Raw genomic sequence first — 58,517 nt, 5'->3', positions numbered from 1 at the left:
GTGCACAGCTAATATTAAATAATTACATACAAATAAAATACAAACAATTACAAAGTCCATAGAATATCGCAACTTACAATTATATATGTATTAATTGTATATGTACGTTATAAACAAGACAATATTATTATAGAGGTTTTTGCCGAAGCCAAGTCTTGAGTCAAGTTTTGAGTCAAGAACCTTAGCCCCTAGGTGCGATCAGACTAGCGTATCTTTCAGCCGCTCCATAAGTCCTTCCTTTTGTTTGGAGTGCCATCTGCACTCGCCCCCTATCGTCCGGTGAAGCTGTAAAGGCCAGCTGCAGCCAACATTAGAATAGCTCGAATTAACTTAAGGGTTTTGTAATTCTGAAATTTAATACTAGATGGCGTTAAAAACGTAAAACTGCGGTTTCATTTCGGCCCATATATAATATCGTCATAATATACTAGTAATTACATATACATATACACGAATAGTCATTTGCTCTCTGTAATCTACCAAAGACAAATAATATTTTACTCTTTCCCATGCAGGTAGTGTAAATCGTGGCATTTATAATTTTAAATCACTAAAACAAACTCAGAATTTGTATAAAAAATATATTTTAAATAAACATTCAAAACCTTCTTACAAACACATGCCTTGATTCCGCAATTTAAAATAAATAATTCTATGAATATTATAATTCCAAATTCCTTTTCAAAATGAAATTTTAATTTTAAATTTAGAACAGAATAAAATAAATAAAGACATAAAATTATGATTTACAATATAATTGAAATCATACTTTTATGGTAAAGAATTATTATACAAATTAAAATTTAAATTCTATAATTCCATAATCAGAATGAATAATAAACAAAATTTTGGAACCGATTCAAATTTGAATGTATATTTCAAATTAAAATTTTGAAACGTTGCATTCCATATTTAGGAATCATAATTTAAATGAATGTTTCATGTAATTAAATTTTAAATTTTAAATCCTATAATTTCACGTTCAGAATGCATAATTTAAATGAAAATTTGGAATTTATAATTTAAAATAGTAACACTATTGACTACTGTTGACTCTGTTGTTAGTTGACTACTCGTACTGCTTCTTTATCTTCCTCTTGATACTGCGGCTCGTTCTCGATTTCTTCGTCTTCGTTGAAATCAACATCGTCATCGACATCCGCTTCCTAATAAAAATAGTAATAAATTATTAATTTTATTCTTTATTAGGGGCCGTTCAAGTACTACGTAAGCACTATTTCTTTGCTTTATTTATTTTGAATGACATGAGCCATGTCATCCAAAATAAAGTCTAGATGATGATTACGTCATTGGTATGTATTTACTTTTTTACACGAATGGCAACCCTCATATTGTCTTTGCTAAAAAAACAATACATTAATTGAAAAATGTCTACGTAATCATGGGGAGGGGGTTAGAGCTTTGCTTACTTTTGCTGACAAGGGGGATGGGGGTAAATAATTGTAATAAATTTGCTTACGTAATACTTGAACGGCCCCTTATACTTATAAACAAATTTTTGTAATTTAATTATGGCCAACAAACAATAATAATAATAATAATAGTATATAATAAATAAACCTGGACAGTTCATACAACATCGTCTAATCCCAAGCTCTGCTTTGATTGTGTTATAGGTACTAGACAATTGATATAAATATTTAAATGTTTTTTTTGTAAATACATACAAATATATGTATATATATATGTATATAGTGTTTTTGTGGTTATTACGTATTTACAATAAGAAAACAAAGGATATACTGGAATTACCCTTAAATAAGTTCACAACATCTGTTAAATCATATTTATTGAGCGAAGCCTATTACTCATTAAACGATTACTTGAATGACGAGCGTGCATGGCAATAGTTGTTCATTCACGGGATTTTCATTTAATGTTAGACATAGACACCTATATAAATATACATTGTAAATAAACTGGCTTTAAAAAAATGTAATTCAATTGAGTTTCTTGCCAGTTCTTCTCAATTGGATCTATATACCAAACTGGACGGTAGGGAAAAAAAATTAAATTATAATGTATAAAAAATTGACGTTTATAAGCGGCTAAAATGTCCTACATGAATAAATATTTTTTTAATTTGAATTTGAATAAATGTGTTTAAGTATTTGTATCCGTTGTCTAGTACCCATAACACAAGCTCTGCTTACCGTGACTAGATGGCGCTGTGTTAATTGTCCAGGGTTATTTATTTATTTATATCAGTTGTCTAGTACCCATAACACAAGCTCTGCTTACCGTGGGTCTAGATGGCGCTGTGTGCTCTATCCAGGGTAATTATTATTATTAATTCCTCTGGTGTTGCTCATTGGCGATGGTAATCACTCACGTGATTTAAAATCAAATCAGCATCAAAAATAATTTATTCATGTTGGACATTTTTGCCGCTTATGAACGTCGAGTTTATTGTAACGTGTATTAATATTTTTATATTTATAACAAAATTAAATAAACATAGACATGCCTGATACTGCTGGTACTCTGATATGAGGTCACTCATGTTGCTGGCAGCTTCAGTGAACTCCATCTCGTCCATACCCTCGCCGGTATACCAGTGCAGGAAAGCCTGGACAAACGAAACATGACTCAATACTCAAGGATATCTGAGGATTTGTATTTATATATATGGACTAGCTTTTGCCCGCGGCATCGCTCGCGTTAATTTATCCCCTTAGGGGTGGAATTTATCAATATGCTTTCTATGGGGAAGCCTACGTCATAGTAGATTTATGCATGCAAAGTCTCATACAAAGTTTAAAATTGACAAAGTTTCATACAAACTTTCATCCCCTATTTATCCCCTTGGGGGTAGAATTATCAAAATCCTTTCTTAGCGGATGCCTACGTCATAACATCTACCTGCATGCCAATTATTTTTTGGATTTTTTTTTATTTTATATTTATTTATTTATTAAAGGAAACCAAGGCTATTTAAGTATATTTTAAATATAAACGTCATATTAAGCCACTGACAGGCTTTCACAAATTACAACAGACTAATTTTAAAAAATTACATCACTACATTTAAAGGCAACAATACATTATAAAGTTAACAGAGAATATGAAATTAATTAACAAGAGTACAGTAACAAATGAATTTATACAAATATATACATATACATAATCTTCAATAATAATTAATTGTTATTTAAAGAAGGGCTCACTTAGTTGGTATCTCGCTGATTTAATATATTAATAAATAAAAATAGATAAATAAATAAAAATAATACATATACATAATCTTCAATAATAATTAATTGTTATTTAAAAAAGGGCTCACTTAATTGGTGTCTCTTCTAAAACGGTAATTTATTATTAGAAAATTACCGTTTTAAATGAAAGACGAAAGTACACGAACGGTAGCGCGGTACAGACAGTGGCGCGGTAAAACTAATAGGAATGTCGATTGACACGTCGTATTTAAAGATATTATGAAATTACAAGAAGAATGTATTAGTAATGTTAGAATAATAAAATAAAGAATAAATAAATAATTACCCGTCGCCTGTACATGGCCGTGAATTGCTCTGATATACGTTTGAATATCTCCTGGATGGCAGTCGTGTTGCCGATAAATGTAGCTGACATCTTCAGCCCTCGAGGTGGTACATCACATACAGACACCTTCAGGTTATTGGGGATCCATTCCACGAAATAACTGTAGATAAAAAAACATAATTATTATATTTGCACCGCCAACATCTATTCTCTGCACCACCTATGGTTGACTGGTAGAAAATGCCGCATGGTGGTAAGACAGCCAAATGCACTTTACTATATTTTGTATATTGTGTGCATTAAAGTTAAATAAATAAATTAATTAGATAGATAGATACATAGATAATTTCTTTATTCAACAATTACATACACATAGCATACATGAGATACATTTTATAAATAGATATAAAGTTTATATATAAATAATACAGAAATATAATGTTACAAAATAAAATAAAAATGGAGGTGGCTTTATGTGTCGCAATGATGAAGAGGCAACCAACTCAGCATGAAGCTACAGATAAGTCTGCAGCGCTGATATTCTGTTGGCTCCTATAATTAAATACATACTTACATACATATATACGTGAATGTTTATATATTACACTTCGAGCTCTTAAAAAATTATACTATTTCAAAACATTATACAATATATAAATAGATTAAAAATGAAGTGGTGTGTTATGTATATATATATTGTTAACCTATAGATACATACTACGTACATAAATAATAGTTGTTGTTAGCATATGATCGCTGGCTAATTATTATTTTTATTTGCGAATTGGATCAAATTTATGCTCAATGGATTTATATTATTTTGTTTAATTCCGCTATCAGTAGCATGTGTGAGTACACGAATTTAGTATTTGACTACCTACTCGTCCAGGCTTCGCTAGGGTTTTATTTTTCAGACTACTCTAATGCTGTTGGCCGCAGCTGGCCTTTACAGCTTCACCGGACGATAGGCGGCGAGTGCAGATGGCACTCCAAACCAAAGGAAGGACTTATGGAGCGGCTGAAGGCCAACTCCCGCCTGACGGATACGTCTTTAGTCTGAAGGCACCGCTAGGGGTTCGAACCTCAGCTTAGGCTGTCGTAATATCGATTCCCGTTTGAATTGGACGGGGGATCGAGGGGGGGGGGGCTTCGCACGGGTGTACATGGTGTACAGGGTGTACATTATATATATAAACCTTCCTCTTAAATCGCTTATAAAACCACTTTAAAATCCGTTGCGTAGTTTTAAAGACTTAAGCATACATAGAGACGGACAGACAACGATTGCGACTTTGTAATGACTTTGTAATGATGATATAACTACCGGTCTAGCGGTTTAGGTCACCGCTTTGCTTTACTTCGCAGGTTCGATTCCTTGCACGATACAAACATTTGTATTAGAAATTGGGCGAAATATAATGATAAATGTCAGGTAAGTGTGATGCAGACAAAGCTGCGCGGATCAGCTAGTAAAGAATAAATATGTAATAATATAAATAATATATAAATTATAATAATAAATAAATTTACATATAAAAAAAAGTATACTTATATAAAATAATATTATTTATATTTGAATATTGTACCTTGAATTCTTGTTTTGTATGGCCAATATTTGCTGGTCCACTTCCCTCATGGACATGTGCCCTCTGAACATTGTGGCGACGGTGAGGTACCGTCCGTGGCGAGGGTCGCACGCCGTCATCATGTTACCAGGGTTGAACATCTGGGAATTGCATTTATACCTTTATATATAGAAATTGCGTGTCACGTTGTTTATCCGCGATGGACTCCTAAACTACTGAACCGACTGAAATTTGATTTGCACATCACATCACATCTAATATTATAATATTAATTCATATTTATGTTCATCTATAAAGTATTTAAAATATGGGCCATGAAATCTCTCTCTCTCTCTCTCTCTCTCTCTCTCTTGCTAGCTATATATCCCACATGGTGGGACCACGTTCATATATCCCAAATGGATTCTTTTTAGTGGTGGGGTCAGCTTTCCTTATTTTTGTCCGCCACTTAATCCGGTCCCGGACGTCCTCCTCAGAGACCTCACACTCCATCATGTCCCTATCAACAACATCTATCCACCCCTTCCTTCCTTGGGCTATGAAATAAATAAATAAAATATATAACAATTCACACAACGCCATCTAGTCCCGTGATACCTCATATGTGATTCCACTGCCGAGGATTGAGAAACGCCTCTTATCCTGTAATTTCACTGTTTAATCTGCACCCTACAATCGAAACATCTTATAAAGCAAGCTGCTTGGCTGAAATAAGCGAGACTGAGGTACATACGCAGACAAGTTTTTTCAATCTACCATACTTACTTGGCTCATCAGTTCTGATACAGTCTGAGGGCGGTAGTTGAACGAATTCCTGGCTGTCAAAGGGGCGAAACCTGGAAATCAGAAATAAAAATATAAACCGCTTTTACCCGCGCAAGAATATTTGTTTTTTTTTAAATAAAAAGTATCCTATGGTCATTCTGATACCTCCAAGAACATGTGTACAAAATTTCATGATGATCGGTTCTGTAGTTTTTGCGTGAAAGCGTAATAAACATCCCTACATTTACATTTATAATATAATAATAATAATGCTCTTAGATTCTGCCCGCATTGTACGCCGGTTTCTCTCCCTGGGGCCCTGAACCCCGGCCGACTGCGCTTCTGCCGGGGGTAAGTTGCCATTTCTTCTCCTTAAGAGGGGAGATGAGAATTTTTCTTAAGTTTAAAAAAAATCTTTATACAATAGTTGCCCATACAATAATGAAATTTAAAAGTAATGAAGGAGACAAAACGGTCTACAACTCAGTGGGGGCAGTGAGTCCAACCTCTCTGCTGTTCTGTTATACTGTCCTTTACCAGTAAATTAATATAGCAATAAGAGAAATTATAACATTATTAAGGATGAAGGATTTTTGTGCGAAACCTGGAATAGAAAATAAATTCTGAAAGGTGCAGTGTGAAATTTTAGTTTTAATATTTCCATTTTGTTTTCCTTATGACTGACAATGGAATAGTGCATCCTCCTGTGTTAACGGTTTACGCTTGCTGGGCACCAGTGGAAGATGATAAGATGAACATGAGGTCAGGTCAGTCAGCCCATCGTGGTAAATTCACCATGAATTTATCACGATGGTTTCCAGGGGGAACCGCGTGGAGATCGACCTGACATAGTAATGTGGTCTTTTTCCATGTTTCGTTGTAATGAATAAACCTTACCTGGCATGAAGAAGTGAAGTCTGGGGAATGGCACCATGTTCACGGCCAGCTTCCGAAGGTCAGCGTTGAGTTGACCAGGGAACCGCAGACAGGTCGTCACACCCGACATTGTTAACTGTAACGTTATACAATACATTGATAGATAAATATATTCAACAATTAGATACATAAATAAATCGCTGATTTGTATTCCCACCCCTTCCTATCTACCCCCTATCTCACACTCCCTCACCTCCACCCCTATCTCCCCCTTGTCATCCACTTTTTTCTCACTATCTCCTTGAATTGTTGAGATAATATAGTTGTACAATGCAAAAAAATATCTTGAGTTCCTGAAGAGAGCACGGGACGCGGCCCCCACCGTGACACCAAGCAGTCACACATCTGAACACACCTCCCAAGCGCCTAAAATTCCCCACACAACGAATCCCTTATCCGGAATACCTCGAAATCCACCACGAAGAGAAGCGAAGAGCACTTTTTATCTTTTCCCTATACCTATTTAGTCTATGATCATCCCGCACTCCCGCCATCTTATTATTTAATCTGTGACAGCTTACTGTCACGCTGACAGTTCATATTTCGTTTATTAACCAATTTAAAAAACTTCTTTACATATATGCAAAGAGTAAAGTTAATGTACCAAACATATATGGCAAGTCATAATATGGTACTCACGGAAATCAAATGATTGAGGTCCCCATAGCTGGGACTGCTTAACCTCAGCGTTCGGAAGCATATATTGTAAAGTGCTTCATTGTCGATACAAAACGTCATATCTGTATTCTCCACCAGCTGATGTACAGAGAGAGTGGCGTTATATGGCTCCAACACTACCTCGCTTACCTGAAATGAAAATAAAAATATTGTAATGGGTACATACAGCCTATGCTGTAAATAATATAAATGACGTAGTGGAGTAACTTGAAACGGTCATGCTCGCTATAAAGTTTAAACTTGTGGCGACGTGGTTATGGATATTTATGGTTATGATTATTTGTTTTTGTCTGCATGTTTTCTATGTATTTACAAAAAAATGTTGAGTTGAACTCCATTCTCCACAATTAGCTTCTCAGTTGGGCCGTTGTGCGTGTAGAGCCAGACTACTAAAGTAGCCAGCCAAGCTTCTCACAAAAGCGCAGAAGTCTCCTGCTGTTTTCACAGGCTTCAAGTTCCTCCCAAAAGCTTCTGCGCTTTTGGGTTTCCTGCTGTCTTCATAGGCTTCACGGAAAGACCTCACCGTTCCGAGGATTTAGAATAGAATAGAATAGAATAGAATAGAATAGAATATAAAATCATTTATTCAAATAAACTTACATTGAAGCACTTTTGACTAGTCATAACATTTTTTTTTTAATCTACCGCTCATTCGGAATGCTGTCTCATCACAAGAAGAACAAGCAAGAAACTTGTGTGTTGCTCTTTTAAATAATTTATTCTTACTTCCAATTTAAGTTTAAGTGTGTGAATACAAACCACCGATTAGCACTAATTCAATGAAATATTTTATTTATTTATTTGTTTTCGTTGTGTGGCCACTGCTGCGCACGCCAGGATTACGTGAGCGGTCGTTTCTTCGGCTTCAAAGCAGCCCCGACAAAGGGAACTGTCTGTAGCACCTATTGTGTACAGATGTTTGTTTAAGGGACAGTGGCCCGTTATTGTCCCTATCATTATTTTGAAGTTATGCCTATCGAGATTCAGTAGGCGTTTTGTCAATCGATGGTTTGTTTTTGGAATTGCCACTTTTACTCGTTTAGTACGTATAACAATAATTCACATTTCAGGACAATTCACACAGCGCCATCTAGTCCCAAGCTATGCACAGCTTGTGTTATGGCTACTAGACAACTGATATAAATACATAGATACATTTTTTTTGTAAATAAACACATATTATACATAGAAATCACGCGACCGATACAAACAATCATACTCATGAATACAAATGTTTGTGCCGCGCGAGGAATCGAACCCACGACCATCGGATAGTAAAGCGGTGTGCTAAACCACTATAAATACTAGTATAACATAAGTACTGCACATAGTATGGGAATAGATGGCGCTGTGTGAATTGTCCAGGGTTGTTTAATTCCCGTCATCATTGAAACTTACCTTAGGCGAGGGTACAACGCTGAAAGTGTTCATGATTCTGTCAGGGTACTCCTCTCTGATCTTGCTGAGGAGCAGAGTACCCATACCAGATCCTGTGCCTCCGCCCAGGGAGTGTGTCATCTGGAACCCTGTGAAATTAAAGTCAATATCATTATATCATACTACATGTGTCCGCGGTTTCACCTGACAGACAGATTTCAGACAGACAGACAAAAATTGTAAAAAATGTTATTTTGGTGTATGTACCGTATTTATATTCAAATGCATGTAGTAAAAAACGGTGATCTCTATATTACAAACAGAGACTCAATGTTAAATTCCACGCGGACGAAGTCGCGGGAACAGCTAGTTCATGAATATTATTATTTTGTTTTTAATGTCAGCGATTTTAAACAAAATAATATTGTTTATGATAATATTATTAACAATCTGGATTATGAAAAAGTTAATTTGGTAAATTAATGTATTTAACTGTTTACCTTGTAAACAGTCACAATCTTCGCTCTCTTTCCTGATGACATCCAGCACAGCATCCACCAGCTCGGCGCCTTCTGTGTAATGACCCTTTGCCCAGTTGTTGCCTGAGAAAATAAATAATTATGTATGGTGTTTATATTATCAACTATTCTTTTTTTATATTATCTGTGCAATCACAGAGCAATAAACACTACGTTTTATAAGAGTTGACAGATTATATCTTTATATATAAAAACTAGCTGTCCCGGCAAACGTTGTTTTGCCATATAAATTAATAACGCTATAAAAAAATAGGGGTTGATGATAGAAGGGTGAAAATTTAGGATTGTATGTATTTTTATATGTTGTATCATAAAAAAATAGGAACTAAACATTTTGTATAAAAAATAAAAAAAAAAATTTGCGGTGGACTACCCCTAACATTTAGGGCGATGAAAAATAGATGTTGGCCGATTCTCAGACCTACTCAATACGCTGACAAAATTTCATGACAATCGATCAAGCCGTTTCGGAGGAGTATGGGAACGAAAATTGTGACACGAGAATTTTATATATAAGATTGCATGTCACGTTGTTTGTCCGCTACGGACTCCTACTGAACCGTTTGCAAATTTGATTTGCATTGCAATTTGATCCAACTTGAAAGATAGGATAGCTTACATCTCAATTTATAGTCGCAATATTATTTTATACAAGAACCTTAGACACAGCAATGGCCGGGTCTGCTAATGTTAAATAAATAATAAAATGATATAATTTATTCATTTGTTTATGTCAACTTTACTCATTCTTTGTACATCATGTCTTAAAGAAAGTGTATAATATGAACGTGGATGGCTGTAAAGGGAGGGGACGCCCTAAAAAAGATGGATGGATTGTGTGAAAGATGATATGAATAAAAGAAAAGTATGTTCAGATATGACGGCCGATAGAGAGCAGTGGAAGAGAATGACATACTGCGACGACCACAAATAATGGGATAAAGGGAAGGCAATGATGATGATTCTGTCAACTTTGATATTTGGCAGTAAAATGTCCTAAAATTGTAATTCTGAACAATATTTATTTAAAAGCAACACACAAGTTTCTTGTTCGTTCTTCCTCTTCTTCAAACTTTTCTATCCTGAGCTAGGTCAGATACCATTTTGCGTTTTTTTTATCACAAGAAGCTTCTTAATTATTTTTAGTGACAAAGAGTAATGTCGAGAATTGAGTATTTTTAATTTTGATGTGGTTTGTACCACAGATAAGATAATATTTGTACTGAATTATTTATGTAAAGTCATTCTTTTTAACGTCCTTTTCATTGGAAAGTTTGTGCTCATAACGAGTTTATAGCGAGTCGGTGACTAGTTTTTGAGAAAATAATGTAAGATACTGAAGGGAATTGTAGGAATTGAAATAATCTTTATTCAAATAAACTCAATACAACCACTTTTGAATAGTTATATTTTTTTATTCTACCACTCATTCGGAACGCAGACTCATCACAAGAAGAACTTGCAAGAAACTTGCGTATTGCTTTTTTGAATTAATGTTATTTTAAATAAATGAATACAAAGTAACATTTTTTTTTATTGAGGGATTACGCTATTGTCAGGTGCTTTGGACCTTACATTGGGACCTTCATAGATCTATTGTGCTCGCCCTAAGACGAGTAAGAGTCATGCGATAATCAACATAGATACCGCTACGATATAATCCAGTTATCGTCACTTCGAGCTATTTTTTTTTATAACACAGGGGACAAATGGGCATGCGGCTCACCTGATGGTAAGTGATTACCGCCGCCCATGAGCACCCGCAACACCAGGGGAATTGCAAGTACGTTGTCGGCCTTTTAAAGAAGGAATAGCTCTTGAAGGTTTCAATATCGTATCGGTTCGGAAATACCATTGCTGGAAGGTGATTCCACAATGTGGTTGTGCGGGGCAAAAAGTTTCTAGAAAGTCGCACTGTGAAGGACCGCCATTCATTCAGATGATCAGGATGGTATTTTAGTTTCTGGCATACCAGCTGACTCACGCAACTTCGTCTGCGTCACACTTACTTGACATTTATCATTACATTACATTTCGCTCAATTTAGATACTATCTTTTTAAATCATAGCCTATGTGTTATTCTGATGTATAAGCTATATTATTGTAAAGTTTCATTAAAATCTGTTCGGTAGTTTTTGCGTGAAAGAGTAACAAACATCCATACTCACAAACTTTTACGTTTATAATATTAGTGAGATATGATCAAATGAAGGCAGGTGGGCCGCTTGATTATCATTTCCAACTAGTTATTTACGAGGAAATCAAAACATTATTATATTTTTAAAACATCATGCACCTTTAAAGTGGAGATAACGAGATACGGTACTGATAATACGAACACGTCGTCGTTTGGTATGATACGAACATTAGTAATTGGGGTGCCAGTACTACATATACCAGAGGTAGAAGTCTTATGGATGATAATGGAATGGTGCACCCGCCTGCGCTAACGGTATACGCTGGCGGGGCACCAGTGGAGGATGATATGATGAGCATGAGGTCAGGTCAGTTAGCACATCGTGACAAATTTACCAGCTATTTATAACGATGGTTTTTAGAGACGACCTCGCTGGTCTAGCGGTCTAGCACACCGCTTTATGTCCGATCGTCGCGGGTTCGATTCCTCGCACGGCACAAACATTTGTACTCATGAGTACGATTGTTTGTATCGGTCTGGATGTTTTCTATGTATAATATGTATGTATTTACAAAAAACAATGTATTTGTAACAGTCATCTAGTACCCATAACACAAGCTTTAGCTATCTTAGCTTGGGTCTAGATGGCGCTGTGTGAATTGTTTATTTAGTTAATAAGTTTAGAGTATTATTATTATTATTATATATATATATATATTATATCTCCCTTTTGACGGGGGTAATATATTCAAACACGCGGGCCTTAGCCAAGCATGGATGAGTTATGTGATGAAGATAGAAATTTTCTTACTATTCGGCATGTGTTTAGTATGACGGCTTTTTGTAGTAGTTCTATTGTAGAGGAGGGGATATACAACGTGATAGGGGGAACCGCGTGGAGGTCAACCGGACATAGTACATTGCTAGCAATGGGGTTATTAGTCCCCATTACTACCAGTCCCCTTCAACCTATGACGTCATGTTAGGGTTCAGGGCTAGGGCTAATAAATTTAAAGTAAGACATTGTACATCATGAGGGGTTGGAAATTCATCCAAAGTTCGTATAAAAATCATGAAATCTTGGAATTTTATCTAGTCTTAGATCGGGTCTTAGATTATGTGAAGTTTTATAAATTAAAATTTGACCTTCCGAGATGCGTCATTTCGGAGGGAAGAAAGGCGGGTGGTGAATTATGGGTCTTACGAAGCCAAATGTTTGTTAATTTGTATGTTGGCAACCCTGATTAGCAATTACCACCCGCGCTACATTCAGATTGATTATATTTAATTAGTGTGTATTGTTATTTTTCCTTATTCAAAACATCCGAAAAATTTGTTATTCGTCATATATTTCTTTCTAACTAGATAGATTTTGCAATACAGTATAAATTACAGAAAAGGAAGAGTATATAAAAGATAAGAAGCGTCTTGATAGTAATGTGAACTAATAACCCCATTGTTAACAAAGTACCATGTCAGGTTCCCCTGGAAACCCTCGGGATAAATTCCTGATTAATTTATGAGGTTGGCCTAACTGAGCTGACCTCATGTACAGCTTATCATCCTCTACTAGTGCCCCGTTAGTTTTAACCGATAAACCATTCCACAATCATCCATAAAAAATGTCTAAAAATAGATAGATTGCCCGTAGCCCTGCGCAAAGCACAGAGTAAGTCTGTTTTCAAACGGAAAATTTTTGATTATTTCTTGATTGAACAAAACGGTTGATAATTATTTATTGTTGTCATAATATATATGTAAATTTCTCTTTTATTTAATTTTATTGGTGTATCATTATTATGTGTTATAGTAGGTATATATTTATATTTATGTATGTATAATTGTAATTATTTTTAAGAAAACCTATTTACCTATGTTAGGTAAAATTATAGGTTAGTCCTTTCCCACCGCTGCCCATCAACCGCTTTCTGTTCTTACCTAATGGTTAGCTGGTAGAGAATGCCATATGGCATTAAGCTCGCCAAATTGTACAATTTTTAAAAGTGCAATAAAGAATAAATAAATAAATAAATAAAAATCAATGAAAATAGTGAATAATAAAATTTCAAACATTTCTAAATCCACCGCGGTAGAAGAATCCAGTTTAGAGGCAGGAGCATACCCAACTCTGCCCCCCTTCTATCCCCCAATGGGCTGGCGTGCACACGTATCCACAATTAAGTAGGGCAACATAGGTGGCCCTAGCAACGAGATAGGGTAGGAAGATCTCATGAAGATTTTTCCACACAAAAAAAGTTTAGTAAATCTGACGTAAGCACTTCACAATTTCGTAATGAGTAAAAGAAAGAAAATCTCAAAAGACAAGTTTTAGATACCTGCACCACTCTGACCGAAGACAAAGTTGTCAGGTCTGAAGAGTTGTCCGTAGGGGCTGGCCCTCACTGCGTCCATTGTTCCAGGTTCGAGGTCCACCAAAACTGCGCGGGGTACATATTTACCTGAGGAAAGAAATTACAAAACTTTGAATGTACACCGTATCAAAATGGTTAACGACTATTTCCCACGACGATACAGTGGTGATTCTAAATAATTGTAGTTATACAAATTCAAAAATTATTTATTAAACAAAAACTTAAGAAATTTCTATTAGAAAATCAAATTTCCACTGTATAACTGTCCGTACTGTATTGTTTTATATATGTATTTTCATTTCCATTTCATTTCCATACATTATCATAGCATAGATTTACACCTTATCAGAGCCACCAACAGTGCACGTTCACGAGGGCAGCAGTAGGTACACAATTTCTATATTTTAAATTATTTTACAAGGTTCCACTGAAAATCAGCGTTTGGGCATTACAGCCCAGACACAAAGCTGAGTGGAAACCAATTTGGTCGCAGCTGTATTTTTAAAATAATTTGTTATAATTTTTGTAAAATGTTGTATGATTGTTTTGTATGCGCCAAATAAATATATTTTTCTTTTTTTCTTCTTTCTATTCATTTCTATTCATCACATTTTAGCCGCTTATGAACGTCAAATTTTTTGTATTATAATTTTTTCCCAACCGTATGTAAAAACACACACCCACAAATTTAATTCTACACATATAAATACACACAAACGTACACACGTCCTATCGTGAGGTGAAGCTGTAAAATCCAGATGCGGACAACAGCATTAGAGTAGTCCGGAAAAAACAAGTCTTACCACTGGATGCCTCATGGTAATACACGTTGAGACGCTCCTGCTGCAACGAATTCTCTCCATTATACAACCCATTGGCATCTATTCCATGCTCATCTGATATCACCTCCCAGAACTGAGGACAGATTAAAAATAATATTAATACGCGAAGCAACAACCTTGTACACTTTTTTACGAGAATTATACGAATGGAGGCGTATGGAATAGTACATGTAGGATAAAAACTGCTTAAAAAATACATTAAATAAATAAAAACAATATTACACAAGTATTTGTTTATTCCTTTGCACACAAAATTATATACATGGCAGACTTAATGCCTGATGGCATTCTCTACCAGTCAACAGTCGCTGTGATCAGAGATAGTATGGCATGTAATATTATATTATCTGTGGTATGGCGGTGCAATTTTACAAGTATAAAATACAAACATACAAATATGATATTAAACTATAATAAATGTTTATTTACATAACTTAATTATACTCCTAAGGTACCTAAAATTAAAAAGCTTAAAAAATATAATACAATAACTAAAATATATTATTAAAAGGTTAGTCGACATCACAGAAGACCGAAGAGCTGGCAGCTACCTCGGACAAAGAATTAGTCTAGCTATTCAAAGAGGGAACGCTGCCAGTATCTTCGGAACGTTGCCTAAAGGGACCCCTTTTAATAATATATTTTAGTTATTGTATTATATTTTTTAAGCTTTTTAATTTTAGGTTCTTAGTTGTACAATTAAGTTATGTAAATAAATATACAATACATATGGTTTCATGACATATATCTTCAGACAGTGGTTTGTCTAAATATTGCTACAGGTATTTCGAGTAGTGTTCCCGCAAGGATCTCTTTAAAGTAAATTTAGTTTGACATCTTCTAAGATGTATTTGACACAAAAAAGCATATTACATACATACTCTTTATTGAGAATATTAACTATATTGTTTGTATTTAATATTATTTATGTATAGTTTTACTAAATGTTAAATTAATTATGGTCCAATTTAGATTATTGAGCGACCACTAGTCTTTGTTTTTAAATCATACGCATGTTTATACTGCGTGAGCTTAACCGATTTTTATGAAATTTTATATATATCTACATATAATCAGTAGGTCTGAGAATCGGCTGCTATCTATTTTTCATACCCCTAAGTGATAAGGATTGTTCACCCCTAACATTTTTTTTTCGACAATGTTTTATAGTTTTATAATATGGTATTAAAACATACATACAACCCTAAATTTTCACCCTTCTATCACCATCCCCTATTTATTAATAGCAATATTAGTTTATATGGCAAAAAAATGTTTGCACGGTCAGCTATACTTGTAAATATCTATATTTGAGATTGTATTCGTCAGTGTAGACAGTTATGAATGTCATAAACTAAAATTATATTACAGATAGCTGGGTAACTTCTATTTTTATCAATTCAAACACAGCGGCATTGATCAATCGGTTTTGTTAAGTATGATTATTTGTAATAACTGGATAGTAAATAGGTTTTACAATTTTTAATGGTTGATAATGGATACTGACACGACTAACTTGTGAATAATATTGTCGAAAGAAAAATAGAATTATAGAAGGAAAAATAGAAGGAAAGAGTGGAAGGGGAAGACCAAGACACAGCTATATCAAGGAAAAAGGTGGAGTCGTGTCGTATCAATAGTCAAAGAGCATGATGGAAGAGCGCAGGAAGTGGCAAGAGCTCCATCGACAAGAGCATGGCTCTTAAATTATGAATGAATGAATGGATACTGATATGGAAATCTATTATGACTATTCAAAAGTGCTTAAATTAAGTTTATTTGAATAAATGATTTTCTAATCTATTCTATTCTGTTCTTTTCTGCTCTGTTCTGTTCTGTCCTGTTCTGTTCTGTTATATTCTGGAATATGATACTTGGTACGGCACGATGAATTTATGAAAAATGTTATTGTGGGAAAAAATAGAAGGAAAGAGGGGAGAGGAAGACCAAGGCACAGCTACATCGAGCTAATTAAAGATAAAATTGGAGTCGTGTCGCATCATCAGTTAAAGAGCATGATGGAAGAACATGGAAAGTGGCAAGAGCTTATATTATGAACGAATTAATGGAATGTTCAGTCTGTGCTAACGGTCTACGCTGGGGCACGAGCGGAGATGATAAGATCAAGTATGTTTGTCCGTCATGGAAAATTCAGTAGTAATTTATCATGATGATACTATAAAATTGAAGAATTCGTTAACGATCATAATGTTTTTATAGAAAAACTTTTAGCACTGACAATATGATCTGATTACACTAATAATGAGTGCGTAGCGATTTCTATGTTGATTATCGCATGCCTCTTACTTGTTATACTGTAATTATTTATATAAAAAAACATCTATTAAAAGAGCAACACACAAGTTTCTTGCTCATTCTTCTTGTGATGAATCTGCATTCCGAATGAGTGGTAGAATCAAAATATGACTATTCAAAAGTGCTTGTAATGAGTTTATTTGAATAAAGTATGTTTCTATTTCTATTTCTATGCTCTGAAAAGCAAGCACACCCTTCACACCAACCAGTTACATAAGTTAAGATAGCTAAAGCTTGTGTTATGGGTACTAGATAACTGATACAAATACATAGATTTTTTTCGTAAATACATAGATATTATACATAGAAAACATCCAGTGGGATACAAACAATCATACTCATGAATACAAATGTTTGTGCGAATCGAACCCGCGACCATCGGTCGTAAAGCGGTGTGCTAGACCACCGAGGTAGTCGTGTAGACTTGTGGCACTTAAAGTTTGTTTCGTCTTTATTGTTATATGTTTTTTTTTTATATTTATTTTGTACTAGCTAAATGTGTCTGTAATAATAAAAAAATTCCCTAGAAACTATGATCGCCTGTTTTATTTTATCTCCTTAAGGGTAACATTTTTACAAACTTTGAATGTCATATCTGTATTATTAGACAATTTAGTGTTTCACCATTTATTGTTTTATTATACGTTCAATAATCGTTACACATTCTTCTAACATTTTATCAACTTTTCTTATGACTGTTTGTGTCATTTGTCTTCTGACACTGACTTATTTATACAACGTAGATTATATATCATTATTACTACTACAATATACAATATCTCACTTACAATCCTTTTTTCTCATTAAAGCCTAGTAGCCTAGGTACTTTCTCAGAGTCTACACTAACCAAATTTCACCAAATTTCATCTAAATCAGTGTCGTAGTTTTGGTATGAAAGCGCAACAGACAGAGTTACTTTCGCATTTCGTATATTAGTATGAATATGAATGTGTGTGCCGAAGATGCAAATAAACTTATCTATCTATCTATCTATCTAAACTTTATAATATCACAAACAGCCCCGCCAAACGTTTTATTATTAAATTAATTTAATCAGTTATCGACCGACGTGAGTCCAATGATTGATTAATTACTTTTAAAAATGGGTGTTGATGTGAAAACACCTATTTTTATTATGAATATTTAATATTGTAATGGGTGAAAACTGTGATCGGTACAGCCTATGCTGTAAATAATATAATTGACGTAGTGAAGTAACGTGAAACAGTCATGTTGTGGCGGCGTGGTGGGCCGGGTCGATGTGCTCCCTCTAATATGGTTGAGTACAATGATGGCTAGCTCATACGTCATACTCGTGAACGGGTGCTGCTTGTGGGAAATGGTCTGTTCAGGTTGTGAACACTGATTAAATTTTTTGTTCTTTGCGATAGCATATGCTGGTGGTCACTCTATTCTCCCAAATTTGAATTTTAATGACTGTGTATTATTATAAACATGTTCCATTATTATTTGAAAAAAATACGAGTTTCTTGTCAGTTCTTCTCATCTCGATATCATTCCGAACTGACGGTAGATTTGACATATCATAAGAGTCTGTAATAGACCTACATGAATAAAGATATTTTGAATTTTTAATAGCAATATCAGTTGAAATGATGTTGAAATTAAGGTGAATATTTAAGCATTTTGAAGTAAATATTCTTTATTGCACTTATATATATAGCAAGAAACAACATATTGACGACCTCGGTGGTCTAGCGGTCTAGCACACCGCTTTACGTCCGATGGTCGCGGGTTCGATTCCTCGCACGGCACAAACATTTATATTCATGAGTATGATTGTTTGTATCGGTCTGGGTGTTTTCTATGTATAATATGTATGTATTTACAAAAAAAAACAATATCTATGTATATGTATCAGTTATCTAGTACTCATAACACAAGCTTTAGCTAGCTTAACTTGGGTCTAGATGGCGCTGTGTGAATTGTCCTGAGATTATTATTATTATTATTTATATAAATAAAAATGTGAGCAGAGATAAGTCCACCCTTGCACTTATCTCTGAAAGAGATCTCTTCCAGTCAACCTAACGCTGTGTCAGTGGACATATTTAGCGGATAATGAATAGAATAGAATAGAAGAATAGAAAATCATTTATTCAAATAAACTTAATTTAAGCACTTTTGAATAGTCAACATTTTTTTAAATCTACCGCTTATTCGGAAAGCTGTCTCATCATAAGAAGAATAAGCAAGAAACTTGTGTGTTGCTCTTTTAAACAATCCTTGTAAGTTCACATTTTACAAGTCGAAACGTGTGAATACAAACTACCAACCAGCACTAATTTATTTGGGCTCAAATATAAAAACACAATAAGATTAAATCAGTCGTAGTGATAAGAGCAGACCAGTCCCTACAAGCAGCACTCGTTCACGAGTATGACGGATGAACCAGCCATCACTGCGCTCGACCATATTTTAGGGAGCCCAATGACCCGGCCTACCACGCCGCCACATGTCTGGACATTTTAGTGAGCATGACTACTCATTCCACTCGACCACGTCACAGCTACAATACAAATGGTAATGCAAGAGTTCTAAACACACAAATAGAATTTTAATGATTTTAATGGTCATAAACAATTAACTCAAATCAATTAAAAATTCAGGTGGACCACCCTTATCTCTTAGGGGTTTTATTTTTCAGTAAATATTGCAACATAGTGGTTATTGTTTCAAAAATATTTTTAAATAACCTTCACGTTTACTTAAATACCTTAATTACGTAAAAACGAGGATTAAGTATTAAGTACATAATTGATTAATTTAGGTATAATTGTTACTTATATAAATTAAACTAATTTATTTAATTTATGCCTAATAGTAAATATCATAGACGGTTTTAAATTAAAACTTTATGATGAATAACCTATTATCCTACATTCTATTTAAAAAAAAATCAAGTACATTCGGTACCTAACCTTAAAACCGGATATATAGATAAAAAAATACCTTTGAACCAATTTGATTCCCACACTGACCGGCCTGCACATGCACTATTTCTGGCATTATAAAAACTTTCTTTTGCACTTAAAAATTATGACTATTTAAAACAAAATTAATATACTTTTTATAGGTATTTTATGGACTGACACAGTTAATGTACTAGTCATAATGTTAATGTGATATTTTATCAGTATTATCTGATTATATCTTGCTGATATAATACCGATGAGTGATACACGTAGTATAAAATTTACTAGGTATCTATTTGCTCTGTGATAAAGTTTATATTGCGAGAACTATAGATACGAATTACGTGTATCTGTGGCAGGCCGAGGAATTGAAGAAACCGGAAATTATTTTAGAGTTTAATTTCTTTTATTTAATATCTCATGAGATTTTAACCTTCAATTATATTTATATTTCAGAAAATTACAAACTATGTAGGTACATAATATTTAGTGTAGTGAGTAATAAATTAAACATACCTTCATTATTTAAAATACATTGTAAATTTTTTATATAAAAAAAAAGCATTTCTTACGACTTCAGGACAATGTTTTTTTAACGAACTGTTAACTTACACACTTAAACTTTTAACCTACTCCACTGTCACTTTCATATAAATATAAAGTAAGGAGATTCTTAGTAATGGTGATCCCATTGCTAGCAATGTACCATGCCATTGTTGACCTCCACCCAGTTCCCTCTGGAAACCATCTTCATCATTTTTGGTAAATTCACCATGACGGGCAAACAGACCTGATCTCGTACTTGTGAGTTCACATTAATATTGAAGAAAAAATCCGATATTTTAAAAAGATATTAAAAAAAGGTAGTTTTTATGTTTAGTACTAATGAAGTACCCAATTTAAAAATTATTACAAATGTTGTAAATAGCGCCATCTAGTATTTATAGACTGACCTACTACACTGACTTTAGTCTATAAATGCGGAGGTCGGTAGTTGAATATCCTCTTTCATTGAGTAAGCCGCGGCATTCCGTCGACGAGCGCAGAGCGTGCCAGTTGTGTTTTGGATGCTAAAGTGAATTGTATTAGGAATGGGTTTATCGCGGTCTTAGTTGGACCTGGGGGGGAAGCTGCAAGTAGTGAAGGTGAGTGTTAATGCATTCTAAAAGGGCCTTTTAAACCTACACCCGTGTCACAAGTCACGGGCGCTACTTGGGGTTTCCCTTGCGGTAGCCGGCTTCAAAGCCTAAATCATCTTTTATTACTGCTTCTTACATACTATATTGTGTTAAATCTAAATTTACAGAATGGGCAACAGTAGGAATACTTAAAAGTAGAAACATTTTATTTGATTTATATGATCAAAAAAAATATAGATTTGATGACAAATTTACGACTTATGTGAGAAATTACTCTAAAATTTTCAAACAAGTTTGTATTGCAGCTAAATCTAATTTTATAAATAAACAAATTAATCAGTCCTCTGACAAAATTAAGACCATCTGGGGAATTATAAACAAAGAAACTGGACGGTCTGAAAAAGCCTGCAATCAATTCTCATTAAATTATGACAATAAGTTAATAACAGCAACAAAAGATATAGTTCATATTTTCCAAGATTTTTTTGCTAATATTCCGATTGATATTACATCTTCTCTAGACTCATCCCCAATTCGAGCAAAAACATTACTGGAGGCTAATGTCAGCCCTTGCTCTTTAACATTTAAATTTTCACTATCCTATCCATTCTCCACTGGTGCTACCACCAACATATACCGAGCACAGGAGTGTAAAACATTTCACCATCATCCCTAAAAAATCGACGTCGCTGTCTGTTTACTTACATCTCTTAAATTATGCAACAGATTTCAATGCAGTTTTCAGCAATTATAGAGCGATTCAAGAGAAAGGTTTATTTGTATAATACATGCGTGTTATAGTATAGAACTAGCCGAGAAGTTCTATGGTTTGTAATACATGCATGTGAAACCGGAACGGGTTACTTTTAAAATAAGGATTAGAACTGTGAACTGTTAAATGTATACATATCTATATATATATATATATATATATATATATATATATATATATATAAATAAAATTGGAGTATCTGTTTGTAATATTGAAATAACCGTTTTTTAATACATGCATATGAATATAAATACGGTACATACAACAAAATAATATTTTATTACAATTTTTGTCTGTCTGTTTGTTCCGGCTAATCTCTGAAATGACGGGACTTTTATTGGCAGGTAGCTGATGTAATAAGGAGTAACTTAGGCTACTTTTATTTTAGAAAAATGAAGTTAAATTCCTCGCGGACGAAGTTGCGTGCACAGTTAGTATGTAGTTAATATATTTTGTATACAATTATATAAAGTACCTATATGTAAATATTTTTATTCATTTATGTCAGACTAAACGTTATGAATACCTTATGTGTAATAATAAATTTAGAATAGAATAGAATAGAATAATTCTATTCTATTATATTCTAATAATAATATTATTAATATTATAAACGCGAAAGTTTGTAATTATGGATGGATGTTTGTTACTCTTTCACGCAAAAACTACTGAACGGATTTTAATGAAGCTACAGTAATATAGCTTATACATCAGAATAACATATAGGCTGTAATTTTAAAAATATTATGTAAATTAGGCGAAAAATAACAAGTGTCATGTGAGAATGATCCAGACGAAGTTGGGCGGGTCAGCTAGTATAGTACTGTCGACGGCAATCTGCTGCAGTAGCGCCGATACACCACCCCTTTCGGCCAGTAGTCCTTCTTCATGAAGGTGGGAGCATGTTGGTAGGGACCCGGGACACGAACGCATTGAAACTCACGTTGTGACTCGACTCCAGCTGCGTCACCCTCAATGTCAGGTTACTTCTGGTCCGTTTACTCCTTGGTGACTTACCTAAGTTTCTTTTGTTTGTAGGTACAAATTTTTCTATACCTTCATTTTGCTATATGTCAACAATATCTCTGCACAATTCACACAGCGCCATCTAGTCCCAAGCTAAGCAGAGCTTGTGTTATGGGGACTAGATTACTGATATATAGGTATGTACACATAAATAGTTTTTGTAAATACATACTTAATATACGTAGATACAAATAAGACCGATACAAACAAACATACTCATGAATACAAATGTTTGTACCGTGCGAGGAATCGAACCCCCGACCATCAGAAGTAAAGTGGTGTGCTAAACCGCTAGATCAGACCGATCAGCCGTCGATACCATAACATTTTTATAGAAAAACTAAAAATCCAAATTTATCTGATTGCACTAAGAATGAGTGCGTAGCGATTTCTATGTTGATTATCGCACGCCTCTTCCTTGTTATTGTGTATTATTTATTTAAAATAAGATCTATTAAAAAGAACAACACACAAGTTTCTTGCTCATTGTTCTTATGATGAATCTGCGTTCCGAATGAGTGGTAGAATAAAAATTGACTATTTAAAAATGGTTGTAATGAGTTTATTTGAATAAAGATTATTTCTATTTTATATCTGTATATATATTTGTAATCGGTAAATATAGTTGGTCGGGCCTGGAATGGATTGCCTCCGTTTAGAACCTGGAACCCGACCAGGGTGGGGGGTAAAAAGAAGATAGCTCAGTTTTGAGATGAGGTTAAGTAGGGATGCGTACAATGGCTAGCTTGCATAAGGTAGAAATAAGGAATGACTCACAGTTGATGGCTGGGGCGATCTCTTGAAGGCTTGATTTCACTGGAACTGATGCCGAAGCTTGCTTTCCAAAGCTTGACCACACTTTTCACTGCCTAAGGGCTAGCCTAGCACAAACTGTTATTAGTATATTGTTATTTAAATTGAAACATTGCCGCCATTACCGCATCTCGACGCAAAGAAGTTCTGTTGCGTATTGAAAGTGCCTGTCACGTGTAGAGCCACTGTGAGTCGATGTGGGATAAAAGGTTTCTTGTATTAGCGCATAGATGGCACCGCTAGTTTAATATTCGGATACTTGGGAATAAGGAATGCAAGCCAGCACAATAGTAGTAGGAAAAAAGGTTGTTAGTAATGTGAAGTAATAACTCCATCGCTAGCAATGTACAACGTCATGTTGACCTCCACATAGTTCCCCATAGAAACTAAACAAATTCCTGGTGAATTTGTCACGATGGATGTACTAAGTAACCTAACCTCATGCCCATATTATCGTCCTCCACTGGTGCCTCGCTGGCGTAAACCGTTAGCGCAGACGGGTGCACCATTCCATAATCATCCATAAAAAAATTGGTAAATATCTAATTTATCTATTTTAATTATATTATAAACGCGGAAGGTTATGGATGTTTGTTATTCTTTCAATAAAAACTACTGAACGGATTTTAATGCAACTTTATAGTAATATAGATTATACATCAAAAGATATAGGCTATAAATATCACGCGGGTGAAACCGCAGGGCCCATAAACAGTCTTTCTGTAAACAGTATTTCAATAGTTAATTTTAAACTTTCGTGTTTAATATACATTATTTAAATTATTAACCGGGTCTTAACACGAATAATTTTATGGCAAATAAAGGTATTTACCTCTCTCGACGTTTCGACTAGGTTGCACTAGCCGTGGTCACGAGCTGACTGGAGTAACAGAGCGCAAGATCTCTGTGCCCCTGAATTTGTGGAACAAGAACTATCCCACGTTCAAGAAGTACTCAAGAAAAATGGTTACATAAAGAGTAGAAGGCAAAATAAGCGCGTAACAAAATCTAAAAACCGGAAGTGAACAGACAGCCAGCGTACATGACTTACTTAAGAGGAATAACGGACAAAATTGGAACAGCACTAAATAAATACTCCATTAAGACTGTATATTATCCGCCCTCAAAAGTAACGAACAATTTACGTTCACCAAAGGATAAGCTACCTTATGAAGCTCCAGGTGTCTACAAAATTGACTGTAGTTGTGGTAGCTCTTATATTGGCCAAACAAAGCGATCAATAGCCGAGAGAGTCAAAGAGCACATCGCAGCGGTTAAAAATCGACAACCACACAAATCAGCGATTGCCGATCATCTACTGAACGCAGGAACAAATCACTGGATTGAACTACATGCGCCTAAGGTCCTCTCTACTGATCGCCACTATTACCCACGAATGGTCCGGGAGGCGATTGAAATTAAAAAACATCCCAATTTCAACAGAGAGGATGGCTTAAAATTATCATCTGCGTGGAATCCAGTCATAAATAAATTCAAGCAAAGTTCAGTAGCATCAATAGTCAATAAGTGTACGGATACCGTGAGTGCTGTGTGTCGCGAACTTTCGTTAAACAATCTAGTGACGGTAGATGAAGAAAAAACTGCTGTCACCTATCTACATTGACATCGCTGTTACTCCGGTCACACACACTAGATGCAACCTAGTCGAAACGTCGAGAGAGTAAATACCTTTATTTTAGCCATAAAATTATTCGTGTTATATATATAGGTTAATAATTTAAATAAAGTATTTCAATAGTAATATGATATATATGGCTTATCTAGATCATTATTAAGATGATTAAAAGTACCAAAAAGTATTTTAAATACTTTAATATCAATTGAATCGTCTAACTATAATTAAAAATGTTTATTATTTTTGTTACAATATATAAATATAGTTATAATGTTCACTATTGTTAAACAACAATGATAATGAGATCTAAGAGGCCATAATAAATGATAAAACACATTAAAGGATACCGACTCCCGTCCTGTACCTACCATATGGGTATAACCACACGACCACGTCACCATCCCTGATGTGATGGCTGAAGTGTACGACCTGGTCACACCATAGTCGCGCAATATTTATTTTTTTATACCGGGCGCTATATACTAAATTTGATACACAGATAGCCTGAGAAAGGGCTTACTTTTTAATGCGAAAAAGGGTTGTAAGGTATTGAAAAGACAGATATGAAAGGTTGAAAACTATATGGAAGCATAGTTTTTATTTTTTTTAATATCATATAGTTATATATGTTGTATAGTTTATCATTTCTAAAGCTAGAAACTTGAAATTTATTTTTTAAGTAACTGTTATATAAATAAATTAAATAAATATGTCATTCAAAGATAAAAATGCTACCTTTATGGCGTGATATAAAATAGAGACATTCAAAGAAATTTCACTTCCCAGGTCATTTTGAAGCTAGAATTATGAAAATTGTCTTTGGTTTTTTTTAGTTAGATTATTAAATTTTTTTCTTTAATTTGTCAAGGTTCACTATTCCTCGAGGACGAGGGAAAGTGGATTGAGTATTCTTATTGAGTTAAGGCAATGTACCATGTCATGTTGATCTCCCTGGAAACCATCGTGATAAATTCCTAGTGAATTTGTCACGATGAGCTAACTGACCTGACCTCATGCTCATCTTATCTTTCTCCACTGGTGCCCCGCCAGCGTAAACCGTTGGCGCAGGCGGGTGCACCATTGCATTACCTAAACATATAAATAAAACTGGAGTGTCTGTTGGTAATATTGAAATAATCGTTTTTAACTACATGCATACATAAATACGGTACATACACCAAAATAACGTTTTTTACAATTGTTGTCTGTCTGTCTGTTTGTTCCGTCTAATCTCTGACATGGCTAGACCGATTTTGGCAGGACTTTTATTGGCAGGTAGCTGATGTAATAAGGAGTAATTTAGACTACTTTTATTTTAGAAAAATAAAGTTCAACTCCACGCGGACGAATTATATATATAGATAGATATAATTATATCTATAAAAAAAGCCAACTATTATAAGAGTGGGAGTAGATGGGGATAAAACCTGTTATTGGCTTTCTCTAGATATGTACTGTTGATTAATGTATTAAATTGTAAGCTATATATATAAATAAATAAATTAAAAAAAAATGTTATCTAATTTATAGATAGGTCCCTAACTATAATTAAAAATGTTTATTATTTCATAATGATATAAATATATAAACTATAACTTTACACGAGTGACTTATAATCTATAACAGCATGCTTATTATATAAGCTTGGTTTCCAATAATTGGATAATATAATTAAAAATCCATTGGGTAAAACACTTCATCACTGAAGAGATACAGATGTTTGTATCAATGGTTTATGTGGCCATATGGGTATAACCAAAGATTTATTTCGGTTATTTACCACACTGATGTGATGGCTGGTGTAGGCTATGGTGTCCACTTAGGAAGAATGTATATATTTATTTTTTTATACATACAACTGTATAATAGAAGGATTATAGTGATCGCCAGCCAAAAGATTTAAATGTCGAAGTTTGAAATTCCTCGATGGCTGAGGTTTGTTAGGTCGGAAAATAATATTTTATTAAATAGATGATGTTGCCAAATAGAATTTTTAAATCATTTATTACAAATAAGTGTTTCCATTATTGTGAAGCGCTTTTGATATAGTATAGAAATACATTTATATATAAATATAAAACAGTATAATTCCTAGTTATTTAATCATGATGGGTAAATTGACGTGACCTCATGGTCATTTAATCATACTCCACTGGTATCCCTCTAGCATATATTGTTAACATAGGCAGGTGCTTACGATTATAAAAAAAAACTAACTACTCACCCCGGCTTTGCATGGGTGTACATGTATTATATATATAATATATATATAATACATGTACTATCCTTCCTTTTTTGAATCACTCTATCGATTAAAATCTGTTGCATAGTTTTAAAGATTTAAGCATACATAGGGACTTTGTTTTATACCATGTTTATACCAAGCTCTGCTTAGTTTAGGACTACATGATGATGTGTGAATTGACCAGCATTATTACATTTTACTAATATTATAAATGCAAAAGTTTGTGAGTATGGATGGGAGTTTGTTACTTTTCACATAAAAACTACTCAACGGATTTTGATGAAACTTTACAGTAACATAGCCTACACATCAGAATATAATAGCCTATAATTTAAAAAATATTATTAGGCGATATATAATGATAAATGTGATGCAGAAGAAGTCGCATAGGTCAGCTAGTATAAATATATATATACCAAATATCTACACATGAAAATAATATAATTACCTTCCACTGCAAAGATCCGGCAACAAACAAATGATCAATATCAATGAAAGACGAGAGGAAAGTGCAAAAAGCAATGTTAAAAAAGTACATTGTGTCCTTTACATTTTCGTGGGTGAAAAATAGTATTGACGACAGTAAACCTATGGTTGCGTGCACAGCACTGTCGGCGCAAGCTCTGAACACTAGTGATTGTGAAAATTTTGTATTTGAAACAATATAATCACCAATAATAGCAGTGACAAAAATGGACAAACTCAACACCACTGGGGTTTTCATTTTTATCCTTATTTACAGTATGTGGCACCGTTCAGACGATCAGAATGGTCATATTTAGTATTTTAAATATCTAATTATTGTTTTCTATCAATATTTCAAGTTTAATTGTATTATTTTAATTTATTATTACAAATCGCGATGAGATGAAATAATAATAGTTTAAACTTGATATCAAAACATATCAATACATCGATTTGAATTTGACATTTTATGACAATGACAGCAGACTCAGTTCCATTTTATTTTCGTTCAGAAATACACTGTTTTAATTTGACGCGTTCATTATTTATACATATAGGTAAAATCACAGGATTTTACCATGTTTTATTTGTTTTCATTGAGTTTCTGATATTTTGGCAGTGTTTCAACTGCAATGATCACGAATCACGGGTAAGAACTCAATATTGGCACATAATACAATGTCGTGATTTTTTCTAATATAATCAGAAAATTTCATTAATTAATAATAATTTAGTACGTCCATAGGCTACGGTAACCGTTTAGCATCAGATGTGCCGTATGCTTTTTTGCCAACTACGTGGTATAAAAAAAATTAAGTATTAATATAATATTTATTCTCCAGACCACACAATCTCTTAAATCCAGTCTATATAGCTTGCTAGGACAATTAATATTGGTGTAAATAAAAAAAGAATATATATAAAAAAGTATTCAATTAATTAATAATAATTAAGTATGGATATTTATTCTCCAGGCCACACAATGCCCTCGATCCAGTCTAAATAGCTTGATATTCTGGTGTAGACGGCTGGCGGTCCGTTAGCACACTGTTCACCAAACGACGTGATGCCAATAATATGAAAGATGCATTGTTTGTCTTTCGAAGGTATTTGTAAGGGAGATCCGGAATTAGCCTGAAATGAAAAAAAATACATGTTGTGTTCTTCTTCTTTCTGCTTCTCTGCCAATGTCAAGATTAGAAATGACGTGTAATAGGTTATTTCTGCGGATGTTAATGGAATGGTGCACTCGTCTACGCTAAGAGGGCATCCGTAAATTACATGAGATGTTTATTGGGATGAGGGAGTCGACTCATATCTCATCTAATCTTACGTTGGAGAGAGAGAGGGTCTCGGCAAATGTCACGAAATTTTTTTTTCTGATTGAAACAAAAGAAATTATACTATTTTGGTCCATTTAATCGAGATTGTACAGGCTTATTACACTTATAACTCTCAGCAATATTGATTAACTAGTCGTAAATAAAATTACGATCAATTTTTTTTTCTTTTCACAATAACAATCCTACGCGTTTACGTAAGAAACCCACATTTTGAAAAAGCTCATGTGAGATTGGGGAATGGGGGGGGGGGGGGGGGTTGAATAAAATTCCACGACATCTCACCAGGGGGGAGGGAGGCACAGAAAATTAAAAAAACACCTCACGTAATTTATGGACGTCCCCTAACAGTATACGCTGGCGGGACACCAGTGGAGAATCATGATTATGTGGTCAGGTCAGTTAGTACGACGTTGTAAATTCACCAGGAATTTATCACGATGGTTTCCAGGTGGAACCGCGTGTAGGGCAACCTGACATGGGACATTGCTAGAATTGTTCATGGCTACAATCAGGAACAGGAGTATCCGTTTAATGAACCAACATGTCACGTATAAAGTTAAAAGCCGCGTAAAAACAAAAGTGTGGAAATAAAATAAATAAATAAAAATTAAAATGAATTTCAGTACATTTATTAAAACATTGGGGCCGTTCAAGTATTACGTAAGCAGATTTATTACAGTCATTTACCCCCCATCCTCCTTGTCAGCAAAAGTAAACAAAGCTCTTACCCCTCCCCACTATGCTTAGGTAAACATTTTTCAATTAATGTATTGTTTTTTTAGACGACCTCGGTGGTCTAGCGGTCTAGCACAACGCTTTACGTCGCGGGTTCAATTCCTCGCACGGCACAAACATTTGTATTCATGAGTATAATTGTTTGTATCGGTCTGGGTATTTTCTATGTATAATATGTAGGTATTTACGAAAAAAAAAATCTATGTATTTATATCAGTTGTCTAGTACCCATAACACAAGCTCTAGCTAGCTTAACTTGGGTCTAGATGGCGCTGTGTGAATTGTCCTGAGATTATTATTATTATTATTTAGTAAAACAACGTGAGGGTAACAAAAAGTAAATACTATCGATGACGTAATCATCATCTAGACTCCCCTACCCCCATGTCGTCCAAAATAAGCAAAACAAAGCCCCAATAGTGCTTACGTAATACTTCAACGGCCCCAATGTTTTAATAAATTAGTAGTACTGAAATACTCTATTTTTTATTTAATTAATAAATAAAAAATAACGGCTCCATTCACGAAAATAATAAAATTAATATTTTACAACAAAAGATGCTGGCTCCTATCCAGCACAGACTACTAAAACACAAAAAATGTTCATCACACAGATAATCTATCTTAATTTTTTTTTTTTTGGTTCTGGTTATCCTTTATCGGAAAGGGAAAGGGAATTGCGCCCATACAGCCATCTGAATTTAATTACCCGACAGGTGTCCTTTCCTCCTCTGAGCTCACCAGCGCACATCTGCGACAGCGACAGTCCCCTCAAGTTAGAGTGTCTAGTGTCGAGCAGTTTAGCACAATCAGTATTGTTCAACAGATTTACCGACACCTTTTGTAGATCTTTCGCTACCTCTCTTATATCTGAAATGAAAGCTATTTATAACTAGCTGCACCCGTGACTTCGTCCGCGTGAAATTTAAGTTTATTTTTCTAAAATAAAAGTAGCCTAAGTTACTGCTTATTTCATCAGCTACCTGCCAATAAAAGTCCCGTCAAAATCGGTCCAGCCATTTCAGAGATTAGCCGGAACAAACAGACAGACAGACAAAAATGTTATTTTGGTGTATATACCGTATTTAGGTATATTCTTTTGAAATAGTAAATTTTGTAATAGTATGTAGTAGATGATACAGTTTTTTTAGGAATACAGTGGACTCGAAGTTACAATGGGGGCCCCATATTTCAAAATTAGCCAGTAGACTTAGTTCTGCTGCTTATGCAATTAGAAGGATAAGGCAATTAACAGACGTGGCGATGGCAAAACTTGTATATTTTAGTTATTTCCATAGCATTATGTCATATGGCATACTGCTATGGGGTAAAGCTGCCGATGTAAATACTATATTTATTTTATAATAGAGAGCCATACGTTCTATTTATGGTATGGGTTCAAGAGAGTCATTACGTCAATGCTTTAAACAATCAAATATCCTCACCGTTGCCTCACAGTACATTTATGAAAATATTATGTATACAAGGAAAAACTTAGATAGTTTCAAGAAACTTAAAGACTGTACAAGTAGAAACTTACGCAATAAAAATAAGCTAATTTTACCTAAATGCCGTCTACACAAAGTTAGTAATTCATTTTATGGTAATTGCGTAAGATTCTATAATAAACTGCCAGAGTCTACGCTAAATATTACAGAGAGGCAATTCAAATCTTATATTAAACAAATGTTATGTAAAAAAGCCTATTATAGGATAGATGAATTTATAGATGATAGCAATATATAGCAAGTATAAGTTTATTTGCGGACAACGTTATAATTTATTGTTCATACTGCTTTCTTGATATATGATAGCATAGCGGCTTTTGTATTGATTGCCGCATGCATCCTCATGTAAAGTGCGAATACTGTAACTACCACCATATAGTAATTTTTGTAGCTGTGACGTGGTCGAGTGGAATGAGTAGTCATGCTCACTAAAATGTCTAGACATGTGGCGGCGTGGTGGGCCGGGTCATTGGGCTCCCTAAAATATGGTCGAGCGCAGTGATGGCTGACTCATCCGTCATACTCGTGAACGAGTGCTGCTTGTAGGGACTGGTCTGCTCTTATCACTACGACTGATTTAATCTTATTGTGTTTTTATATTTGAGCCTAAATAAATTAGTGCTGGTTGGTAGTTTGTATTCACACGTTTCGACTTGTAAAATGTGAACTTACAAGGATTGTTTAAAAGAGCAACACACAAGTTTCTTGCTTATTCTTCTTGTGATGAGACAGCTTTCCGAATAAGCGGTAGATTTAAAAAAATGTTGACTGTCCAAAAGTGCTTAAATTAAGTTTATTTGAATGAATTATTTTCTATTCTATTCTATAAATTATTGTCCTAAGATATAATTATTAGTTCAATTATTTTAAATTACTTACCAGGGTTGACAGTTCCCCATCCGGTAGCTATAGCTTTAGTTTCACCCCCGAATCCGTTTTGCTGCCACAAGCAGGCGGGCCGTATGTCTGAATCGATCTCCACGTCCAAGTTTAGTTCCAGCAACGCGATATCGTTGTATCTCGCTGGCGGACGGTAGTCGGGGTGTTTGTGGATTCTCTTTATAGGAACCTGATGTAATATAAACAATCGATATAATTATACATACTAACTGTGCCCTCGGTTTCATCTGCGTGAAATTTATAGCCTATATGTTATTCTGATGTATAAGCTATATTACTGTAAAGTTTCATCAAAATCTGTTTAGTAGTTTTTGCGTGAAAGAGTAACATTATACTATTATTGTTATCTTATTTTCACAGCTATTGGTTTTTTACACTTTTTTACTTTGTGGCGTATACCACACCTACGGGCCTGAACTTATAAACTTACTAACTGTGTTCGCGACTTCGTCCGCGTGGAATTCACTTTATTTTTCTAAAATAAAAGAAGCCTAAGTTACTCCTTATTACGTCAGCTAGTTGCCAAAAAAGTCCTGTCAAAATCAGTTCAGCCATTTCAGAGAACAGCCGGAACAAACAGACAGACAGACAAAACTGGTAAAAAATGTTATTTTGGTGTATGTACCGTATTTATATTCATATGCATGTAGTAAAAAACGGTTATTTCAATATTACAAACAGACAATCCAATTTTATTTATATGTTTAGGTAATGGAATGGTGCACCCGCCTGCGCTAACGGTTTACGCTGGCGGGGCACCAGCGGAGGATGATAAGATGAGCATGAGGTCAGTTAAATAGGTTATTTTTCAGGGAGGCTCTCCTAATGAGTGGTAGATTAGAAAAATTAGTATGACAAATTAATTAAACAAATAAAACAAAACAATATAAATAATAATAATAATATTTCAGGACAATTAACACCAGTTCTAGTCCCACGGTAATTTATGGTCGGACATGGACAAAACGAGCATGCGGCTCTACAACTGATATAAATACATGGATACATTTTTTTTAAATAAATACATATTATACATAGAGGATTACCGTGCGAGGAATGAACCCATGAGCACCCGCAACATATACAATATAAATATATATATAAATACAACAATAACAGTAAAACAAATATTCAAATAATCTTATTATTTGAATAAAGCCCATTTTCTTGATTTTTTTTTATTTTATTCGATATAAAACGAGCATGTTGATGTAAGTGATTACCGCCGCCCATGAGCACCCACAAGGGGAATTGCAAGTACGCTGTCGGCCTTTTAAAAAGGAATAAGCTCTTTTCTTGAAGGTTTTAATATCGTATCAGTTCGGAAATACCATTGCTGGAAGGTGATTCCACAACCGTTGTGCGAGGCAAAAAGTTTCTAGAGAACCGCACAGTGAAAGACCGCCATTCATCCAGATGATCAGGATGGTATTTCAGTTTCTGGCGGGTGGTACGGTGGTGAAACTCAGCAGCTGGTATTAATCCGAACAAATCCTCAGAATACTCCCCGTGATATATGCGGTAGAAAATGCACAGAGATGCAATATCTCGCCGCAGAGCCTATCTATGATATAACTTTTTAATTGTCTATTTTTAATATAATTGATTTCATTGTAGTGTAACGAAGACAGTTCACGTATCTATATTAAATATATACCTAATTTAAATTAATTCATTTTATTATTTATATATATATATATCTTATATATAAAATTCTCGTGTCACAGTTTTCGTTCCCATACTCCTCCGAAACGGCTTGACCGATTCTCATGAAATTTTGTGAGCGTATTGAGTAGGTCTGAGAATCGGCCAACATCTATTTTTCATCCCTCATATTAGGGGTAGTCCACCCCTAAATTTTATTTTTTTATTTTTTAGACAGCATTTTTAGTTTTTTATGATACAACATACAAAAATACATACAATCGTAATTTTCACCCTTCTATCATCAACCTCTATTTTTTTATAGCGTTATTAATTTATACGGCAAAACAAACGTTTGCCGGGACAGCTAGTATATATATATATATATTGTTACACACAAAGTTGTGTTACAAACAGAGTCAATGGATCAAATCTGTCACATAGACGTTGATTACCAATGATTCTGGCTGATATGATGAGTTTGTTCCTCATTGTAATATACGTACATCCACTGGGTTGGCTCCATCACTGACACTAGGGTCTATGTTCTGGTCTCCAAGCCTAACGATGACAGGCTCAGGATCCTTCGCTCGAAGATTTCGGGTGCAGTGGCCGGCTGTCAGCACGAACCGAGGACTGATGAGGGCTTCACCACAGCTGAAGTTGTAGCCGTCGTCGAAGTTTGTGAAACCTATTGCTGCCTAAACATTTAAATTAATGAAGACCATTTTGATTTTATGTGATTTCATTGCACTAGTAAATAATACGAATATATAAAATTCCATGTCGTTTAGTGTTCAATATTCTCTTATATAAATATATTATTATACTAGCCGTTACCGCGACTTCGTCCGCGTGGAATTTAACTTTATTTGTCTAAAATAAAAGTAGCCTAAGTTACTCGTTACAACATCAGCTACCTGCCAAAAAAAGTCTTATCAAAATTTTTCCAACCAGCCATTTCCGAGATTAGCCGAAACAAACAGACAGACAGACGAAAATTGTAAAAAATGTTATTTTAGTATATGTACCGTATTTATATTCATATACATGTAGTAAAAAATGATTATTTCAATATTACAAACAGAGTGTATAATTTCTATATAAGTGTAACTGGCAGCCTACAAATATGTGCGTTGCCATATTCGTAAAAACATAATAAAAAAGAAAGTTAAAAAAGAATAAAATTCAAAAATTAACAGAGACATTAACGCAACATTGTATTTTTTATTTCATAAACATAATTAAATATCTATCAACCATCCCTCAAATTCTCGATCAGGTTTAACACAGAGGCTCCAATTTTATTTATATGTATAAATGAAATTTCGTTTTACCCGCGACTTCGTCCGCGTAAATAATGAAAAAATATTTTAACTCAATCTAACACATATATATATTTTCTTAAATTGAGGCTCTACTGAAATGAAAAGATAATTATGAATTTATATATAATATATTTATATATTTATGTTTATATTTATACATTTATTTATATGATGTTTATTATTATTATTAATTTTTATTGAAATTTATATTTAAAATATTTTGCTTTATATTTATATATATCTTTTTTTTTTTTAACAAATTTATATTAGTACCGCCAACAATCTTTCTCTGCACCACTCATGGTTGACTGTGAAACGCCGCATGGTGTTAAGTCCGACAGACAGACAGAGTTACTTTCGCATTTATTAAATAAATAAAAAATAAAAATAAAAAATAAATGACTTACCATATGCGGAAACTCCCCTTGGTCAGAGCTCTCACCCCCAACAATGAGTTCCACTCCTGAATACTTGCATTTTAGTAAAGATATAGATATCATCTCAGGGTTTGTCATTAACGTTATAAAATCGATCTTCTCTGTCACACCTCGGCTGTACTGCTCACACTCTAGAAACAGAAGCTTTTTTTTTTATTATTAATTTTTTAATTCATTTTGGTACAACCAGTCATTACATATAATCTATACATATAAATAAAATTGAACTGTCTGTTTGTAATATTGAAATAAACGTTTTTTACTGCATGTGTTGAAAATTATGTTTAAATAGCTGTCGCCGCGACTTCGTTCGCGTGGAATTCAATTTTAATATTCTAAAATAGAAGCATTTTTTTAAAATAATAGTAGCCTAAGTTACTCCTTATTACATCAGCTACCTGCAAATGAAAGTTACGTCAAAATCGGTTCAGCCATTTCAGAGAACAGCCGGAACAAACAGACAGACAGACAAAAATGGTAAAAAATGTTATTTTGGTATATGTACAGTATTTATATTCATATGCATGTAGTAAAAAACGATTATTTCAATATTACAAACAGACACTCCAATTTTATTTATATGTATAGATTATTTATTTATTTACGTCACACTAAGTGAGCTTTACAGTCTGCCAATATGTCCACTTAGGAAGATTGTATACAAATACACACAGTTACAAACTACTTACTAATACATACACACTTATTACACGAGGAAACAAAAGAAAAAAAAAATACCTAATCTTAATTTTACATACTACATAAATAGTCCACTGGCCTCCTACGAAACTCATCATGTGACACCCATGATACCAGTTAAAGTTGTGCCAACTCGAGTTACTAACTCTAGTTGCAGTGAATTCGAGCTGAATTCTGCCAACTCGAGTTGGAAGAATTCAACTGGTAAATGAATGAATCAAGTGAAAGAGCGAGAACATGATTCTGTCGTCGAACTGACAATGACATGAAATTTTCCCATCATTTCATCTCATACAATTTTCAAATAATATCTAATCTTAATTTTACATACTACATTAATATACTTCCATCCTACGAAACTCCAGCGAAGTACAAGTAAATATGTCTATTATATATTTTGTTAGCGATTTTATTACTCACTTCGTTCGCTAACTCTCCTTGTGTCTGTACCGACGCTCGAAATTGGTGGACCACTGAAGGAAGATATATCATTAGCAGATTGTATTGCCATCTCAACATACGCATTCCATTAGCATGTAGTCCCCCTTTCATTCGATGCTAGAAGCGTAGCGTGGCTTGGCGGGCCCCGTATAAAAATTTGTTTCGGGTCCCTTTACGAAGGGTAAAGATTTCTCACAAAAGAAACAAAACTGCATAAAATTTGAATAAAGAATAAGAATAGAAAATCATTTATTCAAATAACTTACATTCAGCTTACTTTTGAATAGTCATTACATTTTTTTAATCTACCGCTCATTCGGAAAGCTGTCTCATCACAATATATAAAATTTTCACAGTCTTTATAGATGTTGCCGTAAAGTGAACGACATTTTACTGAAAAAACAAGTCAATGAAATTTCTTACGGATTATGAATTATTAATAATTTAATTAAAAATACAAGCGGCCACATTTTGATAGGCAACCTGGTAGATATAAATTCTCCTAATGATAAATATGTGTAAAAATTTGGTTTTCAGCAAACACTCGATGGGTACACTGATTCTGCAGCGGGATCTCGGACTACAAGAAGAACGAGCAAGAAATTTGCGTGTTGCTCTTTTAAATAATTTTATTATTACTTTACATTTTTAAGTTTAAGTGTGTGAATACAAACCACCAATTAGCACTAATTCAATTAAATACTCAAATAGAAAAAAATATTGAATATATAACCAACTGGTTAAAGAATTAATAAGAGGAAATCAGTCATAGTGATTAGAGCAGACCAGTCCCTACAAGCAGCACCCGTTCACGAGTGTGCCGGATGAGCCAGCCATCATTGCACTCAACCATATTAGAGGGAACACATCGACCCGGCCCACCACGCCGCCACAAGTTTGAACTTTATAGCGAGCATGACTGTTTCAAGTCACTCCACTACGTCATTTATACTATTTACAGCATAAACTGTACCAATCACAGTTTTCACCCATTACAATATTCTCTCTCTCTCTTGTGAAGACTGGTCTGTTCGGGTTACGAACACTGATTAGACTATTTGCTTTAGCAATAGCAATATAGATAATAATAATAATAATAATAATAATAATAATAATAATAATAATAATCTCAGGACAATTCACACAGCGCCATCTAGACCCAAGTTAAGCTAGCTAAAGCTTGTGTTATGGGTACTAGACAACTGATACAAATACATAGATAATTTTTTCTCTATTATACGTAGAAAATACCCAGACCGATACAAACAATCATACTCATGAATACAAATGTTTGTGTCGTGCGAGGAATATCGGTCGTAAAGCGGTTATAGACCACCGAGGTCGTCAATAGATTCTCAAATTTGAATTTAAAAATGAATCTGTATTATTGTAAACATGTACAACATTTATTTGAAAAGAATATGAGCTGAGTTTCTTGTCAGTTCTTCTCATCTCGAAATCATTCCGAATTGACGGTAGATTTGACATATCATGAGAGTCTGTAATAAACCTACATGAAAAAAAATATTTTGTGTTTTTAAAACTGAATTTGATCTGTCTCTTTTCTTTAGCCCTTTGCGGTACTTTTTCATTATTTATTTCATCTTGTCAACTCTAGAATACATTGGCTTTGCGGCGAGATAATGCATCTCTGTGCATTTTTTACCGCATTTATCACGGGGAGTGTTCTGAGGAATTGTTCGGATTATTACCAGCTGCTGAGTTTCACCACCGTATCACCCGCTTGAAACTGAAATACCATCCTGATCATCTGGATGAATGGCGGTCCTCCACAGTGCGGTTTTCTAGAAACTTTTTGCCACGCACAATCACATTGTGGAATCACCTTCCAGCAATGGTATTTCCGAACCGATACGATATTGAAACCTTCAAGAAAAGAGCTTATTCCTTTTTAAAAGGCCGACAACGTACTTGCAATTCCCCTGGTGTTGCGGGTGCTCATGGGCGGCGGTATTCACTTACCATCAGGTGAGCCGCATGCTCGTTTGTCCCCTTTGTTATAAGTAAAAAAAAACATTGATAAAATTAACTTACTCGCTGTTTGGCGGTGTTGACGCTTGCAAGATATTGGAGTTATCTTTACAACATATGAATGGATTCCCGAAGACACTGTATTTGCAAAATGTTGGGATTGTACCGTTCTTTCTGGAAACAAAACACATCTTAATTGATTAACGAGAAAACAATCCTGATTTCATATAAACCTTCATCTACAATCACTTATGTCTCATCCGTCATACTCGTGAACGAGTGCTGCTTGGCCTCACTATGACTAATTTAATATTATTGTGTATTTATATTTAACCCTAATAAATTAGTGCTAAATGGTAGTTTGTATTCACACGTTTCGACTCGTAAAAGTGAACTTACAAGGATTATTTAAAAGAGCAACACACAAGTTTCTTGTTCGTTCTTCTTGTTATGAAACAGCTTTCCGAATAAGCGGTAGATTTAAAAAAAATATTGTTATGACTTCTTTAAAAAAAATTATTGTTATTCTATTCTATTCTTAAAATCCGTTGCGTTCTTTAAAAGATCTAAGCGACCGGACCACGGAAGATTTTTCATTTTATACTGTGTAAATATACATTATTCATATTATTAACCGGGTCTTAACACGACAAATTTTATGGCAAATAAAGGTATTTTACCTCTCTCGACGTTTCGACCAGGTTGCACTAGCCGTGTTAAGATCCGGTTAATAATATAAATAATTTATATTAAACACGAAAGTTTAATAATCTCATATATAAAATTCTCGTGTCACAGTTTTCGTTCCCATACTCCTCCGAAACGGCTTGACCGAACCGATTCTCATGAAATTTTGTGAGCGTATTGAGTAGGTCTGAGAATCGGAAATATTATATTAAAAAAAGAAGAAATTGTATATTAAACACGAAAGTTTAAATATAAATATATAAATATATTTGATTATTTAATTTGTCTAGAAAATTACTCTTTTATCAGCAATATTATTCTTATTTAACTTGATGGTCTAGTCGTTTAAATAGAAAAATGCCATTTTTCAATATTAGAAGCTAGAATTGCCTACTTTTATATAAGTCAATTAAATCAACCACGCCGTCTTAATCATTATCTAAATACTTCTAAAATGATATATGATACTTCTGTGTAAATTTAAAACTTTAAAGGAAAATATAATTTAAATAAATAAAAAAAAAACTTAAATGTTTGTCATGTAAAAAAGTGTACATTTTGGATACTGCCATTTTTTATTTAACCGATATATTTAAAACTAAATTGTGACATGGAACATTGAACAACTCACTGAAAGTCTTCTTTGGCTGATCTGCATCTGTCTGCGGGAGTGCATATTCCTTGAAAGTTGGTGTATTTGTCTACGCAGGAGTCACCCTCTGTTGGTCAAATATAAATGAATTATTTACCAGGAGTACAGTTCGTACCAGGGTTCACGCGATATATATCATCGATTGATTTTTTTCTGTCTTCTGAACTAAAAATTTTGGAGATTAATGGTTACTCTAAAATCCTTTCACATTTTTAAGACTATTGCTATTGACAAAATAATATATATGCATGGTGACTGAGGCCCTCACTGGACACTGCAAATAGAACAAATATATCACTGCAACCTAAACATCGCCCTCAACAAAAAACTGCGATTTGCTGCACTTGATGGAACTTTACAGTAATCCTTACTGATCTAAATACTTAAAGGTGACTGACTGACATTGATCTATCAACGCACAGCCCAAACCACTGGACGGATCGGGCTGGTGATTTGCAGGCAGATGTTATGACCTAGGCATCCGCTAAGAAAGGATTTTGATTAATTCTACCTGAGGATAAAATAGAGGGGATGAAAGTTTGTATGAAACTTTGTCTATTTTAAATCGATCAGGCTGAGACTGCATTCAAAAAATCTACTATATTGTAGGCATCCCCTAAGAAAGCGATTTTTGATAAATTCCATCTCTAAGGGGATAAATTAACCGCAACGAAGCCGTGGTCAAAAGCTAGTATTATATATGCTATATGCAAAAATAACCCTGTTTGTCTGTGTGTCTGTCTCGCTTTCACTTCAAAACTACTGAGACTGATTTAAATGTAATTTAGTACACAGATAGTCTAAACCATGAGAAAGGACATGGTCTACTTTTTTTTAATCCGAAAAAGGGTTGTAAGGGGTTGAAAGGGGAGCTGAAAGTTTGTATAGAAATTCATCTGTTTTAAAGCTAGTAGCTTGAAACTTATTTTAGGCTGTTTATAAATTATAATAAATAAATAATAAATATATATAAATAATAAATAATCTCAGAACAACTCACACAGCGCCGTAGACCCCAAGTTAAGCTAGCTGAAGCTTGTGTTATGGGTACTAGACGACTGATATAAATACTTAGATATATTTATTTGTAAATACATACATATTATACAGATACAAACAATCATACTGATGAATACAAATGTTTGTGCCGTGCGAAGAAATCTAATTTGAATTTTGAAAAGTGATATTGAAATAACCGTTTTTACCACATACATATGAATATAAATACAGTATATACACCAAAATAACATGTTTACAATTTTTTTTCTGTCTGTCTCTTTGTTCTGGCTAATCTCTGAAAATGCGGCTGACCGATTTTGGTGACTTATTTTGGCAGGTAGCTGATGTAATAAGTAGTAACTTAGGCCACTTTTATTTTGAAAAATAAAGTTAAGATTCCACGCGGACGAAGTCGCAAATTTTTCCCGTATGCATGTATATATTGCATGTATGTATATATGCAGTCTCATCTATAAATACACCTGACTGAATTACAAACTTTTTACTCTATGTTTTACTAGCTATGCCCGCCCACGGCTTCGATCACGTGAAATTTATAGGTCTGATGTACTTTCAGCTATATTACTCTAAAGCAGTGATTCCCAAAGTGGTCTATATCGACACCCAGGGGTCTACGACAAACTGCAAGAGGTCTACGACAGCGATCATCTTGTTTTACTTTATGTTTTTAACACTACACTTTACTATAGTTAGAAATTGACAAAAAAAATATTATCGTGGTAAAATAATTTTTAGTTCTTTAGGCTACTTTTATTTTAGAAAAATAAAGTTAAATTCCACGCAAACGCAGTTGCGGGAACAGCTAGTTTTTATATATAATTAATAAAAATATTTTCTGCCTCCTACATAAACTATAAATGTGCGAAATTTCATACTCGTCCGTATGAAATTTCGCACATTTATAGTTTATGTAGAGAAGGAGTGCGAGTAGCCTAAAGAACTAAAAAAATATTTTGTTCGTCTTAAATCATTCGTTCCATTAGGTACCGATAGATTCAAACTAATACATTTAAATCCTGCATCATCCCTTATTTTATCCCCATAGGGGTAGAATTTATCAAAATCCTTTCTTAAAGGAATGCCTACGTCATAGTAGCTTTATGCATGCAAAGTCTCAGCCCGATCGGTTTAAAATTGACAGTTTTATATAAATTTTCATCCCCTATTTTATCCCTTTGCGTGTAGAATTAATCAAAATCCATTCTTAGCGGATGGCTACGTCATAACATCTACCTGCATGCCAAATTTCAGCCCGATCCGTCCAATGGTTTGGGCTGTGCGTTGATAGATCACTGTCAGTCAGTCACCTTTGAGTTACATAGTTAGATTGAATAGCGTGGAATAGTGACTTTGACCAAATAAGGAAAAAATGTTCAATAATTATTAAACATTGAAGGTTATTATTATTATTAAAATGATAACATAAAATCTTCAAAACCACAAAATAAAAAATATAATGCGCACCAACGCAATTTATTAGTGTGCCCAATTTTCCTCCTATAAAGAAATATGATAAAATATTTATCACAAGGGTCAATCTTAGGCCCCCTTCTCTTTTTAATTTACATAAATGACCTTCCCTTTATGGTAGAGAAAATTGCAGATATAGTGCTGTTTGCGGATGATACTTCGTTAGTGTTTAAATTGGACGTTAAACTAATCAATTAGACGATGTAAATTGTGCTATGTCTGCTATATTAAATTGGTTTACATGTAATAACCTATTATTAAATTCCAGCAAAACAAAGTGTATAAAATTTACACTTCCTAATGTAAGATCAATACATACACAGTTATTGCTTAATGACGAAATAGTAAATTTTGTTAATGATACAGTTTTTTTAGGTATAACAGTGGACTCGAAATTACAATGGGGGCCCATATTTTAAAAATTGGCCAATAGACTCAGTTCAGCTGCATATGCAATTAGAAGAATTAGGCAATTAACAGACGTGGCGACGGCTAAACTTGTATACTTTAGTTATTTCCATAGCATTATGTCATATGGTATACTACTGTGGGGTAAAGCAGCCGATATAAATACTATATTTATTTTACAAAAGAGAGCCATACGTTCTATTTATGGTATGGGTTCAAGAGAGTCATTACGTCAGTGTTTTAAAGATTCAAATATCCTCACCGTTACTTCACAATACATTTATGAGAATATCATGTATACACGGAAGAATTTAGACAGTTTTAGAAGACTTAAAGACTGTACAAATAGAAACTTACGCAATAAAAATAAGCCAATTTTACCTAAATGCCGCCTGCACAAAGTCAGTAATTCATTCTATGGTAATTGCGTAAGATTTTATAATAAACTGCCAGAATCTGCACTAAATCTGACAGAGAGGCAATTCAAATCTTATATTAAACAATTTTTGTGTAAGAAAGCCTATTACAGGATAGACGAATTCATAGACGACAACATATCAAGTAAATAATTAGTTTATTAGCATACAACGTTATAATTTGTTTATCTCATTGCTTTCTTGATTCAATTATTTTAGAAATATGAAAGCGTAGCGGGTTTTGTATTAATTGCCGCATGCATTCTTATGTGAAATGTGAATACTATAAACATCAGATGGCAATTGTGAGTAGCTATGACGTGGTCTAGTGTTTTGGGTAGTCATGCTCACTAAAATGTCCAGACTTGTGGCGGCGTGGTGGGCCGGGTCATTGACTCCTAAAATATGGTCAAACGCAGTGATGGCTGGCTCATCCATCATACCCGTGAACGGGTGCTGCTTGTAGGGACTGGTCTGCTCTAATCACTATGACTGATTTCCTCTTATTAATTGTTTAACCAGTTGGTTATGTATTCAATATTTTTTTCTTTTTGAGTATTTAATTGAATTAGTGCTAATCGGTGGTTTGTATTCACACACTTAAACTTAAATTGTAAGTAAGAATAAATTATTTAAAAGGGCAACACACAAGTTTCTTGCTCGTTCTTCTTGTGATGAGACAGCTTTCCGAATGAGCGGTAGATTAAAAAAAATGTTATGACTATTCAAAAGTGCTTCAATGTAAGTTTATTTGAATAAATGATTTTCTATTCTATTCTATTCTATTCTATTTTACTGAGAACGCTAAATGTGGCTAAACTATAAAATAAACACTAAATGCAAAAAATCGATGTGTCGTGTTTTAGAACTATTTCAATTAGATTACATATAATGTCGGAGAGCAAAAGGAAAGGGGGTTGTTTTTCAAGGGTATATTAAGCTTTATTAGGGTCGGCAACGCGCACGTCACACCCCTGGTGTTTCCTGGGCGAGTAGCTAGTTACAATAATATAAACATGGCAACCATAATCCATCCATCTTTTGCTGTCCTCTCTCTTTCCATCCATCAACGTTCATTATCAATATTTGGATGTAACCATTACAATCAAAATAATATTATTATTTAATTTTATCATATGTATCCATATTATGAATATATCTTTATTATATACAATAGAATAGAATAGAATATATCTTTATTGCTAACTGTGTGGGTACATTTTTTTGTGGGTGGTATAACAATATATATAGTTATGTATCAACAGTTTCACCCTATCGGGCATACAACAATGTACAACATATTTGATTTTAGATTATAGAATAAATTACATTAATTAATTATGTCATGGTATTATTATAAGTATATATTACATGCTTTAAAATTACGTTATTGTACTAAAATATTCATTTATGTCATAAAATGTTGGAACTTAAATTTATATCTGGCCGTTATTGGTAGAAGATAATTTGAATTTTGTATAAAGAAAATATCTTCTATTGTTCGTAAGATTTTCTATTGACATATCGTATGTGAGCCTTGTTACTTTTACCAAATATATATATTTTACTTTCTTATTTCACTATATTTACTGCCGCTGTGCATTCTACCCCTACATAAAATACATTGTCAAGCAGCCAAGCTATTAGTCGAGCCTTAAATATTCATCCACTTAGACATTTTATGTCCAACGGAAGATGATTATATACTTTAACACCCATTACCATTGCACTTTGCGATAAACATAATTATAAATTACCGGTAAAATAAGTCATGTTTATGTTTCTGATGCAAGTTATTTCGCATATCCGATTTACTGGTGAAATATGTCATATTATTTTTAACAACTACACACAGTTCCATAATATAAATATTAGTGAGAGTGAGATATTTTCCAGTTTTAAATATGTGTCTTAGAGTTTCATCTGAATACATATTATAGATAACTCTTAAACATTTCTTTTGAAGCAGAAAGGTCGATGCAACATTCACAGAGTTTCCAGAGTATGTTAGTAAATTACAACTGTCAAATCCAGAAGCCCTGGATCAGCAGCAGTTCAGCGATATCCAGTGCCTCTGAAGTGGATAATCTGACATGTTGGATATGGTGTTTAGGAGGCTGTTTGCACTCGAATTCTACACACATCAGTGATACAGTTCTATTACGACCTCGGTGGTCTAGCGGTCTAGCACACCGCTTTACGACCGATGGTCGCGGGTTCGATTCCTCGCACGGCACAAACATTTGTATTCATTAGTATGATTGTTTGTATCGGTCTGGGTAATTTCTATGTATAATATGTATGTATTTACGAAAAAAAATCTAATGTATTTGTATCAGTTATCTAGTACCCATAAAACAATCTTTAGCTAGCTTAACTTGGTACTAGATGGCGCTGTGTGTTGTCCTGAGAGGTTATTATGTTATATTACTAGTTTTTTTTTCAATACTAACCATTGCTCTGTGCGGCCGCCCGGCTGACAAACAGGAAAATGATTACAGATGTAATCATTTCTTCACACAAACAGCGCTCGTCTCAGGCAACTGATCGGCTGCAACACAACATTATATCTATACATCTATACATAAAAATAAAATTGGAGTGTCTGTTTGTAATATTAAAATAACCGTTTTTTACTACATGCATATGAATATTAATAAGGTACATATACCAAATTAACATTTTTTACAATTTTTGTCTGTCTGTCTGTTTGTTCCAGCTAATCTCTGTAATGGCTGAACTGATTTTGCCGCGACCTTTTTTGGCAGCTAGCTGATGTAATAAAGAGTAACTTAGGCTACTTATATTTTAGAAAAAATCTCTTATTCTAGAAAAATAAAGTTAAATTCCACGCGGACGAAGTCGCGGGAACAGCTAGTCTTTGCCTATTTTGCCTGCCTACAAGCAGCACCCGTTCACGAGTATGACGGATGAGCCAACCATCACTGCGCTCGAACATATTTTAGGAGCCCAATGACCCGGCCCACCACGCCGCCAATAGACTTTTACTATTAAGTAAAAACAATATATGTATCATGACTAGGATATAGACATGCCCTCATGGCGAAATTAGGCGTCAGATTAATATCAATCTGCAGATTTTGCCAATCAGAAGAGGAAACGCCACTGCACATCCTATGCGGATGTAGCCCACTCATGCATAAACGAAATATCTCCTTTGGAAAGTGTACACTCTATCCTGAGGAGATAAAAACGATCGCTCCTAAGAATATCCTTCAATTCTTGTCCCTGACGGGTCTAGGTAGCGGACTCTGAATAAGGGCGAGCACAATAGATTTATGTAGGTCGCAGTGTTACAGGTCATTCCAACTGATAATAGCCAGGGGGATGGGGATTCTCAGTAATGGGGATTGATGAATGTACCATATCAGGTTGACCTCCACGCGGTTCCCCCTGGAAACTATCGTGAAAAATTCTTAGTGAATTTGTCACGATGGGTAACTGACCTGACCTCATGCTCATCTTATCATCCTCCACTGGTGCCCCGCCAGCGTAACCCGTTGCGCAGGCGGGTTCACCATTCCATTATCATCCATAAAAAAAAATTTAAATAAAAAAAAATATATAGGTACATTATTGTGTAAATTAAGAAAATATTAATGATAGAAAACGGTAAATTTACCTGCTCGCGTCCGATCCGCGATGTATAATATCACTAACTAGCTCCACTGACAAGGGAACCTGTTGTTTGGCGCGCAAAGAATATTAAACGAAGACTGTGCATATCAAATTAGTTACTGCCTACGGGGATTACACTCCGTTTTCAAATCAAATCATTTATTTACAGAGTACAGTATTTATAGAATAGAATAGAATAGAAAATTTATTCAAATAAACTTAATTTAAGCACTTTTGAATAGTCATAACAATTTTTTTCATCTACCACTCGTTCGGAAAGCTATCTCATCACAAGAAGAACGAGCAAGAAACTTGTGTGTTGCTCTTTTAAATAATCCTTGAAAGTTCACATTTTACAAGTCGAAACGTGTGAATACAAACTACCAACCAGCACTAATTTTTGGGTCAAATATAAATATACAATAACGATTAAATTAGTCGTAGTGATAAGAGTAGACCAGTCCCTACAAGCAGCACTTGTTCACGAGTACGACGGATGAGCCACCCATCACTGCGCTCGACCATATTTTAGAGAGACCAATGACCCGGCCCACCACGCCTACGTCTGGACATTTTAGTGAGCATACTCATTCCACTCGACCACGTCACAGCTACAAAAATTACTGTATGGTAGTTATGTTTTATATATACAATATCAGCATTACATAGTATAAAGAATGTCGCTGTCGCTGTGTCCGTCTCTATGTATGCTTAAATCTTTAAAACTACACAACGGATTTCCGAAGCGTTTTTAATACACAGATCATTCAAGAGGAAGCTTTATATGTTTTATTTACATGAACACCCGGGCGAAGCCGGGGCGAGTAGGTAGTAATACTATAAATAGCCAATATTGATTTATAATATTATTAACTATTATTAACTTGAGTTTCTTGTCAGTTCTTCTCATCTCGAAATCATTCCGAACTGACGGTAGATTTCGCATATCATAAAAGTCTGTAATAGACCTACATGAATAAAGATATTTTGAATTTGAATTTTATTGGAGTAAATAAAAAAAATATATGCTTAAAAAAGTATTTAATTAATTAATAATAATTAAGTATTAACATTTATTCTCCAGGCCACACAATGCCCTCGATCCAGTCTAAATAACTTGCTTAGGACAGCTATAGCCCAAGAGCCCACGACTGCCAGACATACGTCATTTTTAGTAAACGTGAAAGTTCTTGTATGTGTGTCCCTCAATACAGGTAAGAATATCCCCAAACATGAAACCTGGATCGTGGTTCCTTTAGGTACCAGGTAACAAGGTGTAAAAAAAAATCATATCAAATCCGTTATTTTAAGAAATTCCATTTTTTTTCACATATTGCTCGTAACAGTATTATAACTTGCTCTGCTCGTTGTCGAACCAAGAAAACTGTCTGGCAATTTAGGAAACTCAGTTTAATAGTTCTCTCAATAATATATATAAAGTTCAGCTTTATTAAAATGACGTAAGTTTTATTTATAAAAATAGTATAGTTTAGGGGGGGTCCGGCAGGGGGGTTGGAACCACACACACTAAGGGTCTGGCAATGAGCAGAGCAATTTATAATAATGCTACGAACAATATATGAAAATATGGAGTTTCTTAAAATAACGAATTTGATATGATTTTTTTTACACATTTTTTACATGTTACCTGCCAAAGGAACCACGATCCAGGTTTCATTGTTTGGGGATCGTTCTTACCTGTGTTGGGGACACATACAAGAACTTTCACGTTTACTAAAATGACGTATGTGTGTCCGTCGTGGGCTCATGCTCTATAATATTGGTGTAAATAAAAAAAAATATATAAAAAAGTATTTAATTAATTAATAATAATTAAGTATTAACATTTATTCTCCAGGCCACACAATGCCCTCGATCCAGTCTAAATAGCTTGATATTCTGGTGTAGACGGCTGGCAGTCCGCTCTTAGCACACTGCTTACCAAACGACGTGATGCCAATAATATGAAAGATGCATTGGTTGTCTTTCGAAGCTATTTGTAAGAGATCCGAATCACCCTGAAATGAGAAAAAAAACATGTTGAGTTCTTCTTTCTGCTTCTTTGCCAAGGTTTGATTAGAAATGACGTGTAGGTTTTTTGTGGATGATAATGGAACGGTGCAACGCGCACGTCACCCCTGGTGTCTCAGGCGTCCATAGGGTAACGTTACCACCAGATAGGCCATGTGGGTTGCAAATTCTAATTCAAAAATCATTTATTCATGGACATTTTAGCCGCTTATGAACGTTAAATTTTTACATTATAATTTTATTTTTCCCTACCGTCCAGTTCGGTATATAGATCCAATTGAGAAGAACTGGCAAGAAACTCAATTACCACCATCGTAGTATAAAAAAATAATTTTAGATGTATCATATGTATATGTAGATGTTTTTCTAGAGAGACTACAGCATGGAGTTTTCAAGAAGGATATAATAAGGTTTCTTAAGTCCTTTAGAAAAAAAAATATAAAAATAATATCCTTGGACAATTCACACAGCGCCATCTAGTACAGTATACCCAAGTTAAGCTAGCTAAAGCTTGTGTTATGGGTACTAGATTACCGATACAAATACATAACACATTTTGTTTTTGTAAATACCTATATATATATACTTAGTATATATACATTAATACAAAGAATATATACAACTAGCTGTTCCCCCGCGACTTCTTCCGCGTGGAATTTAACCCTTAATATTTTTCTAAAAATAAAAGTAGCCTAAAGAACTAAAAATTATTTTGTTCGTCTTAATTCATTAGGTACGTTCCATTACGTACTGATAGGTTTAAACTAATACATTTACATTCTGTATCATCCCTATTTCATCTCCATGGGGGTTGAATTTATCAAAATCCTTATTTATGTGCGATAAACGTCTTCATAATAGTAGCTCCAATCTTTAATTTCAGTTCAATCAGTCGAAAATCTAAGAAGTTTTATACAAACTTTCATCCCCTATTTTTTTTAGGGTAGGGTAGGGTCCCCTATCCCCTTAGGGTTGGAATTTATCAAAAAATCCTTCTTAGGGGATGCCTACGTCATAACATCTACCTGCATGCCAAATTTCAGCCCGATCCGTCCAGTGGTTTGGGCTGTGCGTTGATAGATCACTATGTCAGTCAGTCACCTTTGAGTTATATATATTTAGATAGCATCATCAAGAAAGCAATTTTTTTTTTCGAGTCGCTCCACTGAAAATCAGCGCTGCAGTGACACACTGCGGCACTAGCTGAGTGGAGGCTCTTTCAGCTCATAGCGAAATTTTTTTTAGTGACACACTGTGGCTCCAGCTGAATGGAGGCCCTTTCAGCTCATAGCGAATAATTTTTTTTTTTATATTTTTACTATGATGCTGAATAAATGATTATTATTATTATTACATAGAAAACAGTTAGACCGATACAAACAGACCCATGAATACGAATGTTTGTAGCGTGCGAGAATCGAACCCGCGACCATCGGACGTAAAGCGGTGAGCTAAGCCACTAGACCACCGAGACCGTCAATATGTGACGTAATTTTTTTTTAATTAATGAATTTTGGAATCATAAAGAAGATAAAACCGCATATTGAAGGGTTTTAATTCACTAAAATAATACTGCAATTAAAATATCGACTTTGACAATTAAAAGACAGAATCATCATCTCAGCCCGGATGTCCACTGCTGAACAAAAGCCTTCCCAAAGATCTCCACGACGATCGGTCCTGCGCTGCTCGCATCCAACGCCTTCCAGCGATCTTGACCAGATCGTCATTCCACCTTGCTGGAGTCCTTCCTACGCTGCGTCTTCCGGTCTACTGTAACCACTTGAGGACTTTACTGCCCCAACGGCCATCTGTCTTACGAGCTATGTGCCCTGCCCATTGCCACTTCAGTTTTGTAATTTAAGAAAGAAATAAATTACAGAATCTTATTATTTAAATATGTCTACGAAACTCATTACAATTACCTGACACGTGTCCTTTCCTCCTCTGAGCTCACCAGCGCACATCTGCGACGGTGACAGTCCCTTCCAGTGACGGTATCTAGTGTTGAGCAGTTTAGCATCACAATCAGAATTGTCAAACAGACTCAGCGACACCTTCTGTAGATCTTTCGCTAGCTCTCTTGTATCTGAAATTAAATTTATTTATAACAAGCTGTTCCCGCGGCTTCGACCGCGTGGAAATTAACTTTATTTTTCTAAAATAAAAGTAGCCTAAGTTACTCCTTATAAATCAGCTACCTGCCAAAAAAAGTTCTGTCAAAATCGGTCCAGCCATTTCAGAGATTAGCCGGAACAAACAGACCGACAGACAGACAGACAAAAATTGTTATTTTGGTATATGTACCGTATATATATTCATATGCATGTAGTAAAAAACGGTTATTTCAATATTACAAACAGACACTCCAATTTTATTTATATGTATAGACTAGCTGACCCGTGAACTCCATTCCGCCTCAGAATTAAAGGAGTTTTAAAGTTTAGTTACGCAATAAATTTCTGAACGCACCTTTTTTTTTTGAGGCTTTGGGACGAGTGCAGATGGCATTCCAAACCAAAGGAAGGACTTATGCGGCGGCTGAATGCCAACTCCCGCCCGGTATGAAAAATAGATAGTATCCGATTCTCAGACCTACTGAATATGCATATAAAATTTCACAAAAATCGGTCGAGCCGTTTCAAAGTAACTAACATTGTGACACGAGAATCTTATATATAAGATTTTAGGGTTATAACCTCCTTTGCTAACATTTGCTATTTCTAAAATTTATTAATTTTTTTTTGTATTTACAAGTATAATAATGATAGTAGTATAACAATATATAAAATAAAATATTGTTATATACATGCCGATTACAAGTTGTACGTAACTTAGGTCTAGATGGCGCTGTGTGAATTGTCCTAAGATTTTTTTTATAAACTTTTGTGTTTAAAATGCTTTATTTATATTATTAAACGTCGAGAGAGGTAAATATATTTGTTTGCCATAAAATTATTCGTGTTAAGACCCAGTTAATAATATAAAATTACAAGGATTATTTAAAAGAGCAACACACAAGTTTCTTGCTCGTTCTTCTTGTGATGAGGCAGGTTTCCGAACAAAAAATTGATATGACTATTCAAAAGTGCTTAAATTAGGTTTATTTGAATAAATTATTTTCTATTCTGTTCTATAAATTATTGTCCTAAGATATTATTATTACTTGAATTATTTTAAATTACTCACCAGGGTTAACAACTCCCCACCCGGTGGCTATAGCTTTAGTTTGACCCCCGAATCCGCTCTGTCGCCACAAGCAGGCGGGCCGTATGGCTGACTCGAACTCCACGGCCGAGTTTAGCTCCAGCAACGCGATATCGTTGTATCTCGCTGGCGGACGGTAGTCGGGGTGTTTGTGGATTCTCTTTATAGAAACCTGATGTAATATAAACAATCGATATAATTATACATACTAATATGTTATTCTGATGTATAAGCTATATTAGTGTAAAGTTTCATCAAAATCTGTTTAGTAGTTTTTGCGTGAAAGAGTACCATTATACTATTATTGTTATCTTATTTTCACAGCTATTGGTTTTTTACACTTTGTGGCATATACCATACATACGGGCAGAAACTTGTAAACTTACTATCTACTCGCCCCGGCTTCGCACGGGTGTACATGTGTTATATATATAAACCTTTCTCTTGAATCGCTCTTTCTACTAAAAAAAAATCATAGTGATGGACAGACAGCGACAGCGACTTTTTTTTATCAATTTAATTAACACAATATAAACTTACAGCTAATTGCCGTTGCTAACGTTTATATTTTAAAACTATTTTTACTACTAAAATTATACGATGATAAATATATTCTTATTTTATTTATTATGGAAGCCAAGGTTTCTGTATATACGTCAGCATCTTGGACCTTACCTAAAAATAAATTTAATAATTGCAATGCTCTCATAGTGAGAATTGCTAGCGTGGCTGTGTACCGACGCGGTTGCAAACAGTCTGACACGACGACGGGTGACAATTCTCACGTAATTCGGTGGGATATTGAATCCTTTTTTTTTTCGGACTACTCTAATGCTGTTGGCCGCAGCTGGCTTTTACAGCTTCACTGTACGTTAGGGGGAAAGTGCAGATGGCACTCCAAACCCGCGGAAGGACTTATGGAGCGGCTGAAGGCCAACTCCTGCCTGACGGATACGACTTTAGTCTGAGGGCACCACTACCGGTTCGAACCTCGGTTCAGGCCGTCGTAATTTCGATCCCCGTTTGAATTGGACGGGGGATCGATCGGATCCTATCCGGTCTACAACTGCGGGATTATCTATTTGTTTGCGCAGCGGCACAAACGGTAATGGACAGCGAGTACTAGTTTCCTCATAAGTAGTAATGAATCTATATCATCTTGTGATGATACAGCTTTTCTACGACCATTCAAAAGTACTTAAATTTAAGTTTATTTGAATAATGCATTTTCTTAATTTTTTGTTCTAATCGCCGACCCAAAGTGACATGGGTTAAGAAAAAGTTATGATGAGTTTGTTCCTCTTTGTAATATACGTACATCCACTGGGTTGGCTCCATCACTGACACTAGGGTCTATGTTCTGGTCTCCAAGCCTAACGATGACAGGCTCCAGGGTCCTTCGCTCCAGGGTCTCGGGTGCAGTGGCCGGCTGTCAGCACGAACCGAGGACTGATGAGGCTTCCACAGTTGAAGTTGTAGCCACCGTCAAGTTTGTAAAACCTATTGCTGCCTAAACATTTAAATGAATGAAGACATTTTGGTTTTATGTGATTTCATTGCACTAGTAAATAATACGAATATATAAAATTCCATGTCGTTTAGTGTTCAATATTCTCTTATATAAATATATTATTATACTAGCGTGGGAATTAACTTTATTTTTCTAAAATAAAAGTAGCCTAAGTTACTCCTTATTACATCAGCTATCTACCAGAAAAGTCCCGTCAAAATCGGTCCGGCCATTTCCGAGATTATCGGAACAAACAGACCGACAGTCAGACAGACAAATTGTAAAAAATGTTATATTGGTGTATGTACCGTATTTATATTTATATGCATGTAGTAAAAAACGGTTGTTTCAATATTACAAACAGACACTCCTATTTTATTTATATGTATATCTATGAATATTACCATATGCGGAAACTCTCACTTGATCAGCGCTCCACAGGCCACCCAGCAATGAGTTCCACTCCTGAATACTCGCACTTTGGTGAAGATATAGACATCGTCTCTGGATTCGGCAGTAACGGTATAAAATCGACCTTCTCTGTCACACACTCAGCTGTACTGCCTCTAGAAACATGAGTTTTTTTTATACCACGAAGGTAACGAAGCTACGTTAAATTAAGATAACAAGCCTGGAATTTCATATCCGGGAATGGGTATTGTATTAATATAAAAGTCTTATACATATTTAAAGTGATTCGGGGTTAAATCACCAATTCTCTGCTTCTCAATACATTTGAAAATATCATGTATGCCGAAGGAATATATGTAGACAGTTTCAAAAGAGTTAGTGATTGCACTAATAAAAGCTTACGTAACAATAACAAACTGATTTTACCTAAATGTCGTTTGGCTAAAGTTAGTAATTCGTTTTGTGGCAATTGCGTAAGTTTTACAATAAAATACCAGAGTATGTTATAAATCTACCAGAAAAAGATTTAAATGTCAAATCAAACAGTTCCTTTGCAAAAAAGCTTACTATAAAATTGAAGAATTCGTTAACGATAATAATGTTTTTATAGAAAACTTTAAATCCATAACACTGACAATATTATCTGATTACATTAATAATGAGTGCGTAGCGACTTCTATGTTGATTATCGCATGCCTCTTACTTGTTATACTGTAATTATTTATATAAAAAAAAACATCTATTAAAAAGAGCAACACACAAGTTTCTTGCTCATTCTTCTTGTGATGAATCTGCATTCCGAATGAGTGGTAGAATCAAAATATGACTATTCAAAAGTGCTTATGTGGTTTATTTGAATAAAGATTATTTCTATTTCTATTTCTATTTCTTGGTTTGATAAGTTTTACAGGTACCAGATAATTACCTGGGGCGGCGACGTAGGCCCCAGTTATTAGCGGTACCTCGCGGCAAAACTAATTTATTAAACAACGCGCCCATGACACACGCACTGGCCACTTTCAATAAAATAGCAGAAACAACTGACTTGTTTGTGTGTAGTCTGTGTGAATTCACAAAAACAACATTGTATGTTATATGTCATGTTAACGAACATGTATAATATAGAATTAGATACACTATTGTATTGGAAGCTGACCTGTAAATAATAGTTATGTAAGTAAATTAATAAATATACATATATATAAAAAATCAGGTTATCATCGCTATACCCAAGCGGTAGCTACCTATTATCAGACAGTTACTCAATTCAAATAAAATATTAGGTTGTTCAGTAATTTCGTTTTCTAACTTAGGATTTAATTGTATTTTGCATTCAACTTCACACTTAAGCCGTATAATTTGTATATGCTTGAGGCTCATATAAGCCTTGTGTGAAAAATTATTAATTCTACGCAGTAGTTTTAGTTGGTGTCCTTTTAAATATGGAGAGGAATATATGCAGTATTTTCGACATATCTAAACTGTTTACTACAGAAAGGGCAAAAATGCTGTTCAAGTCAGAAGAAATTGGCCGATATGTGTGGAGAAGATGTGTTGTGTGGAAGGTGTCGTAATGTAATGACATAATTTTATATTAAATTGAATATGATTTAATTTGAATATTTGCATACCTCTAGGGTGCTGCATGTCATGTACTTTTATTAGTTAATAAAATCCTACCTACCTAACTACCATGTAACGAGACAAATAAATAAATTGTGTATTAACAGTACGCTAGTGCCAGAACTGGTTCGCTAAATTCGATCCGGCAATTTTGATGTCGAAGATGCCACCCTCAGGAAGGCCGGCTGAAACTGATAAAGGCACTTTGGATTTGATGTGAACCGACGAATAACAACACTTATAACATCCCAGGCCTTTCAACTGAATATTAATTATTTTGATAAATTTAACCTCAATCAGATCTCACGTGTAATGTTATTTTTAATTGTTTAATCAACAGTCCAAAAAATTAGTTTCAAACTTTTTGAAATACGAAGTAGTTAAGTAAGCTAGTAAGATGATGTTTCCATACAATCTAAAAAGGGTTGTGAGGAGTTCATCTCCCCTTTAAACTTATACAACCCTTTACAACAAACAGACCGACAGAGTTACTTTCGCATTTGTTAGTAGGAAGTAAGGATGCTACATGATGTTAGCGATTTTATTACTCACTTCGTTCTTTGACTCTCCTTGTGTCTCTTATAAACGCCCCAAATTGGTGGACCGCTGGAAGAAGATATATCATTAGCAGATTGAACGCATTCCATTAACTTTTTTTCGGACTAGTCTAATGCTGTTGGTCGCAGCTGGCCTTTTAGCTTCACCCGAACTATAGGGCCACTCCAAACCAAGGAAGGACTTATGGAGCGGCTGAAGGCCAACTCCTGCCTGACGGATACGACTTTAGTCTGAGGCCACCAATAGAGGTTTCGAACCTCGGCTCAGGCCGTCGTAACATCGATCACGTTGAATTGGTCGAGGAGATCGATCGGAGGAACGACGGGAGCGCCGGTGTGGAGCGCCCCGGGCGCACACCTTGTAGTTGAATGCGCGATATGAGGTGTATGAGGTCGTCGTCTTCGCCGGCGAGGGCGGTCTCGTGTGTGTGTTCCATTAGCATGCAGTCTTTCATTCAATGCCTTTGTGAATACAGTTCATTCATTCATAATTCAACACGTGCCTTTACTGATCATCTCGTTATTCACACTCCCAGTCTTACCATATCGTCTTTCACACAGTCCATCCATCTCTTTGTCGGCCTTCCTCTGCCCTTATAACCATCCGCACATTCATATGTAACACCTTTCTAAATATTATCCTCATTCCTACGCATTATGTCCATACCATGATAGACGATTACTCTTCAACCTCTCTGACACCGGCGCCACTTTCTTACTTCCTCTAATGTATTCATTCTTTATCTTATCCATTCTTGTCACACCACACATTCCGGTTATGAACAATGATTAGACTATTTGCTTTTGCAATAGCATATACTGCTAGTTACTCTATTCTCTCAAATTTGAATTTAAAAATGAATCTGTATTATTGTATACTTGTTTATGTTTGTATAACAACATTTATTTGAAATAAATACGAGCTGAGTTTCTTGTCAGTTCTTCTCATCTCGCAATCAATCCAACTGACGGTAGATTTGACATATCATAGAGTCTGTAATAGACCTACATGAAAAGATATTTTGAATTTAGGTGAATTGTCTCTTTTCTTTAATCCTTTGTTATTTTATCTTTCCATCTTCAGAGTCTAGTTACATAGGTAAAATTAACTTACTCGCTGTTTAGCGGTGTTGCCGCTTGCAAGATGTGGAGTTAACATCTTTACAACATATGACTGGACTCCCGAGAGCGCTGTACTTGCAAAATGTGGGGCTTATACCGTTCTTCCTGGAAACAAAACACATCTTGAATTATTTACGAGAAAACAATCCTGATAAACTTCATCTACAATCACTTAAAATCCGTTGCGTTGTTTAAAAGATCTAAGCGGCCGGACCGGGAAAGTTTCATTGTATACTATGTAAATATACATTATTCATATTATTAACCGGGTCTTAGCACGACAAATTTTATGGCAAATAAAAGGAATTACCTCTCTCGACGTTCACGCACAACGGCGAATGAGGCCAATTGCAGAATGGAGTCAACCTACCAGCACTCTCTCGACGTTTCGACTGATTTTTTACTAGCCGTGTTAAGATCCGGTTAATAATATAAATAATGTATATTAAACACGAAAGTTTAAAAATGTTATATATAAAATTCTCGTGTGACAGTTTTCGTTCCCATACTCCTCCGAAACGGCTTGTTCGAACCGATTCTCATGAAATTTTGTGAGCGTATTGAGTAGGTCTGAGAATCGGCCATCTATTTTCGCATCCCCCCTATATCTATTTTCATCCCCCTTTTTTTATAT

General features: G+C 34.6%; 1 protein-coding gene and 3 pseudogenes across 1 annotated transcript; all 4 read right to left on the bottom strand.

Moving 5' to 3' along the window:
* Window positions 1-1,061: 1,061 nt before the first annotated feature.
* On the bottom strand, window positions 1,062-20,316 carry LOC131843589 (tubulin beta chain-like; annotated as a pseudogene).
* A 6,674-nt stretch (window positions 20,317-26,990) lies between these two features.
* On the bottom strand, window positions 26,991-28,362 carry LOC131843588 (transmembrane protein 267-like; annotated as a pseudogene).
* Window positions 28,363-28,802: 440 nt separating this feature from the next.
* Window positions 28,803-37,208, bottom strand: LOC131843587 (serine protease snake-like). The gene is made up of 6 exons (XM_059192261.1): window positions 37,118-37,208; window positions 35,969-36,129; window positions 34,740-34,934; window positions 32,569-32,758; window positions 30,891-31,051; window positions 28,803-29,237 (listed from the first exon to the last, which is right to left on the bottom strand). The coding sequence occupies exons 1-6, from the start codon at window positions 37,206-37,208 to the stop codon at window positions 29,067-29,069; spliced, it is 969 nt and encodes a 322-aa protein (XP_059048244.1). The 3' UTR covers window positions 28,803-29,066.
* Window positions 37,209-49,204: 11,996 nt separating this feature from the next.
* LOC131843590 (serine protease snake-like) lies at window positions 49,205-57,988 on the bottom strand (annotated as a pseudogene).
* Between the last annotated feature and the right edge of the window lie 529 nt (window positions 57,989-58,517).

The sequence above is a fragment of the Achroia grisella genome, unplaced genomic scaffold (assembly GCF_030625045.1).
Source record: "Achroia grisella isolate CSIRO2021 unplaced genomic scaffold, CSIRO_AGI_Agris_v1 utg32193, whole genome shotgun sequence".
Lineage (NCBI taxonomy): Eukaryota > Metazoa > Arthropoda > Insecta > Lepidoptera > Pyralidae > Achroia > Achroia grisella.
Note: the sequence above shows the minus strand (reverse complement) of the source record. Positions and strands in the feature narration are given on the sequence as shown.

Coding starts and splice junctions, on each gene's coding strand:
- LOC131843587 (XM_059192261.1), bottom strand. CDS start 37,208: ATGGCAATACAATCTGCTAATGATATATCTTCCTTCAGTGGTCCACCA. Junction 36,130..37,117: donor AAGGAGAGTTAGCGAACGAA/GTGAGTAATAAA, acceptor TTCTGTTTCTAG/AGTGTGAGCAGTACAGCCGA. Junction 32,759..34,739: donor ATGGAGCCAACCCAGTGGAT/GTACGTATATTA, acceptor ATATTACATCAG/GTTCCTATAAAGAGAATCCA.